Source organism: Musca autumnalis, unplaced genomic scaffold (assembly GCF_047663935.1).
Source record: "Musca autumnalis isolate F117 unplaced genomic scaffold, ASM4766393v1 scaffold_4, whole genome shotgun sequence".
In the NCBI taxonomy this organism is placed as follows: Eukaryota; Metazoa; Arthropoda; class Insecta; order Diptera; family Muscidae; genus Musca; species Musca autumnalis.
The window spans coordinates 26,818,891-26,879,838 of record NW_027411977.1 but is presented as its reverse complement, the minus strand read 5'-3'; the positions used below and the strand labels follow the sequence as shown (position 1 = coordinate 26,879,838).

The 60,948-nt window shown below is 37.9% G+C and overlaps 8 protein-coding genes across 8 annotated transcripts in view; 7 read left to right on the top strand and 1 right to left on the bottom strand.

Annotated features, from left to right (window-relative positions):
• Positions 1-2,050: 2,050 nt before the first annotated feature.
• Positions 2,051-2,359, top strand: LOC141402705 (larval cuticle protein 65Ab1-like). Its single transcript, XM_073984508.1, has one exon. The coding sequence runs from the start codon at positions 2,051-2,053 to the stop codon at positions 2,357-2,359; it is 309 nt and encodes a 102-aa protein (XP_073840609.1).
• Positions 2,360-7,547: 5,188 nt separating this feature from the next.
• On the top strand, positions 7,548-7,875 carry LOC141400758 (larval cuticle protein 65Ab1-like). The gene has a single exon (XM_073980228.1). The coding sequence runs from the start codon at positions 7,558-7,560 to the stop codon at positions 7,873-7,875; it is 318 nt and encodes a 105-aa protein (XP_073836329.1). The 5' UTR covers positions 7,548-7,557.
• A 4,435-nt stretch (positions 7,876-12,310) lies between these two features.
• LOC141400756 (larval cuticle protein 65Ab1-like) lies at positions 12,311-12,652 on the top strand. Its single transcript, XM_073980227.1, has one exon. The coding sequence runs from the start codon at positions 12,333-12,335 to the stop codon at positions 12,648-12,650; it is 318 nt and encodes a 105-aa protein (XP_073836328.1). The 5' UTR covers positions 12,311-12,332; the 3' UTR covers positions 12,651-12,652.
• A 1,574-nt stretch (positions 12,653-14,226) lies between these two features.
• On the top strand, positions 14,227-14,535 carry LOC141402289 (larval cuticle protein 65Ab1-like). Its single transcript, XM_073983213.1, has one exon. The coding sequence runs from the start codon at positions 14,227-14,229 to the stop codon at positions 14,533-14,535; it is 309 nt and encodes a 102-aa protein (XP_073839314.1).
• A 14,897-nt stretch (positions 14,536-29,432) lies between these two features.
• Positions 29,433-29,744, bottom strand: LOC141401930 (larval cuticle protein 65Ab1-like). The gene has a single exon (XM_073982500.1). The coding sequence runs from the start codon at positions 29,742-29,744 to the stop codon at positions 29,433-29,435; it is 312 nt and encodes a 103-aa protein (XP_073838601.1).
• A 14,538-nt stretch (positions 29,745-44,282) lies between these two features.
• On the top strand, positions 44,283-44,570 carry LOC141402492 (larval cuticle protein 65Ab1-like). The gene has a single exon (XM_073983956.1). The coding sequence runs from the start codon at positions 44,283-44,285 to the stop codon at positions 44,568-44,570; it is 288 nt and encodes a 95-aa protein (XP_073840057.1).
• Positions 44,571-50,045: 5,475 nt separating this feature from the next.
• Positions 50,046-50,357, top strand: LOC141401778 (larval cuticle protein 65Ab1-like). Its single transcript, XM_073982262.1, has one exon. The coding sequence runs from the start codon at positions 50,046-50,048 to the stop codon at positions 50,355-50,357; it is 312 nt and encodes a 103-aa protein (XP_073838363.1).
• Positions 50,358-60,937: 10,580 nt separating this feature from the next.
• Positions 60,938-60,948, top strand: part of LOC141400679 (endocuticle structural glycoprotein SgAbd-5-like) — a 764-nt gene continuing 753 nt past the window's right edge. Inside the window, exon 1 of the mRNA XM_073980049.1 lies at positions 60,938-60,948. This exon is cut by the window's right edge and continues 79 nt beyond it. The gene's annotated coding sequence lies outside the window, so the exon portion shown is untranslated.

The following is a 60,948-nucleotide window of genomic DNA, read 5'->3' as shown; positions in this document are numbered from 1 at the left end:
TTTATTTATTTTGTTTTATTTGATTTGATTTTGTTTTAATTTATTTTATTTTACTTTATTTTATTTTATTTTATTTTATTTTATTTTATTTTATTTTATTTTATTTTATTTTATTTTACTTTATTTTATTTTATTTTATTTTATTTTATTTTATTTTATTTTATTTTATTTTATTTTATTTTATTTTATTTTATTTTATTTTATTTTATTTAACTTTATTTTATTTTATTTTATTTTATTTTATTTTATTTTATTTTATTTTATTTTATTTTATTTTATTTTATTTATGTTATTTTTACTTTATTTTTATTTAATCGATGTTTCTCGGTTTTACACTAAGACTAAACCCTCTGTCCGAGTTTTCTATTTTATTTTATTTTATTTTGATTTATTTTATTTTTATGTTATTTTATTTTCATTTATTTTATTTTTATTTTTTACTTTTTATTGTTATTTTATTTAATTTTATTAAATTTTTTTTTTATTTTATTTTATTTTATTTTTACTTTATTTTTATATATTCTTTTTTATTTTAATTAATTTTATTTTATTTTACTTTGTTTTATTTTATTGATTTTTTTTCCATTTTTGCTCTCGCGTACCATTTTTACGTGTCTTATTTATCATTGCCAAGTAGCAAATGCAAAAATAATCAAATGTGGACCAAAAGCATTCACACTTTGTAAGAGAACGGAGAGACTTTGGAAGATGGCGGAAAAAGGAAGCAAGCGAGCACAAAAACTTTGCGAAAGAGGACAGTAATACTAAAATTTACTGAGTACAAAGAGAAACTGGAAAGTAATTTTGAGGAACTTAAAAAATTATCACAATATCCCTGACAATATTTTGTACGCAATAGGGAGAAGACTTATGTCCCTATTGTCAGAGCACACTGTCTTATCTCCATTCTTGTGGATGGGGCACAGGATGCTCAGGTTCTAATCGTCGGGTACGCGTTCTTCCTGCCAGATGGTGCTAACTAGGTGATGTATACAACTTATCAGCGTGTCGCCTCCGGATTTGACCTGCTCCGTTGGTAGACAATCGGCTCTTGCTGCCTTATTATTCTTCAGCCAGTTTATTGCTGTCTTTACCTCATCCTGGTATACTTTCAACACCATTTTCTGGGATTAGATCTTCATCGTCTTCACTAGTATTGGATACCAACAGTTTTGAATAGTGTTCTTTCCATATCCTTACCACACTATCTGTATCAGTTACCAAATTACCTTGCTGGTCTCTACAGGAGGATGTGCCTGTACCAACCAATCAGTTTGAAGCTTCACTCTTTGGTAGAATTTTCGGACTTTATTGTGGCTCCTGTACATCAAGATTTTTTCACACTCCCGCTTTTCCATCTCTCTCTTTTTCCTGAGTAAATTTAGACGAAAACGCGAAAATTTATACAAATGTTCGAAAGGGGAAATATTTGGGTTGCCTTCCAAAGAAAACTGATACCAGCTTAGATAGATGTTTTAGTCTTCTTTCGTCTAATTGGGCGATTAAGAGATCAGAAAGACAATAATTTTCTTTGGATGTTTTAATGTTTACTTTCCGGTTAATTTTTGCAAGCTAAATCCTGAAAAACGAAACATTGGCGCCACCTGGTTGGCTTTTTTGCAGCATCCGAAGAAAAATAACATTTTCCCTTGCAACACAAACAGTGTTTAATAAAATATCCTGTTCTAATGATTTCACTTTGTTAAAATGATTTTACTTTCTTAAAACTCGTTATACAATTGACAAAATTGGCAATTGCATAAGGCCAACAAAATAAGATACCGTTGCACTTTATTCTTGTTTTAGGAATTTTTTATAACTAATTAAAACAATTTAATATCTCATTAAAATTTCAAAATTGACAAATAAGATTAAAAAACAATGCTTGCAAATGCAAAATTATGAATATTGAATTGATGTAGATTTGCGTTTGATCCAATATGAAAGTTGTGAAATTGGGTGCCCAATTTCACTATAAATAGGCGAAAGTGCTGCACAGAGAGCATCCATAAAGTTTCTAACTATCCACGGATAAACACCACCAGACACCATGAAATTCATCATTGTTTTTGTTGCTCTCTTCGCCTTCGCCATGGCCACTGGTCATGATGAAGTTCAAATTGTCAAGCAAGTCAGTGATGTTGGACCTGAAAATTTCGAATATGTTGCTGAGACCTCCGATGGTACATACGAAGCTGCCGCTGGTCATTTGGAAAATGCCGGTACCGATCATGAATCCATTGTCGTTAAGGGTACCTACTCCTGGATCGATGAGAAGACTGGCGAAAAATACACCGTTGAATATATTGCCGATGAAAATGGTTTCCAACCCAAAGGTGCCCATTTGCCCGTTGCCTAAATGAGATATTAACTTTTAAATAAATAATAAAATGATGAATTTTGAAGCATAAAAACAAAACGAGAAAAAGTGTATTTTTTACAAAGTGCTTAGGTGCTGCTTTTGGAAGGTTGCAATTACAACACAGCGAAGTTAAGTAAATACCAAAATAAAAGTCATCACAAGAAAAAGAAGAAGGTGTCGGTGCCCTTCAGAATGATCTTGAGCAATTTTAAATGGGGGCAATAAGGACACGTAAATTCTAAATTTCCAAAATTTTTAAACATAGCAGGATGGATGATGGCTTATAAAATTGTCTTCTCAAGAAATTTAAAACATTCGTTGTTTGATGCTAGACTATTCTCCCAACATACGTAATGGCCAATTTAGTTTGTTTATTGTCCTGTAAAGGTGCACAAAAAATTCTTTAAAAAATCAACGTTTATTGTTCTGTAAAGTTGAACAAAATATTCTTTAAAAATCCACGTTTACTGTCCTGTAAAAGTGCACAAAAATTCTTTTAAATATACATGTTTATTGCCCTGCGAAGGTGCTCAAAAATTCTTTTAAAAACCACGTTTATTGTCTTGTGAAAGTGCACAAAAAATTCATTAAAAAAATCCACGTTTATTGTCCTGTAAAGGTGCATAAAAAGTTCTTTAAAAAATCCACGTTTTTTGTCCTGCAAAGGTGAACAAAATTTGTTTAAAAAGAATCACGTTTATTGTCTTAAAAGTCCGCGTTTATTGTACTGTAAAAATGCACAAAAAAAATCTTAAAAAAAATCCATGTTTATTGTCCTGTAAACGTGCACAAAAAATTCTTTCCAAAATCCATGTTTATTGTCCTGTAAAGGTGCACAAGGCAATCTTTAAAAATCAAAGTTTATTGTCCTTTAAAGGCGCACAAAAATTCTTTAAAAAATCTACGTTTATTGTCTTGTGAATTTGCAAAAAAACTTCTTTAAAACATCCACATTTTTTATCCTGTAAAGGAGCACAAAAAATAGTTTAAAACATCCACGTTTATTTTCTTGTAAAGGTGCACACAAATTCTTTAAAAATCCAGGTTTATTGTCTTGTGAAGGTGCATAAAAAATTCTTTAAAAAATCCGCGTTTATTGTCTTGTAAAGCTGCACAAACATTTTTTAAAAAAAATTCACGTTTATTGTCCTGTGAAGGTGCCCAAAAAAATCTTTAAAAAATTCAAGTTTATTGTCCTCTAAAGATGCACAAAAAATTCTTTAAAAAATCCACGTTTATTGTCCTGTAAAGGTACACAAAAAATGCTTTAAAACATCCACGTTTATTGTCCTGCAAAGGTGCACAAAAATGCTTTTAAAATCCACATTAATTGTCCTGTAAAAATACTTTAACAAATTCACGTTTATTGTTCTGTAAAGATGCACAAAAAAGTCTTTAAAAAATCAAGCTTTATTGTCCGGTGAAAGTGCACAAACATTTTTTTAAATCCACGTTCTTTATCCTGTAAAGGTGTACAAAAAATTGTATAAAAATCCACGTTTATTGTCTTGTTAAAGTGCACAAAAAATTCTTTAAAAAATCCACGTTTTTTATCCTGTAAAGATGAACAAAAAATTCTTCAAAAAAGCAACGGTTATTGTCCTGGAAAGTTGCACAACAAATTCTTTACAAAATCTACGTTTATTGTCCTGGAAAGGTGCACAAAAAATGCTTTAAAAATCCACGTTTATTGCCCTGCAAAGGTGAACAAAAAATAATTTAAAAAATCCACGTTTATTGTCATGTAAATGTGTGTCTTTAAAAAATGCAGGTTTATTATTCTGTAAAGGTGCACAAAAAATCTTTAAAAAATCCACTTTATGGTCCTGTAAAAGTGCACACAAATTCTTTAAAAAATCCACGTTTATTGTCCTGAAAAGGTGCACAAAAAATTCTTTAAAATGGGCCATCTACTCTACAGTAGACGACACAATGGCCCATCTGCTCTACACTAGACGACACAATGGGCCATCTGCTCTACAGTAGACGACCCAATGGGCCATGTACTCTACAGTGGACGACCCAATGGGCCATGTACTCTACAGTAGACGACCCAATGGGCCATCTACTCTACAGTTGACGACCCAATGGGCCATCTACTCTACAGTAGACGACCCAATGGGCCATCTACTCTACAGTAGACGACCCAATGGGCCATCTACTCTACAGTAGACGACCCAATGGGTCATCTACTCTACAGTAGGCGACCCAATGGGCCATCTACTCTACAGTAGACGACCGTATGGGTCATCTACTCTAGAGTAGACGACCCAATGGGCCATCTAATCTACAGTAGACGACCCAATGGGCCATCTACTCTTCAGTAGACGACCCAATGGGCCATCTACTCTACAGTAGACGACCCAATGGGCCATCTACTCTACAGTGGACGACCCACTGGACCATCTACGCTACAGTGGACGACCCACTGGACCATCTACGCTACAGTAGACGACCCAATACAACATCTTGGGCCATCTACTCTACAGTAGACGACTCAATGGTCCATGAACTCTACAGTAGACGACCTTATGGGGCATCTACTCTACAGTGGACGACACAATGGACCATCTACTCTACAGTGGACGACCCAATGTGCCATCAACTCTACAGTAGGCGACCCAATGGGCCATCCACTCTACAGTAGACGACCCAATGGGCCATCTACTCTACAGTAGACGACCCAATGGGCCATGAACTCTACAGTAGACGACCCAATGGACCATCTACGCTACAGTAGACGACCCAATAGAACATCTACTCTACAGTAGACGACCCAATGGGCCATCCACTCTGCAGTAGACGACCCAATGGGCCATCTACTCTACAGTGGACGACCCACTGGACCATCTACGCTACAGTAGACGACCCAATAGAACATCTTGGGCCATCTACTCTACAGTGGACGACCCAATGGGCCATCAACTCTACAGTAGACGACCCAATGGGCCATCTGCTCTACAGTAGACGACCCAATGGGTCATCTACTCTACAGTAGGCGACCCAATGGGCCATCTAATCTACAGTAGACTACCCAATGGGCCATTTACTCTACAGTAAACGACCCAATGGGCCATCTACAGTAGACGACCTAGTGGGCCATCTACTGTACAGTAGACTACTCAGTGGACCATCTACTCCACAGTAGACAAAACAATGGGCCCAATGGGCCATCTACTCTACAGTAGACGACCCAGTGGGTCATCTACTCCACAGTTGATGACCCAATGGACCATCTACTCTACAGTAGACGACCCAATGGGCCATCTACTCTACAGTAGACGACCCATTGTGCCATCTACTCTACAGTAGACGACCCAATGGGCCATCTGCTCTACAGTAGACTACCCAATGGGCCATCTATTCTGCATTAGACGATCCAATGGGTCATCTACTCCACAGTAGACGGCCCAATGGGCCATCTACTCTACAGTAGACGACCCAATGGGCCATCTATTCTACAGTAGACGACCCAATGGGCCATCTACTCTACCGTAGACGACCCAATGGGCCATCTACTCTACAGTAGACTACCCAATGGGCCATCTACTCTACAGTAGACGACACAATCGGCTATCTACTCTTCAGTGGACGAAGAAATTGGCCATTTAATCTACCGAAGACGATCCAAAAGGCCATCTACTCAACCTTAGATGACCTAAGGAGTCATCTACTCTACAGTAGACGACCAAAGGGGCTATCTGCTCTACAGTAGACGACGCAATGGGCCATCTACTTTACAATAGACGACCTAATGGATCATCCACTATACAGTAGACTACCCAATGGGCCATCTATTCTACATTAGACGATCCAATGGGTCATCTACTCTACAGTAAACGACCCAATGGGCCATCTACAGTAGACGACCCAATGGGCCATCTATTCTACATTAGACGATCCAATGGGTCATCTACTCTACAGTAGACGACCAAAGGGGCCATCTGCTCTACAGTAGACGATCCAATGGACCATATACTCTACAGTAGACGACCTAGTGGGCCATCTACTCTACAGTAGACGACCCAATAGACCGTCTTCTCTTTGGGAGGTCCCCAAAGGAGTAGGCTAATATGGTCCATCCAAAGAATTTAAACTTAAGAAAAGTGTATAGATGGTAGAGTCTAAACGCTGAGGGTATAACATTTGGCATCGTGTTCTATATAATTTGGATTTGTGACTGTCTGTAGGGAGGTCATAGTGAAATTGGGCCTTCTAAGGGTGGTATGAGCGGTTATAAGGCCCAAGAATAATTGTGGGCCTAATGTCCGTTGTGCGTTATGTGAGATTGTCACTCGGAAAGTTAATGACATCATGCTAAGCCATTGAACTTTGTGGCGATACCAAATTCAGATACGGCTTTGGTACCTTTGAGCGTCTAGTCGAATACAGTCCTATAACTGGTGCTGTGTTGACATCATTTTGGTTGGGCGATAAACATGTAATTCCATGTTATTTGTATTATTGTCTCTTTATTACCAATGGCTACCAGATTGCCTTGCTATCTCCTCATCAACGAAGTCATCGGTGTGGCGTTTCACTCTGTGCAGAATATGTACGACGATAATATCGCTTTCAAAAGTTCAACATTTTTTTCGTTTGTGTAGTTTAGGGATTGCTTAAATATAGTTTTAATTTTTTACCAAAAGAAGGTCAAGTGGACCTGATTAACATTGGTATAAAGGGCCGAAACTTGTACTTTCCTTTTTTACTCTCAAACTTAAATCACGTTCGAGGGCGAACTATATCGAACAACTCATTTGAATAAATTTCGCTTTAGCGCAGTGTTAAATGTCGTTTAGAAAATTTTACCAAATTTTTGCAAACATTGACTTCTACAAAAACAAAAAACCGATATTCATTCTTTCGGATTGATCAGACAGACACCTAACAGATGAGATGAATGCTTTCGCTCACAATAAGTCACAATAAGTTTTAGAGTAAATTCCAAAACAATAGCTGCAACAAGAAAAACAAGTAAGAGCAGAAATGAAATTAGCACACATACCGTTATGTGACTGAACTTTATGTGCATAGGAAATCTAGTTCTAGCACCTTTTGTTCTAAAATGCTTGTTCTAAGGTATAATTTATTGCAGAATGCCAATTGCTTTACCGCACATGTATATAATACGGTCAAAATTTGGCAAACAGTATCTGTTTAGTTTATCTAGTCAACGGAATAACACAAGCAAAATGAAATTCCTCATCGTCTTCGTTGCCCTCTTCGCCATTGCCTTGGCTGCTCCTCGTCCTGAGGTTGAAATCATCAGAAACGACTCTGATGTAGGACCCGAAAGTTATAACTACGCTGTCGCAACTTCCGATGGTTCCGAACATGTCGAAAGTGGCCAACTCAAGAATGTTGGTTCTGAAGCCGAAGCCATCGTTGTCCAAGGTTCTTACACCTGGATCGATGAACAGACTGGCGAAAAATTCACCGTCAACTATGTTGCTGATGAAAACGGTTTCCAACCCCAAGGTGCTCATTTGCCCGTTGCCCCCGTTGCCTAAGTTGGCAGATCATTTGTTATAAAAAAATTAAATAAATAAATATAAAATTGATTATAAAATCTAAATATGAGAAGTGTGTGTTTTTATAACAAACGTGGAATAATTTGTAATATTGAATGTGAAAACAAAAGAAATGAGATTTTGACATGATATTTCAATAGGATGGTAGAATTAGGGGTACATTTTGATCAAATATCAAAACAATATCATACATTACACCTGCAACGAGGTGTACAAGCGTTATCTCAGTTGTTTTGAGAAGGGGTTTCATCTATTGGGTTTTCATATATTGATGGAAGCTCCTTTGATGGTATTTCCATAGTAAGATGTTTCTACCAACAGATAGTTAATAGATAGAAGTGCTTTCAAGGTTTCCTCTGTAGAGGGAAGGGGTCTTCTATAGATAGAAGCCCCTTTTAAGGGGCCTTCTATAGATAGAAGCCCTTTTAAAGGGGCCTTCTATAGATAGAATCCCCTTTTAAGGGGGCTTCTATAAATAGAAGCCCTTTTAAGGGGCCTTCTATACATAGAAGCCCCTTTGAAGGGGTCTTTTATAGATAGAAGCCCCTTTGAAAGGGCCTTCTAAGGATAGAAGCCCCACTGAAGGGACCTTCTATAGAAATAAGCATTTTAAAGGGGCCTTCTACGGGAAGAATCTATAGATAGAAGCCGCATTGAAGGAGCCTTCTATAGATAGAAGCTCTTTGAAGGTGCCTTCTTTAAAGGGGTCTTCTATAGATAGAAGCCCCTTCCAACGGGACCTCTATGGCTAGAAATCCCTTTTGAAGGGGTCTTCTATAGATAGAAGCCCCTTCCAACGGGACCTCTATGGCTAGAAACCCCTTTCAAGGGAACTTGAAGCCCCTTTGCAAGGCCTTCTACGGGTAGAAGTCCCATTGAAGGGGAATTCTACAGAAAGAAGCCCTTTTAAAGGGACTTTCTACAATTAGAAGACCCTTTGAAGGGGCCTTCTTTGGATAGAAGCCCCTATATTGGCTTTAAATAGATAGAAGCCATTTGAAGGGGATTCCTATAGATAGAAACGCTTCGAAGGGGACTTCTATAGATGAAAGACCCGTTAAAAGGGATAGATGCCCCTTTGAATAGGCCTTCTATACATAAAAACATTTCTTCTATAGATAGAAGCCCCTTTGAAGGGACCTTCTATAGATAGAAGACTTTTGAAGAGGCCTTCTATAGATAGAAGCCCCTTTGAAGAGGCCTATTATAGATAGAAGCCGCTCTGAAGGAACCTTCTACTGATAGAAGCCGCTCTGAAGGAGCCTTCTACTGATAGAAGCCCCTTTGAAGGGACCTTCTATAGATAGAAGCCCTTTGAAGGGACCTTCTATAGATAGAAGCCTCTTTTAAGGGGCCTTCTTTAAATAGAAGCCCCTTTGAAGGGGCCTTCTATATATAGAAGCCCCTTTGAAGGGGGCCTTCTATAGATAGAAGCCCCTTTGAAGGGGGCCTTCTATAGATAGAAGCCCCTTTGAAGGGGCCTTCTATAGATAGAAGCCCCTTTGAAGGGGTCTTCTATAGATAGAAGCCCCTTTTAAGGGGGCCTTCTATAGATAGAAGCCCCTTTGAAGGGGCCTTCTATAGATAGAAGCCCCTGTGAAAATCCTTCTACGTGTAGAAGCCCAATTGAAGGGACCTTCTATAGATATAAGCCCTTTTAAAGGGGTCTTCTACAGATAGAAACTCTTTTAAAGGGGCCTTCTATAATTAGAAGTCCCTTTGACGGGGCCTTCTGTGGATGGAAGCCCCTTTGAAGAGGCCTTCTATACCCCTGAAGGGCCCTTATATAGATAGAAGCCCTTTGAAGGGGATTCCTGTAGATAGAAGTCATTTAAAGGGGACTTCTATAGATGAAAGAGCTTTTAAAAGGGCCTTCTATAGATATGAGCCCCTTTGAAGAGACCTTCTATAGATAGAAGCCCCTTTGAAAGGGCCTTCTATAGATAGAATCCCTTTTGAAGAAGCCTTCTATAGATAGAAGCCCCATTTGAAGGGGCCTTTTATAGATAGAAGTCGCTTTGGAGGGGCCCTCTATAGATTGAAACCTCTTTGAAGGGGCCCTCTATAGGTAGAAGGCTTTTGGGGCGGTGGGGGGCATCTGTGGATAAAAGCCCCTTTGAAGGGGCCTTCAAAACATTTTGAAGGGGCTTTCTATAGATAGAATCCCTTCTGAAGAGGCCTTCTACAGATAGAAGCTCCATTTGAAGGGGCGTTTTATAGATAGAAGCCGCTTTGCAGGAGCCTTCTATAGATAGAAGTCCATTTGAAGGGCCTTCTATAGATAGAAGCCTCTTTGAAGGGGCATTCTATGTAGAGTAGCCCCTTTGAAGGGGCCTTCTATAGCCAGAATCCCCTTTGAAAGGGCCTTCTAAGGGTAGAAGTCCCTTTGAAGGTACCTTCTATATATAGAATCCCTTGGAAAAGGCCCCTTTGAATGGGCCTTCTATATATAGAAGCCCCTCTTAAGAGGCCTTCTATAGATAGAAGCCTCTTTGAAGGGGCCTTCTATAGATAGAAGCCCCTTTGAGGGGGCCATCTATGGATAGAAGCTCCTTTGAAGGGGCCTTCTAAATATAGAAGACTTTTTGAAGGGGTCTTCTAAAGATAGAAGCCCCTTCCAAAGATAGAAGCACTTTTAAAGCCCCTTTGAATGGGTCTTCCCAGCCCTTTGAAGCACTTTGAAGGGGCCTTCTATAGATATAAGCCCCTTTGAAAGGCCTTCTATAGATAGATGTTGCTTTGAAGGGGCATTCTATATATAGAAGCCACTTTGAAGTGGCCTTCTGTAGATATAAGTCCCTTTAAAAGGACCTTCTATAGGTAGGAGTCCCTTTGAAGGAGCCTTCTTTAGATAGAAGCCCTTTTGAAGTGGCCTTTTTAGATAGAAGTCCCTTTGAAAGGGGCCTTCTTTTGATAGAATGCCTTTTAAAGGGACCTTCTATAAAGAGAGGCCCTATAGATGGGGCCTTCTATAGATAGAAGCCCTTTTGAAGGAGCCTTCTATAGATAGAAGTCCATTTGAAGGGCCTTCAATAGGTAGAAGCCCCTTTGAAGGGGCCTTCTTTAGATAGAAGCCACTTTGAAGGGGCCTTCTGTAGCTAGAAGTCCCTTTGAAAGGACCTTCTATAAATAGAAGCCACTTTGAAGGAGCCTTCTTTAAATAGAAGTCCCTTTGAAAGGACCTTCTATAGATAGAAGCCCATTTGAAGGAGCCTTTATGTAGAAGCCCTTTGAAGTGGCCTTTTATAGATAGAAGCCCCTTTTAAGCGACCTTAAGTAGATAGAAGCCCTTTTTAGGGGGCCTTAGATAGATAGAAACCCCTTGGAACTTCGATGGATAGAGGTTCCTTTGAAGCGTCCTTGTCCAGATAGAAACCCCTTTGAAGGTGTCTTTTATAGATAACAACACTCTTCTATAAATATAAGGCTCTTTAATTGGTTGTTCTATAGATAAAAGCGCACTTGTAGCGGTCGCCTATAGATAAGAACCCTTTGAAATGGTCCTATATATGTATATACGCCCCTTTAAAGTGGTCTTCTATAGACGCGTGCCCGTTAAAGGCATCTTCTATAGATAGATAGCTCTCTGAATGGGTCGTTACAGACAAAAGCCCCTTTTGAATGGGCTATTTAAGTTGTCTTCTATATATAGAAGTCCAATTTAATGAGTCTTTTATAGTCTTTTATAGTCTTTTATGAGTCTTGTATAGACAAAAGTCCCTTTTAATGAGTCTTCCATAGACAGAAGTCCCTTTCAGGGGGTCTTCTACAGATAGAAGCTCCACTCAAGTTGTCTTCAATAGATATAAACCCCTTTAAATGGGAATTTTATGGATAGGCTCATTTATAGATAGAAGCATTCTTCAAGTTACCTTGTGTAGATAAATGCGCCTTTGAATGAGTCTGTTGTAGATAATAGTCCCTTGGTTTTTCTTAGAACAAGCACGCTTTCTGTCTGTCACAACAAACTAAATTCTAAAGCAAATGTGTTCTTCTTTGACACAGCGGTGCCGAAGTTTTTCGGCAATTTACACACATACGACCCGAATGCATAGAAAGAGCGTACGAAAAAGAGATAATGTTTTGATTTGTTTTTGTTTTGTAGCGTGCGTGCACAAAAACACACTAACACACAGTCATAAGTTGCCAATAGTTTGAATACATTCACATTTTGGGCTGTTCTCTTTTTGGTCACGTCTGTTCTAAAGCAACAAGAAAAACAAGTAAGTGCAGCTATTAAATTAGCATACATACAGTTATCTGAGCATTATGTGCAATGGAAATCTAGTTCTAGCACCTTTTGTTCTAAAATGCTCGTTCTAAATTTAATTTATGGCTGAATGCCAATTGCTTTACCGCACATGTATATAATACGGCCGAAATTTGGCAAACAGTATCTGTTTAGTTTATCTAGTCAACGGAATAACACAAGCAAAATGAAATTCCTCATCGTCTTCGTTGCCCTCTTCGCCATTGCCTTGGCTGCTCCTCGTCCTGAGGTTGAAATCATCAGAAACGACTCTGATGTAGGACCCGAAAGTTATAACTACGCTGTCGCAACTTCCGATGGTACTGAACACGTCGAAAGTGGTCAACTCAAGAATGCTGGTTCTGAAGACGAAGCCATCTCTGTCCAAGGTGCCTACAGCTGGATTGATGAAAAGACTGGCGAAAAATTCACCGTCAACTATGTTGCTGATGAAAACGGTTTCCAACCCCAAGGTGCTCATTTGCCCGTTGCCCCCGTTGCCTAAGTTGGCAGATCTTTTGTTAAAATAAAAGTTCAATAAATTAAAAAAACTGATTGTTTAATCTTAAGAAATGTGTGTTCTTATGTCAGTGACAAATATTTTGGTATATAAATAGCAGGTCGTTCTATGTATAGAAGGTCCCTTCAAGGTGCATTCCATCGGTAGAATTCCCGTTCAAGGGGTTTTCCCTTTCAATTGGTCTTCTATAGATAGAAGCCCCGTTCAATGGATCTTCTCTAGATAGAGGGCTCTCAAGAAGTCTTCTTCATATCGAAGCTCCATTCAAGGCATCCCCTATAGATAGAAGTCCCTTTCAAGGTGTCATCAATGGATATAAAGTCTTTCAAGGACGATATAAGTCCCTTTCGTAGGGGTCTTCTATAGATAGAGGCCGAAACAAAGAGTCTTCTATAGATAGAAATCCCATTCAAAGGGTTTTCTACAGAAGACCCTTTTCAAGGGGACTTCTGAAGTTAGAAATTCTTTATTATTTATTCTTTATTTATATTTATATTTATTCTTTATCTATATTCAAGGTGATTGCAATAAATAAAAGCCTCTTTCAACGGGTGTTCTTTAGACAGAAGTCTTCTGTAGATAGAAGTCCCATTGAAGGTGTCTTCTAAAGATAGAAGTTTCTGCCAAGGAGTGTTTATATAGATAAAAGTTAATTTCAGGGAGTCTTCTGTAGATTGAGTCTTTTATAGATAAGATCCATAATCAAGGGTTCTTATGTACAATATTGATGTTCTATAGGTATGTTCTGTAGAACGAAATTCTTTTCAAGCGATATTCTGTAAAAAGAAGCCCTCTTTCTTGGTTGCATCTGTAGACAGATTTCCTGTACAAGGGGTTGCTGTAGATAGATGCCCAAGTCAAAGGGTATGTTCACTCATGCTGTCTTATATATAGAGTCTTTTGAGAAGTTTTCTAAATATAGAAGCCCCTCTCTACGACACTTCTGCAGATAGAACCGCCTTTCAGGGGTTGCTCTTCAAGCCTCTTTCATGGGATCTGCTGTAGATAGAAGCTCCTCCTAGAAAGGGTCTTCTGTAATTAGAACCCCTTTCGATGTTTCGTCTATAGATAGATGCCCCATATATGACCCCTTCAAGGGGTCATCCAAAGATAGAGACCCTCTTCTAATAATCTTCTATAGATAGAAGCCCCTTTCAAGGGGTTTTCCATAGATATAAGACTCATTCATTTTGTCTTCTATAGATAGATACCACATTCAATGGGTCTTTCGGACTTACAGCCAATGAGATGTGTGAACATTATCTGCTACAAATAAATCGTCCAATATTCGGAGGCCTAACACAGTGGATAAGAGCTTTTTGTCTTTCGCAATAGAGTACATTCTAAATAAAAAACGGTACCAAGAAAAAACAAGTAAATACAGATATAAAATTATGATACATACAGTTATTTGATCTTTAAGTGCATAGAATATCTAGTTCTAGCACCTTTTGTTCTGAACTGCTTGTTTTAAATTAATACATATGCATAGTATATAATACGCCCAAAATTTGATAGACAGTATCAGTTTAGTTTATCTCAACAGAATAATATAAGCAAAATGAAATTCCTCATCGTCTTCGTTGCCCTCTTCGCCATTGCCTTGGCTGCTCCTCGTCCTGATACTGAAGTCATTCAAAACGACTCTGATGTAGGACCTGATAGCTATCACTACGCTTACGCAACTTCCGATGGTACCACTCACACCGAAGATGGCGTACTCAAGGATGCTGGCACTGATCACGAAGCCATCTCTGTCCATGGTTCTTACACCTGGGTCGATGAAAAGACTGGCGAAAAATTCCTCGTCACCTTTGTTGCTGATGAAAATGGTTTCCAACCACAAGGTGCTCATTTGCCCGTTGCCTAAGTTGGAAGATCTTTTGGTATAAGCAAAGTTAAATAAATTAAAAAAATGATTGTTTAATCTAATGAAAAGTGTGTTCTTATGTCAGTGACAAATATTTAGGTATATAAAAAGAATCCCGTTCTATGTATAGAAAGTCCCTTTAACGTGCATTACTTAGGTAGAAGTTCCGTTTAAGGGGTTTTTCCATATATAGAAGGCCTTTTATATATAGAAGCCTCGTGCAATGGTTCTTCCCTAGATAGAGGCCCCTTTAAGAGGTCTTCCACATATTGAAGCTACATTCAATGCCTCTCCTATAGATAGAAGTTCCAATCAAAGTGTCATCAATAAATAAAAACCCTTTCAAGGAATATATTAGTCATTTTTAAAAGGGTTTTCCGTTGTCAGAAGACCTCCTAAATATAGAAATCCCTGTCAAGAGGTCTTCTATAGAATCAAAGAATTTTTTATAGATAGAAATCCCATTCAAAGGTTTTCTATTGAAGATCCTTTTCGAAGGGACTTCTGAAGTCTGAAATTTCTTTGAAGCCTCTTCTAAGTAGGGTTCTACAGATGGTATTTTCTGTAAGGGGAGAAGTCCCCTTTAAGGGATTTCAATGAGATTTCTATAGTAAGAAGCCTTTCAAGGGATCTTCAATATATTTTCTATAACACCCTTTCAAAGGGTCTTCTATTAACAGAAGCCCCTTTTCAGGTGGTCTTCTAAATAGGATTTCTATAGATAGAAGCCCCATTCAAGGCATATTCTATAGAAACAAGTAAAAAATTATCAGTCGGCTTTGCCGACAGAGATATACCCTCAGCCTGTGTGGATTGAAATATTTTTTTCCCAAAAAAAAAAATATATTTAGGGGGGTTTTCAAAATTTTGGCCGTGTGCACCGACAAAAGTATGGATAGGATTAAAGCACAAGATTTGCGGGGATATCGATAGATAGGACTATTTTATCACACTAGCCTGCGAAATATATAATATAGCTATATTCGGTAATATAATCGGTTCGAGCCCTCCAGCCACTACATATGGTGCCATAGGGGTTTTTTACAAGTTTCGGACTGTTTTCTCAAGAAGTATGGACTTTCCCCTGAAAAAACTTTTACTGCCGTAATTGAGGCAGCGAATGCAAGTTGCTTCAATAAATATCAAAGTGATTCGAGAACAGGTCTTAAAGTGAATTTATCCAAAATTTTGTGTGGGAGGTACCCGAAGGAGTGGACAAATATGTAGTCCATATTCGAACCTGACCTATATCTGGTAGATATGTTAGGATGAGTAAAGTATGGACCAAATTGGTCATTCCCATCAAGAGTTATCGTGTGCACAATTTTTCCGAACATTTTTGAACTTTTGTGGGGGAGGTACCTGAAGAAGAGGACCGATATGGCTTATCTTCGAACTTAAACTAAGTTTGCACAAAATATTGCAAATACCAAATTGTGGACCGAATCGGCAGATCCGTTCGAAAGTTATCTTGCGCATGGGGGGCCGTGAATACAAGTTGTTACAAAAACATCAAAACGATTCAAGAACAGGTCCTAAACTGAACTTTTCCGAAATTTTGTGTGAGAGGTACCCGAAGGCGTGCATAGATGGAGTCCATATTGGAACCTCATCTAAGTTTGGTAGAAATCACGATGTGCAAAGTATGGACCAAATCGGTTACTCCCTTCAAGAGTTATCGTGCGCACAAGATTTCCGAACATTTTCGAACTTTTATGGGGACGGTACCGGAAGGAGTGGACCGATATAACCCATCTTTGAACTTAAACTAAGTTTGGACAAAATATTGCGAAAGCCAAATTTTGGACCAAATCGGTTCATCCGTTCGAATGTTATCGTGCGCACCAGCCAGCCAGACAGACAGACGGACGGACATTGTTAAATCGACTCCAAATTGTCTGAAACATTATTTCGATGAGGCACATTTTGCCCTATGAAAGTGTATATACCCTCGTTAGCATAAATGCTGAGGGTATAAAAAGAGGGCTTCTAAAGGGTGAAGTCCCATTTAAGGGGTTGTCTATAGATTGAAACTTTCAATGGGTCTTCTATAGGTAGAAGCGTAGATTCAAGTGGTCTTATGTAGGAGGAAATTCCTTTCATGTGCTGCTCTATGGATAAAAGCCTCTTTTAAGGAGTATTCTATAGAAAGGATCCCTTTTCTAAAGCTTCTCTATGGATAGAAGCATACTGTAAGGGATTTTCTATAGATAGAAAGAAGACTCTTCCTAGTCTTCTGTTGTTAGATATCACTTTCAAGGGATCTTTTATAGAAACAAGCCAATTTGAAGAATTATTCTTTAGAAAGCAGGTACATTTATGGGGTTTCTATGGAAAGAAACTCCTTTCATGAGGTCGTCTAAAAAGAGAAGTCCTTTGTCAGGGTTTTTCTATAGATAGATGCCCCTTTTAAGGAGTATTTCATAGAAAGCCCTATTCAAGGTATTTTCTATAGGTAGAAAGAAGCTTTCAAGGGGGTTTCTATGGGCAGAAACCCCTTTCGGGATGTTTTCTTAAGAAAGATGTGCCTTCAGCCGATTTTCTAGAGAAATAAGTTCCACTATGTATAGAAGCGCCTTTCAAGGGGTCTTCAATTGATAGAAGGCTTATTCAAAGGGTCAGCTATAGAAGAAGAAGCTCCTTTCCTATCCATAGATAGAAGTCCCTTTCAAAGGGACTTCGAAAATGGGAAGTTTTTTGATAGCCTCCACAAACTGCCACCCTCTACTTGAGAATTACACAAATCATTTATATTTTACTAAAAACATATAACATATAAAGAACATATACAGGGCAATCATGAATATTTCCCTCGGAATTTTCCGCACCGAAAATAATTTTAAAAAGTTAAAATCATTTAAAGTCAATATTTGTAAAACGTTGAAAAGTACTATATTCGCTTAATTATGGCATATTCTAGTCGAATCGACAAAAATATTCCTTTTTGGGCATAAATATGAAATTAAAAAATTGTGAAATCGGGGAAAGGGAACAAATTCCGCACGGAATTTTTATTCATGATTGCACTGATAACCATATTTCAATACCCTAAGGGTATTATGTCTTAGTGATTGAGTGCATAAGGAAACGAAATAGACCCATACTTCCTTTTGATAATCTCCATAGATTCACACTTGTCCGTCTGGCCAAGTATTTTTAAAAACAAAGTACAGGTCACATTTATTGACCAATTCGCTTACAAATAGTTTTTTTATTTTGGTAAGAGTCGATACAGATTTGGATATTGCATCCATATATACAGTATAAAACAGTATAATCTCCACCACAGGTTTCGGAGGTCTCCGAATTATCAAATTGTCCGGATTAACGAATAGTAATAAAATAATAGTAGTAAAATAAATTATCACGGTGCTCTTGAAGCAACTTTAAATAGAAGGTGCTTACACCTGGGAAGTTTTTGCGGATTCTGAAACTACAATTTTCATTGAAGAAAAAATAAAAAAAAAAAAATCGCCGGAGCGCTTTTTAAATAAATCGCGATTCATGTTGACATTTTAGGGTTTTTTAGGTTTTCACGATTTTGCTTAGGAACTATGGAAATGGAACTAAATACAATGTTGTAGCTTTGAAAATTCCCTACAAGATTGTCCTTTATGATAAATTCGTAGGTTTTACCGTTATTGAGATATAAACTGGGACAATGCATTGACTGTTTCGCCTCCTTATAAAACAATGTCATGACTGCAATTTCCCAATTTAAACTTATATATCTAGAAAATGGTACAACCTTGGACAAAATTACGAAAGCCAATCTTGTAGAGAATTTTCACAGCTAAAAGATTCTCTCTTGTCCCATTTCGATAAAACTTACCGTTTTCAAGCAAATCGTGAAAACCTAACAAAAAAGCTAAAAATGTGACCCGAACATCTATATATCTCAAAAATTTTAAAACCTAGGAACAAATTATAACGGTCAATCCTCTAGACAATTTTCACAGCTACAATATTTTCTTTAGCCCCATTTCGATAGGACTTGCAATTTCCAAGCAAAATCGCGAAAACCTGAAATAAACCTAAAAATGTGAGTATTGACCGCGATTTATTAAAAAATCCCTCCAACGATTTTTTTTTGTTTATGGATTTTTCTCACCTAGAAACATTGCTGTTTCAAAATCTGCAAAAACTTCCCAGGTGTAAGTGGTTTTCACTAAAAGTTAACTAACCATGTATGACATTGTTTTATAAGGTAGCGATGCAGTCAATGCATTGTCCCAATTTGAATTTCTATTTCTCAATAACGTTAAAACCTACGAAATGATCGTAAAGTCCAATCTTGTAGAGAATTTTCATAGCTACAGCATTGTCTTTATTCCTATGTCCACAGGACTTGCGGCTTCCAAGCAAAACCGCGAAAACCTTAAAATGTCAACTTGAAGCGTGATATATTTAAAAAGCACTCCGGCGATTTTTTTTGTTTTTTGATTTTTCTCATCTATGAACATTGTAGTTTCAGAGTCCGCCAGAACTTCCTAGGTGTAATCATGTACATCATGATTGTTCCTCGTTTCTGTTTCTTCCTTCTCATTTTTCTTTGGGTTTTGATGAGAAGTGTTTTGTTTTTTGGAGGAAACTAATTTGTGTTTTATTTTCATATTTGTTAGGGTTTTTCATTTGTTGTCAACTGTCAGTAAAAGTTGTCCATGTGTTGTGGTCATCAGTAGTAGTACGTAAACTTTATATCAACGTTATGTGGAAAGTTTAGATGAGAATTATATACATATAATCAAATGAAAAAATTCAGTAACAGGTTTTGTGGGCTGGCAATGGTGTTTGTAAAAGTTCTAGATTATGATAGTTCCTACCATCGGTATTGTTAATGAGTTTTACAATATTACAGAATTTCGCAAGTTGTTTTTGTTTTATACGGTTGGAGCAAAAGATTGTAGTTTTGGATTTTCAATTACAATGCTTGAACAAAACAAATATATTGTTGGAACAAAAATGGATATTTTTGTTCTAACAAAAGCGAACAATACATATTTTTTCTCTGTGCGTGTGCACCACTTTCCCCTATTTACTATGAAATTGGATACGAATTTTTAATTTACTTTCATTTCTATTAAAACGAAAATATTAAAATATATTGCAGTTGCGTAGTTGCAAATATGTACCATTAATCAGATCATTTTGTTGCTTCAGAAGCATTTAAATATTTAAATAATTGGTTAATAAATTGTGTCAATATTTTGTGGGGAGTTTCCTATACATCTGTGATGAAAGGTTCAAACAAATGTTAGGTGAGTTTAGAACATGTTTGGTCGCTTGTCACATAAATGATGAGCAGTTAGCTGATAATTGATACGATGCTATTTCAAATGACCAAACATGTTCGTTGTCATAGCACAATATTATCATTAAGATGCATATAATTTAAAATATCCATGAAATATGGATCCGTAGTGATGCTTAGCTATTCATGAAATTCTGAACCCTGGCAAAGTTTTTTCAAGCAATACTTTTTCGACCATGCTTGACCTTCCTCATCAAAGAGTTAAAATGGAATCATCTAAAAGGAGATTGCAGCTTCGATGCTGTTTATTTATTTATTTTTTATTTTTTTTGAAAAATAAAAATAGCGCACATGAACAGAATTGAATTTCAATTTTTAATGGGCCTTGCATTTCACAAAAAATTTTACCATAAATCAAGGTGCAGTCAAATTGATTGCTTGATTGATGACATCCCATCCCAATGTAGATGAATTCAAATTAATTGCAACAATGTTGTATTGTTATGACATTTGTCTGTTGTTGTTTTTTTAATAAACAAATGTTTTTCTTTTTCTTATACCAATGGGGGTGGCCATATATGGAGTCAAAATCCTTGACCAAAATGTCGCCAAGTTATTTGTAAGAAACATATTCAAACAATTGCATATTTCGTTTTTTGTTTTATTTGCCTTTCATGGATGAATGAATCTAAAGATGATATTTTCAAAACAAACAAAGACGAATCAATTGACATTAAATTAATATGCGTAGGTAAGCAAAAGAAGAAGACACAAACATGAATTCCACAAACCACCAACAATTAGCCATAAAAATATGGTCATTATTGTCACCACACCGCCACATGTTTACTCTTAAATGTGTGTACAAAACAAAATTAACTGCTTCGGACAGGCTATGCAGCCATTACGTATCGACAAGAATGCTCACAAGCAAATTGCAGAGGAATTCAAAAATTGTATGCAGACTTCGTTAACATTTGTTTCTTTAATAGATATTTTTTCATACCCTCAACCTTCAAGGTGTTTTATATAAATAGAAGTCCATATAAAGGGGTCTTTAATAGACAGAAGCCCCTTTGGAGAGTCCTTCCCAAGATAGAAAGCTCTTCAAAGGGGTCTTCTATTGACAAAATCTTCGTTCGATAGAATGGGAGGCTTCTGTCGATAGAATGGGCAGGTAGAATCCCCTTTGAAATGGTCTTCCTTAGATAGAAGCACTGTTTGATAGAAGCCCTTCCCAGGGGGCTTCTATTGATACACGGAGGGAAAAAACGGCCTCTCTAACATATTTATGTTCTAACATAAAAATATATGTTATAACATAAAATATGTTTGGATCCAAACATATGTATGTTATGTTAGGGACTGTTGCAAACATATAATATTTGGATCCAAGCATATTTTATGTTTGCATATAAACACATTATATGTCTGCTGATTTTTTTCTGCGTGTAGAATTGGTCTTCAGTAGACAGCATTTTTTTGAAAGGGACTTTTTACACGGAGCAAAAAAAATGCAGCAAACAAATAATATGTTTGAGGGCAAACTTATAATATTTTTGAATCCAAAATATTATTTGTTTGCAACAGTCCCTAACATATCATATGTTCGGATCCAAACATATGTTAATGACTGTTGCAAACATATAATATGTTTGCACCCAAACATTTTATTTGTTTGCTGCATTTATTTTTCTGCGTGTACGATAGAAGCACCTCTTCAAATAGTCTATATATAGAAGCTCATTTGAAAAGTTAATCTTCGAAGCGGTTTTCTATAGATATAACTCTCTTTGAAGTAGTCTGGTACAAATAGAGACCCTTTGGGGGAAGGCTTTCTACTAACATAAGCTCCGTTGAGGAGACCTTTTACAGATACAAGCCACTTTTGAAGATAAAAGTTCCTTTGCAGAGGTCATCTATAAGTAAAAGTCTCTTTAAAGTGGTCTTCTGTAGATATACATTTTAGTGAAGGGGTATTCTATATGTAGAAGTCATTTGAAGGTGTCTTCTATAGTTAGAAGCTACTCTGAGTGGGTCTCCTAAATATACAAGCCCTTTGAAGGGATATGATATAGAGAGAGGTACTTCTGAAGAGGTCGCCTATAGATAAAAGCCCCTTGGAAGGGGTCGCATGTAGACAGAAGCTACTTTGAAGGGGTCTCAGGTAGCTAGCAGCTGCTATAGAAGCCCCTGTGAAAAGGTCTTCTATTGATAGCAACTCCTTTGAACAGCTCTACCCTGGATAGAAGCTCCTGTGAAGAGATCTTCTATTGATAGAAGCCCATCTGAAGGGGTCTTCTATAGATCGAAGCCTCTTTGAAGAGGTCATCTCTAGATAGAAGCCCCTTTGAAAGGGTCTTCTATAGATCGAAGCCTCTTTGAAGGGGTCTTCTAAAGAGAGAAGCCCCTTTGAAGGAGTCTTCTATAGATAGAAGCCTTTGAAGGGGTCTTCTATAGATAGAAGCCCCTTTCAGGGGGTCTTCTATAGGTAGAAGCCCCTTTCAGGGGTCTTCTATAGATAGGAGCCCCTTTGAAGGGGTCGTCTATAGATGGAAGCCCCTCTGAAGGAGTCTCCTATAGACAGAAGCCCCTTGGAAGGGGTCCTCTCTAGATAGAAGCCCCTTTGAAAATGTCTTCTGTAGATAGAAGCCGTTTTGAAGGGGTCTTCTCTAGATGGAAGCCCCTTTGAAGGAGTCTTCTATAGATAGAAGCCGTTGAAGGGGCCTTCTATAGATAGAAGCCCCTTTGAAAAGGTCTTCTGTAGACAGAAGCCCCTTTGAAGGGGTCTTCTATAGGTCGGAGCCCCTTTGAAGGGGTCTTCTAAAGAGAGAAGCCCCTTTGAAGGAGTCTTCTATAGATGGAAGCCTTTGAAGGGGTCTTCTATAAACAGATGCCCATTTGAAGGGGTCCTCTGTAGATAGAATCCCCTTTGAAAGAGTCTTCTGTAGATAGAAGCCGTTTTGAAAGGGTCTTCTCTAGATGGAAGCCCCTGTGAAGGGGTCTTCCATAGATAGAAGCCCCTTTCAGGGGGTCTTCTCTAGAGGAAGCCCCTTTGAAAGGGTCTTCTGTAGATAGAAGCCGTTTCGAAGGGGTCTTCTCTAGATAGAAGCCCCTTTGAAGGAGTCTTCTATAGACAGAAGCCGCTTTGAAGGGGTCCTATCTAGATAGAAGCCCCTTTGAAAAGGCCTTCTGTAGATAGAAGCCGTTTTGAAGGGGTCTTCTCTAGACAGAAGCCCCTTTGAAGGGGTCCTCTCTAGATAGAAGCCCCTTTGAAAGGGTCTTCTATAGATAGAAGCACATTTGAAGGGGTCCTCTCTAGATAGAAGCCCCTATGAACGGGTCTTCTAAAGAGAGAAGCACATGTGAAGGGGTCTTCTATAGATAAAAGCCCCTGTGAAGGGGTCTTCTATAGATAGAAGCCCCTTTCAGGGGGCTTCTAGAGATAGAATCTCATTTTTAGGAGCCCTCTTTAGAGAGAAGACTATTTGAAGGGGTCTTTTATAGATAGAAACCCCTTTGAAGAGGTCTTCTATAGATAGAAGCTTTTTTGAAAGGGTCTTCTATAGATAGGAGCCCCTTTGAAGGGGTCGTCTATAGATGGAAGCCCCTCTGAAGGAGTCTTCTATAGACAGAAGCCCCTTTGAAGGGGTCCTCTCTAGATAGAAGCCCCTTTGAAAAGGTCTTCTGTAGATAGAAGCCGTTTTGAAGGGGTCTTCTCTAGATGGAAGCCCCTTATAAGGAGTCTTCTATAGGTAGAAGCCGTTGAAGGGGTCTTCTATAGGTAGAAGCACATGTGAAGGGGTCCTATCTAGATAGAAGCCACTTTGAACGGGTCTTCTAAAGAGAGAAGCCCCTTTGAAGGGGTCTTCTATAGACATAAGCCCCTTTGAAGAGGTCTTCTTTAGATAGAAGCCCCTTTGAAAGTGCCTTCTATAGATAGAAACCCCTTTGAAGGGGTCTTCTCTAGATGGAAGCCCCTTTGAAGGGCTCTTCAATAGATAGAAGCCCCTGTGAAGGGGTATTCTACAGATAGAATCCCCTGTGAAGGGGTCTTCTATAGATAGAAGCCCCTGTGAAGGGGTCTTCTATAGATAGAAGCCCCTTTCAGGGGGTCTTCTATAGGTAGAAGCCCCTTTGAGGGGGGTCTTCTATAGACATAAGCCCCTTTGAAGAGGTCTTCTTTAGATAGAAGCCCCTTTGAAAGTGCCTTCTATAGATAGAAACCCCTTTGAAGGGGTCTTCTCTAGATGGAAGCCCCTTTGAAGGGCTCTTCAATAGATAGAAGCCCCTGTGAAGGGGTATTCTACAGATAGAATCCCCTGTGAAGGGGTCTTCTATAGATAGAAGCACATGTGAAGGGGTCTTCTATAGATAGAAGCCCCTTTCAGGGGGTCTTCTATAGGTAGAGGTCCCTTTCAGGGGGCTTCTAGAGATAAAAGCTCATTTTTAGGAGCCCTCTTTAGAGAGAAGACTATTTGAAGGGGTCTTTTATAGATAGAAACCCCTTTGAAGAGGTCTTCTATAGATAGAAGCTTTTTGAAGGGGTCTTCTCTAGACAGAAGCCCCTTTGAAGGGGTGTTCTCTAGATGGAAGGGGCCATCTCTAGATAGAAGCCCCTTTGAAAGGGTCCCCTCTAGATAGAAGCCCCTATGAACGGGTCTTCTAAAGAGAGAAGCCCCTTTGAAGGAGTCTTCTATAGATGGAAGCCTTTGAAGGGGTCTTCTATAGATAGAAGCACATGTGAAGGGGGCTTCTATAGACAGAAGCCCCTTTGAAGGGGTCTTCTATAAACAGAAGCCCATTTGAAGGGGTCCTCTCTAGATAGAATCCCCTTTGAAAGAGTCTTCTGTAGATAGCAGCCGTTTTGAAAGGGTCTTCTCTAGATGGAAGCCCCTGTGAAGGGGTCTTCCATAGATAGAAGCCCCTTTCAGGGGGTCTTCTCTAGAGGAAGCCCCTTTGAAAGGGTCTTCTGTAGATAGAAGCCGTTTCGAAGGGGTCTTCTCTAGATGGAAGCCCCTTTGAAGGAGTCTTCTATAGACAGAAGCCCCTTTGAAGGGGTCCTCTCTAGATAGAAGCCCCTTTGAAAAGGTCTTCTGTAGATAGAAGCCGTTTTGAAGGGGTCTTCTCTAGACAGAAGCCCCTTTGAAGGGGTCCTCTCTAGATAGAAGCCCCTTTAAAAGGGTCTTCTATAGATAGAAGCACATTTGAAGGGGTCCCCTCTAGATAGAAGCCCCTATGAACGGGTCTTCTAAAGAGAGAAGCACATGTGAAGGGGTCTTGTATAGATAAAAGCCCCTGTGAAGGGGTCTTCTATAGATAGAAGCCCCTTTCAGGGGGTCTTCTATAGGTAGAAGCCCCTTTCAGGGGGCTTCTAGAGATAGAAGCTCATTTTTAGGAGCCCTCTTTTGAGAGAAGACTATTTGAAGGGGTCTTTTATAGATAAAAACCCCTTTGAAGAGGTCTTCTATAGATAGAAGCTTTTTTGAAAGGGTCTTCTATAGATAGGAGCCCCTTTGAAGGGGTCGTCTATAGATGGAAGCCCCTCTGAAGGAGTCTTCTATAGACAGAAGCCCCTTTGATAGAAGCCCATCTGAAGGGGTCTTCTATAGATCGAAGCCTCTTTGAAGAGGTCATTTCTAGATAGAAGCCCCTTTGAAAGGGTCTTCTATAGGTAGGAGCCCCTTTGAAGGGGTCTTCTAAAGAGAGAAGCCCCTTTGAAGGAGTCTTCTATTGATAGAAGCCTTTGAAGGGGTCTTCTATAGATAGAAGCCCCTTTCAGGGGGTCTTCTATAGGTAGAATGCCCTTCTTCTTCTGTAGATAGAAGCCGTTTTGAAGGGGTCTTCTCTAGATGGAAGCCCCTTTGAAGGAGTCTTCTATAGATAGAAGCCGTTGAAGGGGTCTTCTATAGATAGAAGCCCCTTTGAAAAGGTCTTCTGTAGATAGAAGCCCCTTTGAAGGGGTCTTCTCTAGACAGAAGCCCCTTTGAAGGGGTCTTCTCTAGATGGAAGGGGCCATCTCTAGATAGAAGCCCCTTTGAAGGGGTCTTCTATAGGTCGGAGCCCCTTTGAAGGGGTCTTCTAAAGAGAGATGCCCCTTTGAAGGAGTCTTCTATAGATGGAAGCCTTTGAAGGGGTCTTCTATAGATAGAAGCACATGTGAAGGGGGCTTCTATAGACAGAAGTTCCTTTGAAGGGGTCTTCTATAAACAGAAGCCCATTTGAAGGGGTCCTCTCTAGATAGAATCCGCTTTGAAAGAGTCTTCTGTAGATAGCAGCCGTTTTGAAAGGTTCTTCTCTAGATGGAAGCCCCTTTCAGGGGGTCTTCTCTAGAGGAAGCCCCTTTGAAGGAGTCTTCTATAGACAGAAGCCCCTTTGAAGGGGTCGTCTATAGATGGAAGCCCCTCTGAAGGAGTCTTCTATAGACAGAAGCCCCTTTGAAGGGGTCCTCTCTAGATAGAAGCCCCTCTGAAAAGGTCTTCTGTAGATAGAAGCCGCTTTGAAGGGGTCTTCTCTAGATGGAAGCCCCTTTTAAGGAGTCTTCTATAGGTAGAAGCCGTTGAAGGGGAGAAGCCGCTTTGAAGGGGTCTTCTATAGACAGAAGCCCCTTTGAAGAGGTCTTCTTTAGATAGAAGCCCCTTTGAAAGTGCCTTCTATAGATAGAAGCCCCTTTGAAGGGGTCTTCTATAGATAGAAGCCCCTGTGAAGGGGTCTTCTACAGATAGAATCCCCTGTGAAGGGGTCTTCTATAGATAGAAGCCCCTGTGAAGGGGTCTTCTATAGATAGAAGCCCCTTTCAGGGGGTCTTCTATAGGTAGAAGCCCCTTTGAGGGGGTCTTCTATAGATAGAAGCCCCTTTCAGGGGGCTTCTAGAGATAATAGCTCATTTTTAGGAGCCCTCTTTAGAGAGAAGACTATTTGAAGGGGTCTTTTATAGATAGAAACCCCTTTGAAGAGGTCTTCTATAGATAGAAGCTTTTTTGAAAGGGTCTTCTATAGATAGGAGCCCCTTTGAAGGGGTCGTCGATATATGGAAGCCCCTCTGAATGGGTCTTCTATAGATAGAAGCCCCTTAGAAGGGGTCTTCTATAGATAGGAGCTCCCTTGAAGGTGTCGTCTATAGATAGAAGCCCCTTTGAACGGGTCTTCTATATATAGAAGCCCCTTTGAAGGGGTCTTCTATAGATAGAAGCCCCTTTGAAGTGGTCTTCTATAGATAGGAGCACCTTTGAAGGGGTCTTCTATAGATAGAAGCCCCTTTGAAGGGGTCTTCTATAGATAGGAGCTCCCTTGAAGGTGTCGTCTATAGATAGAAGCCCCTTTGAACGGGTCTTCTATAGATAGAAGCCCCTTTGAACGGGTCTTCTATAGATAGAAGCCCCTTTGAACGGGTCTTCTATAGATAGAAGCCCCTTTGAAGGGGTCTTCTATAGATAGAAGCCCTTTGAAGTGGTCTTCTATAGATAGGAGCACCTTTGAAGTGGTCTTCTATAGATAGAAGCCCCTGTGAAGGGGTCTTCTATAGATAGAAGCCTCTGTGAAGGGGTCTTCTATAGATAGAAGCCCCTGTGAAGGGGTCTTCTATAGATAGAAGCCCCTGCGAAGAGGTCTTCTATAGATAGAAGCCCCTGCGAAGAGGTCTTCTATAGATAGAAGCCCCTGTGAAGGTGTCTTCTATAGATAGAAGACCCTGTGAAGGGGTCTTCTATAGATAGAAGCCCCTTTGAAGGGGTCTTCTATAGATAGAAGCCCTTTTGAAGGGGTCTTCTATAGATAGAAGCCCTTTTGAAGGGGTCTTCTATAGATAGAAGCTCCTATGAAGGGGTCTTCTATAGATAGAAGCCCGTTTGAAGTGGTCTTCTAAAGACAGAAGCCCATTTTTAGGAGCCCTCTTTAGATAGAAGACCATTTGAAGGGGTCTTTTATAGATAGAAAACCTTTGAAGAGGTCTTCTATTGATAGAAACCGCTTTGAAGGGATCTTCTCTAGATAAAAGCCCCTTTGAAGGGTTCTTCTGTAGATGGAAGCCAATTTGAAGGGGTATTCTGCAGATGGAAGCCTCTTTGAAGGTGCCCTCTGTGGATAGAAGCCCCCATTGAAGTGGTCTTCTATAGATAGAAATTGCTTCTCTTGATAGACGAAAAGGTGAAGAGGTCTTCTAATGATAGAAGCCATTTTGAAGGAGTCTTCTGTAGATAAAAGTCCCTTTAAATGCTATGTAGATAGAATCCGTTTTTGAAGGAACTATGTCCATTTGAGGAGGTACTCCAAATATAAAACTCCCTTTGAAAGGATCTTCTATAGAAGGGATGTCCTTGGCAATGCATCACCAACACAAAACAACAACGGTATGCCGCCAGTTTTCCATTGAGGGCATTTAAATTTCAACTCCATATCAGTGGAGAACCCACAGGGCTGCATATGAAGAAGTTGCTCGGGTAAATAAGTAATTGGTGAGCACTCTTAGTTTGGAGAAGTGTAGCACGTACCTTGATGGCAAATACTTTGAGAGCTTTTAATATCAGACCGTGGCCATCAAAGATGAATCTACTGAAATTAAATTAGTTCAAACAATTGCAATCTAATGCAGGGAAGTCCATGACTGTACAGAGATGAATGAGGTTCCTTTTGCAAAGTTTATTTACCATATGTAATACATGCTGGTCATTCTATATTTTCCTGCGATTATACTGTTCATTCATCTCGTACTCATGGACTGATCGTTGGTTCAATAGTCCGCACTTAAACAAATTTTGAGGTAGCTCCGACTACCCAAAAGCTCTCCAATGCTTGTAGACCTACTGGAAAAAGATGAATCTGCAATTAGCATTGCCGAAGTGACCAGTGCCGTGAGATTGCGATCAAAGTTATACCAGACTTATACAACTCCTGTCGCAAGAAGGACAACTTTTTACTGAGATTCTTCCTCTCCAATGGCAAGGTCTGGTATATATGATGATTCCATGTAATGTTACATAAATGTCGTTCCAACGTTGGTGCTCAATGTTCTGTTCTGCATGCAGTGGCTACAAGAAATTGCCCAAAAATATAGATATTTATTTTAAAATTATTTTGTGTGTGAGGTTTTATTTTATCGAATCCCCATTTATGTAAGTTTTAATGTAATCTTAAGTAAAAACTCATCTCAAACTCATATATGATACGGCGATGTGGGTTGTAAAAAAATTCATCATCCTATTGACCACACTGTGGCTTAGGGAATGGCAAAGGCATAGCAGAAGAGCAATGCTGTGGACTGTAGAGAAACAAATTATTGAAAACATCTACCATCCCTTAAGTAGGCGAAGAATATATGTGTCGTAAGAACTGCTAGCGATACAAGCTTTACGTCGAAATTGGTATAGTTAATCGCATTAATTTACTAAGCCTACACTGGCTGGGTCAGCTACATAAGTCAATGACCAAAGATGAAATGGAGAATGTCACAACCAAAGCTAGGTATCACTTCGAGTAGCTTCAAAATCAGACCTTCTAATATACTCAGAAAATATAATATCAATTCCCAACTCCATTTCCTTTGTTTGATCTCCAATCTTACAAACTATTCTATACTTTGACCACAGGAACACTTGTTTCGTTAGATTTAATAATCAATTTTTTTTTATTTATTTACATTTTTTATAACTTAGGCAACTGGTGCAACGGGCAAATGAGCACCTTCGGGTTGGAAACCATTTTCATCAGCAACATAGTTGACGGTGAATTTTTCGCCAGTCTTTTCATCGATCCAGGTGTAAGTACCGCGGACGACGATGGCTTCGTGATCAGTACCGACATCCTTGAGTTGGCCTTCTTCGCTGTGTTCGGTACCATCGGAAGTTGCAACAGAGTAGGTGTAACTTTCGGGACCTACATCAGAGTCGGATCTTAAAACTTCAACATCAGGACGAGCCAAGGCAATGGCGAAGAGGGCAACGAAGACGATGAGGAATTTCATTTTGCTTGTGTTATTCCGTTGACTAGATAAACTAAACAGATACTGTCTGTCGAACACGGGCCGTGTTTTATACAAAGTGGGGCGATTGATATTCTGCCTGAAATAAATCGAGAACAAGAAGTTAATTTAGAAAAAGAATTCAATGTGGAATAAGAAATAAATCTGGAACAGGTGCATGAAGGTGCAAAACAAGATTTGCAATACATATATTGCTTAGATAATTAACTGCAAGTTAATTTAGTTCTGCACTTACTTGTTTTTTTTTGTGGTTTTATTATTTGGTCTGTATTTATTGGGATAGATGAAATGCAATCACACACTGTATTATTAGAACTCCGCTTGACTCGAGGAGTGAATATCGAACGGTTTTCTTGTGGCGGGTTGAGTTTGAGTTGATTGAAGGTGGTAGCAAATTAGCTATTCGATTGCAGTACTAAGATTGAAAGAACGAAAGCTGCAATCACAATAGACCGCAAAAGTACATTTCGACAAATGCATAGTTCCCCCAATTGCTTGATAGGGGCCCAACTGATCTCAACAAGGTGTCATCTCAATGAATTGTTTGTATTTTCCGCCCATTATCGAGGATAGATAATACAATATTAAGGTTAAAAAGAAACAATAATGACGGTCTGTAGTAAAAATTTGTACTTAACTGCATTTTTGAAGGAGCGGCCTTAAATATTGGGACATTTCGGGGCCCATATCTCGGAAAGAAAAAGTTAAGCCATTGTAACTATTTATTTTTTGAATATGATATAACTTTAGGGTCCACTTCGGTTGATATTGTTCCCACTAGATATTTGAGTTAGCACAGACTTGCCTTTTTCTGGGTCCATGTGTAGGAAAGTATTGGTTTCCGTAGAAAAATAAAACTGTGAGTAGTCCTTATTACAAGGATTACATGCTATTAACATTTCAACACGATCTAAGAAGTAGCAAATTTCAACTGGATTTAATCTCGAAGAGGTACCTGAACGAATAGAGCGAAACTTGCTATAAGTTTGGGATGCACTGTTCTCCGTTAGAGGCATAGACTCGCCCACGAAACAGATTATATCGTTGTAATTGGGATCACAAGAAAAACATTCGCTAAGAATTTGAAACTATCCTTGAATGGTCCTTAAACTATCCTTGAATTGTGTAAGCGGTTTTCATTTAAAGTTAATTAAGGTGCACCGTGCAAAGCATTGTCCCAGTCTGTGCGTTGTCCCAAATTGAACTTCTATATCTCAAAAACGGTAAAACCTACGAAAATATCATAAAGGCCAGTCTTGTTGAGAATTATCACTGCTACAACATTTTCGTTAGTTCTATTTCCATAGGACTTACGGTTTCCACTCAAAATTGTGAAAACCTTAAAAAATTTTAAAATGTGTTAGAGAAAAAAATGTGTTAGAGAATCGCACTACTGGTACTGAAATTTTTGATTTGATCGTATATAATTCTCATATAAATGTCACGTATAATATTATGAGTATTGACAAGGTTTAACTAAAAAACAATAAATTCAATGAAGAAACATAACTACTCCATTGCGCTCATCCTCCAAGCACCTACCCCAACATATGGAATACCATAAAACCACAACAAATATGAAAAGAAAACACAAATTATGACCAAAAACACTTTTCATATTGTGGTGTAAATCATCTATCAAAACACAAAGATGAATGAGAAAGAAGAAACAAATAAAAATCTCATGGTGTACTTACACAAAAAAGGAACAAAGATAAAATAAAATAAACAAGTGAAAAACGTTCGGGCGGGCCAAACTTTTTATACCCTCCACCAAAAAATAGTCTTAATACCCCAAATGCATAAATTATTTAATCTAATCTAAAAAAATGTGTTCTGTCAGGTGAAAGGTATCGCCTATGGGTGTATATCAAAGTTTTATGACAGCAGGGAACCTCAAAAATCAAATTACGGGTAGTTCCGTCAAACAATAAAGCTAAGACCCTCAAAATACCGAAAATCGGGAAGTGCCGTTATATGGGAGCTATACCAAAACATGGACCTATGTTGACTATTTTTAGTGAAGAAGTTTCGTGATCTTTGAAAATTCAGATGTCAAATTACAGCAGGTTCGATTTTTGGTGCTAAGTTTCATGACCACAGAGAACCTCAAATGTCAAATTACAGCTAGTTCGGTTAAAAATTTTAGCTAATATTCTCAAAATACCGAAATTCGGAAAGTACTGTTATATGGGGGCTATACAAAAACATGGACCTATATTGACGATTTTTGGTGGAGAAGTTTCGTGACCACTGAGAACATCAAATGTCAAATTACTGGTAGTACATTTAAAAATTGTAGCCAAAATGCTCCTAATACCGAAAATCAGGAGGTACCGTTATATGGGGGCTATTTCAAAACTTGGACCTATGTTGACGATTTTTGGTGGAGAAGTATTGCGACCAATCAGAACCTCAAATGTAAAATTACAGCTAGTCGGTTAAAAATTATAGCTAAAATTCTCAAACTACCGAAACTCGAGAGGTATACTATACCGAACTCGGGAGGCTATACCAGAACGTGAACCTATGTAGATAATTTTTTGGAGGAAATATTTTGTGACCACTGTGAACCTTAAATATTAAGTTACAGGTAGTTTGGACAAAAAATGTAGCTAAAATCCTCAAAATACCAAAAATCAGGAGGTACAGTTATATGGGGACTATTCCAAAAGCTGGAACTATCTTTAAAATTTTTAGTGAAGTAGTTTTTTGACCACTGGGGACCACAAACGTGTAATAACAGGTAGTTCGGTAGAAATATATAGCTAAAATCCCCAAAATACCGAAATCGGGAGGTACCGTTATATGGAGGCTACACCTAAACATGGACCTATGTTGACAGTTTTTGATGGAGTAGTGTTGTGATACCTAAGAAACTTAAATGTCAAATTATCGGGTAGTACTGTTAAATGGGGACGAACTTGACCTGCCTCGGGTGCAAAAATGCAGCGCTCTATCTCAATTATTGTGGACGCTAGAGTGATTACAATAGACGGACAGACAGGCGGACATGGCTATATCGACTCAGAATTTTATCCTGATCAGGAATGTAATACTTTTTAAGGTAGGAAATGTATAAAAACAGAAAAATAAACTTAATATACCATCCATACTATGGTGGAGGGTATAAAAATAGAAGGGAAACTTATACAAACAAAACTCACCAAAATTGTTTTATTTTTTTCACCACGGCATCGAATATCGAGAGTAGAGAATAAAATTGTCGAAGAAAAGAGAATAATATTGTCCAAACTATTTTTGGATATGACAACAGCTATTGTAAGATATAACAAAAACAATTGTTGTAAAACGTTTGCTGGACTCACAATACTACATGCGGACTCTAAACATATCTTTACAATACATATTTTAATGTTAATGTAAGTTAATGTATCTGATCTCCAGCTTCATCCCAGTGAATGAGAGACTTGCTACAATACGGATAAAAGCAAAATGCTTCAACATCAGCTTTATTGCGCTCATGTTCGCACTGAAGATATAAGGACGAACAGACCAAACATATGTGCCGCATAAAAAAAAAACCGATATCGATTTTTTAAAACCACGCTAGTGCACATCTGATAAAGGAAGGAGGTTGAAAGTCTTCGCAGCGGCTAAAAAAACATGTTAGTTAACAGTACCCGATTTAAACATCTCAACATTCAAAAGTGCATCTGTCTATCACCAGACCAGAAAACAATAAATCAAATTAATCGCCTTGTGTTAGATAGCATCCAATATCACGCATATACGTTTACGTAACTGCAACAACAACATATGTTCTCTTTATTCTCATCTGTCGTCGTTTAGCAAAGGAAAAACTCGCTCAGAGAGACTTATGCACAAAATATTTTGAGCACCACCATTGAGTAAGAATTGAGTCAGTTAACGAGGTACTCAATTTTGAAAATGACAATAACTTTGCATTTTTATACTATTAATAATGGTAAAAGACAATATGTATGTGGGTAATATTGGCCGGATCTACATCCTCAAATAAAAAAAAAACAACAAAATCTTGCAATTTACGCCAAAACAAAATGCAACACAAAGCACATATTACAAATTCTCTGTCTATTCATTCATTATTCTATGGTTGGATGTACGATCGTTCCTAGGAGCAAATATAGACTCGGACCAGCACCTTTTGTCAAAACTTAGTTTAAGTTCAAAGACGGGCCATATCGGTTCACTCCTCCTCCCTACCTCCCCCACAAAAGTTCAAAATTTGTCTGTAAAATAGTGTGAACGATAACTCTCGAAGGGAGCAATCGATTTGGTTCAAAGTTTGTACATCGAATTTTTCCATCGAGATATAGATCGGGTTCGAATATGGAGTATATTGGTCAACAACTTTGGGCACCTCCACAAAAAAATTCGGATAAAGTGAAGTTTAAGAACTCCTCTCGAATCGTTTTTCAATTTTTTCAAAAATTCCTTTCACACTTAATTTAACATAATTCAATATTTCGAGTCCTTTATGAAGAAGTTTGGTTACTAAAAATGTTTGGTATATGTCTATGATTTGGTATAGTCCCACATTACGGTACATACAGATTTTAAAGCAAATCGTGATACAAAATCAATATATGTTACATACGGCATTGTGTTTTTATACCCTACACCACTATGTGGTAAGGGGTATTATGTGTTAGTGCATTTGTATGTAACATACAAAAGGAAGCGAGATAGACCCATAGTTCCTTCTAGGGATATACATAGAATCACTTTCTGAGTCGATTTATGCATGTCCGTCCGTCCGTCCGTCCGTCCGTTCGCAACATACAGGTCGCATTTTTAGACCGATTTCGCTGAAAATTGGGGAATACCATTTTTTTAGCCGTCGGAAGATCAAGTTCGAAGATGGGCTATATCGGTCCAAGTTTTGGTATAGCCCCCATATAACGGTACCTCCCGATTTAAGGTATTTTAAGGATCTTAGCCGCATTTGTTGCCCAAAGCAGCTGAAATTTTACATTTGAGGTTCCCAATGGCCGCGAAATTGCTCCACTAAAAATTGTCAAGATAGGTCCACGGTTCGGTATAGTCCCCATATAACGATACCTCCCGATTTACGGTATTTTGACGTTTTTAGCTACATTTTCAGACCGATTTAGCTACAGTGGCGGCCATATAATTAAGAACGACATCGTATTAAAAAGTATTTGACTTGCTACGTTCCAAATATTTGAATATTTATATGGAACAAAATTTGTAAATAAAGTACACGGTAAGCACTTTCAAATGAAGCCAAAACATGTTTTAATTCTCCCTCGTTTATACGAAAGAAACCACGATTTATTAAAATAGTCATAAATCGACCTGGCCACATAATTAAGAACGATATAAGTAAAGGTTACTTTAAGGTAATTTTCATACACAATATGTGAATATATGGTTATGTATTTTAGAAATCGGTTACTTTGATTCATTTTTAGTATCAAATGTCCTTCAATGGTACATATTATTGCGTCTAAGTTTGATAATTAGGGCATACCTAACGTTTTCAAAAATTTGCCCATAATTTGACGAATTTATTTTATTTTTGGGATCTAAAGCCACAGTTTTGGCTTCCTCTCATTCCCTCGATGACGCTCTAAACGATACCCTGTGATTGTCGTTCCATAGTCGGCGCTTACTTACCCTTAAATTGGCTTTTATCCCACTTCTTTGAGTCCTTAACGAGGAAATTGTCTGGGAAATAGTTTCGTATGAGCCATTTCCACCTTATAAATCGGCAGGATTGTTGTCTGCAGATAGTAGACAGGAAATAAAAAAATAATTTCGTTTTGTACAAAAAAATGGCCTAACGGTACACCGAACAAAAATGAAAGGTTTAATATTTTGAAAGATTTCATTGCACAATGTCTTTGTGGGTGTGGTAGGCATAGTTATGTAAGACTTTTTAATCAATGAAGCTCATATTAATATCAAAACCAGTCAAATCAATAATTTTTATGGATGAAAATACAATTTTTGTATAAACTAATGTCTGATGTACATACACAAAATTATTGTGGAATTCGAGCATTCAAAACATTATGTTAATTAATGTTATATTCGGTGTGGAATTCTTCCAATTTTTGTATACACCTTATATTATTGTTTCATTTCCTCTCTACTACCTTCAGACAAAAATCCTACCGCTTTATAAGGTGGAAATGGCTCTTACGAAACTATTTCCCAGACAATTCCCTCGTAAAGAACTCAAAGAAGTGGGATAAAAGCCAATTTAAGGGTAAGTAAGCGCCGACTATGGAACGACAATCACAGGGTATCGTTTAGAGCGTCATCGAGGGAATGAGAGGAAGCCAAAACTGTGGCTTTAGATCCCAAAAATAAAATAAATTAGTCAAATTATGGGCAAAATTTTGAAAACGTTAGGTATGCCCCTATTATCAAACTTAGACGCAATAATATGTACCATTGAAGGACATTTGATACTAAAAATGAATCAAAGTAACCGATTTCTAAAATACATAACCATATATTCACATATTGTGTATGAAAATTACCTTAAAGTAACCTTTACTTATATCGTTCTTAATTATGTGGCCATGTCGATTTATGACTATTTATAAGTCGTGGTTTCTTTCGTATAAACGAGGGAGAATTATAACATGTTTTAGCTTTATTTGAAAGTGCTTACCGTGTACTTTATTTACAAATTTTGTTCCATATAAATATTCAAATATTTGGAACGTAGCAAGTCAAATACTTTTTAATACGATGTCGTTCTTAATTATATGGCCGCCACTGTATAATTTTACATTTAGGGTTCTTAAGTGTCACTAAATATATATAACAAAACTTGTGGACATAGGTCCACGTTTTGGTATAGCCCCCATATAACGGTACCCCCCGATTTACGGTATTTAGACGGTTTTAGCTACATTTTTAGACCGATTTAGCTACAATTTGACATTTGGAGTTCTTAAGTATCAATAAACTTACATAACAAAAGTTGTGGACATAGGTCCACGTTTTGGTATAGCCCCCATATCACGGTACCCCCCGATTTACGGTATTTTGACGTTTTTAGCTACATTTTAAGACCGATTTAGCTATAATTTGACATTTAGGGTTCATAAGTGTCGATAAACATATATAACAAAACTTGTGGGCCTTCCGAATAAAGCATTTTATTTGAGGTTCTCAGTGGTCATCAAAGTTCTCCACCGAACATCGCCAACATAGTTCCATGGTTTGGTATAGCCCCCATATAACGGTACCTCCCGATTTTCGGTATTTTGAGAATTTTAGCTACAATTTTTACCCGAACTAGCTGTAAATTGACATTTGAGGTATTCAGTGGTCATCAAACTTCTCCACCGAACATCGCCAACATAGGTCCATGTTTTGGTATAGCCCCCATATAAAGGTACCTCCCGATTTTCGGTATTTTGAGAATTTTAGCTACAATTTTCACCCGAACTAGCTGCAAATTGACATTTGAGGTTCTTAGTGGTCATCAAACTTCTCCACCGAACATCGCCAACATAGTTCCATGGTTTGGTATAGTCCCCATATAACGGTACCTCCCGATTTTCGGTATTTTGAGAATTTTAGCTACAATTTTCACCCGAACTAGCTGTAAATTGACATTTGAGGTTCCCAGTGGTCATTAAACTTCTCCACCAAACATCGTCAACATAGGTCCATGGTTTGGTAAAGCCCCCATATAACGATACCTCCCGATTTTCGGTATTTTGAGAATTTTAGCAACAGTTTTTAATCGAACTAGCTATAATTCGACATTTGAATTTTCAGTGATCACGCAAATTCTTCACTAAAATTCGTCAACATAGGTCCATCTTTTTGTACAGCTCCTATATAACGGTACCTCCCGATTTTCGGCATATTGAGGTTCTACATTGTTTGATGGAACTACCCTCAATTTAATTTGACTTTTGAGGTTCTCTGCAGTTACAAAACTTTTCCACCAAAAATTATAAAGATAGGTTGACACTTTGATATAGTCCTGTAGGTGGTACCTTTCACCTGGCTGAACACATTTTTTAGATTAGATTTGATAATTAAGACAATTGGTGTATCTATCCATGGTCGAACATTTTTTCCACCTAAACTAATTATTCCATTTTAATTAAGACTATTTTATGGTGGAGGGTATAAAAAGTTCGGCCCAGCCGAACTTAACGACTTTTTACTTGTTTTTTTTAAGTCAGTGGCTGCAGTATATCTCCGTCAGCACAGCTGACTGATACTTTCTTACGTTTTTTTTGTAAATTGTTCTTTTGTTAATTGAAGGAAAGAAAGTGCTTAAACATCATTGCCAAATGCGTCTTCAAAGAAATTTTGCATATACATATATTTCCAATTAAATGCTCCCGGCATAAAACCTTCAGCAAAATTAGCGTTTTTTGGAGTACTAAATTATCTCCCCCTCAGACTTGATATTCTACAATTCTATTTTGAATTGTGAAGACTTGAACACGTTAATATTTAGCAATTGTTTAAAAAGTGAATATATAAAACAATACCACAAAAATGAAAAAAAAACATGTTTTTAATTTAAATACTGTTAACCATATTTTCTTGTTGTTGGGTGGATTATTCTTCTTTATTAAATTGCAAAATCAAACAAAAGAAATGATATGCTGTTACCAGATCCACCATAAAGACACGCTAATAGCAGCTGATATCTGCTGACTGGACTAGCTGCAGCTAAAAGTGGCGCTGATAACTGCTTTTGATGGCGTTTGGCGGTGTTTTTTTTTTTTTTCGTGGAATGTCGGTTATGAGTGTCACGAAAACCAGTTAAACTTTGCATATTTATTATCACATCCAATAGACCAACAACATCACCACCACAGCCGCCACCATTATTAGTATTCTCAATATTCAGAAGATTTTGCAGCATCGAAGCTGCTGTCGCCAATTACACCTTGAATAGTATGCATTTGTATTCAACCCTAATTTATTTTTAAGAAATTACCTTTTACAGTCTATAAAATTTTAAAAACAAATTATCCCCTAACTAAAAAACGAATTGTAGGATATTTTAAAGGGATTGAGGATACACAACTTTTGACTGAAGTTATATTCCTGAATGTGTGAGATTATAGATACCATGCAACGATACTTATTAGCCTCAGTAAGCCAATTTGAGACTTTATCTTTAAGCCAAAGCCTCTTTAAAGCCATCCATGTTTTGGTAGTTACATATTTTTGTTTAGGTATCTACTTATGAGTGTTTTTGTGAGTGAAAAACAATTAAAAATGTTAAGTTCGGACTGACCGAGAAACCAATATTTTGTGCAGAAGGTTTCTGTTTACTGGGAACCTTAATAACAAATTACAGCCAAATTCAGGCCAAAAATGCAGATAAAAGCTTCAAAATATCTGAAATCAGGTGGTACCGATTTTATACGCTGAGCCTTTATGCTAACAAGGGTATATACACTTTGATACGACCAAAAATGTGCCTTATCGAAATAACGGTTTTAGACCCCAAGTATGTTTGGACGAAATTCGTTTCAGACAATTTGGAGTCGATTTAGCCATATCCGTCTGTCTGTCTGTCTTGTGCGCACGATAACTCTCGAACGGATCAACTGATTCGAACCAAATTTTGGGTATCGTAATATTTTGACAAAGCTTAGTTTAAGTTCGAAGATGGGCTGTATCGGTCCACTCCTTCGGGTACCTCCCCCACAAAGTTCAAAATTTGTCTGTAAAATGGTGTGAACGATAACTCTCGAAGGGAGCAATCGATTTGATCCAAACTTTGCACATCGTATTATTCCTTCCAAATATAGATTGGGTTCGAATATGGACTATATTGGTCCACTCCTTGATGCAGACTTTGCACATCATATTATTTCATCTAGACATGTATCAGGTTGGAATATGGACTCTATCGGTCCACTCCTTCGGGTCCCTCCCACACAAAATTCGGATAAAGTGAAGTTTAATAGCTCCTCTCGGATCGTCTTGAAGGTTTTTTTAGCAGGTCGTCCAGGCGGCTCACTTTACGTCGGTACATTTTTTTTTCTTGCGCAAGTCCATACTTCTCGAGATATTGGGCAAAATGTTCCAAGAAACCCTGACGGCACCAACCAAAATGGCAAACCTGCAAGATACTTCTCGCAGGGAGTTTCTGATTGGTGCAGACTTTGCCCATCATGTTATTTCATCGAATTCGAAAAAAGCGAAGTTTAAGAGTTCCTCTCGCATCGTTTAGATTCTTTTTTCAGTAGGTGGTTCTAGCGGCCTCATTTAAAACGCTACAATCTTTTTCCGGAATAAGTCAATACTTTCTGAGATAATGGTCCAAGCTCCAAAACCCCGCCGGTACATACTCAAATAGCTATCATGCAAGATAACTCTAAAACTTTTTCAAAAATTTCTTCAAAACTTAGTTTAATGTTATTTAATATTTCGAGTCCTTTATGAAGAAGTTTGGTTACTAAATATGTTTGGCATATGTCAATGATTTGGTATAGCCCCACATTACGGTACATACAGATTTTAAAGCAAACTCGCGATACAAAATCAATATCTATAATATACGGCATTATTATTGTGTTTGGCTTTGTTTTTTTTTTTTTTTTTTTTGGTCAGTGTCTGAGTGTATATCTCTGTCAGCACAGCTGACTGATACTTTCTTACTTGTTTTTTAGCTAAAATAGTTTTTACTTATTTTAAGTATTTACTTAAAAAAGTCAGATCGATCGGACCATTAGAAATATTCTTGGCGCAGTTTCCCATATAAGTGGTACCACTGTGCTTTGTTTCCATTGTAATTTGTATGGGACCAAAGGTGTATTTTTACGATTTAAGAATTCTCTAAAACCTGCAATTGTGGTACAATCGATGAAGACACTTTACCAAAAATCTATGACGATCGGTTAACAATAAGCCGTGCACCATGACCGTGCACCTTATAGCACTTTTGATATAGCTCCGATGGACCGATTTTAGGCATTTTTTGTCCTATATACCCATATCGAAATCTGATCACGACCCATGGCCCCGTCTACTCTACCGTAGATGACTAAGGCTTCATCTATTCTACCGTAGACGATCAACGGGGCCATCTGCTCTACTGTAGACGGGCCATATACCGTAGATAACGCAATGGACCACCGACTCTAGCCGACCCAAGGTGGCACCTACTCTACCGTAGATGACCCAAAGGGTCCATCTATTCTACCTTAGTTGGACCCTTTTGGTCAGCCCAACGGACCACCTACTTTACGTAGACGAACCAAAGGCCCATCTACTCCATCGAAATCGACCAAAGGCGGCACCTACTCTACCGTAGACGACGCAAATAGTCCATCTATTCTACCGTAGACGACCCAAGGGACCATTTACCCTACAGTGGACTACCCAATGGACCATGTGTTCTACAGTAGACAAGCCAAGGGGACATCGTGTCTCGCATAGACGACCCAAGATGTCATCTACTCTACAGTAGACGACCCAAGGTGCCATTTTCTCTACAGTAGACAGCCCAAGATGACACTTATTTTACAGTAGACGACCCAAAGAGCCATCTAGACGACCCAATGACACATCTACTCTGCTACTCTGATACGACCAAAATTGTGCCTCATCGAAATAATCTTTTAGACCCCAAGCATGTTTGGAGGAAATCCGTGTCAGAGAATTTAGAGTTGATTCAGCCCTGTCCATGCATCTGTCTGATTGGTGGGAACGATTTGGTTTAAATTTTGGGTGTCGTAATATTTTGTCCAAACTTACTTCATATTTGAAGATAGGTCATATCGGTTCACTACTTCCTGTACCTCAACCAACTAATTTCAAGTAGTTTACTTAAATTATGCGCACGATAACTCTCGATGGGTGTAGCCGAATTCGTCACAATTTTGCATATGGCATACTTCCAGGCATTGAATATGTACCTCCCAGACAAAATTTGGAAAAAGTACAGTTTAATATCTAGTTTCGGATCGTTTTGCAATCAGTTTTCCTTGCTGGCTCTGTTACGACGGAGCATTTTTTTTTTTTTGGGAGCAAGTCCATAAAATTTGCCCAAAAGCTCCACAAAAACCAGCCAGCACCTAACTGGTTAATGCGTAAGATAACCCTCGAAGGGGAAAACCGATTTTTCCGAATATTAACTACATCGTACCAATTTTTCGGTTATCTCCCACACAAACTTGGAAAGAGTATTGCTTAACAGCTCTTCTCGGATCGTTTAAAAATATTTCGCAACATGTTGTTCTTGTGGGCCTTGTTACGCCGTCGCTTTTTTCGGGGGGAAAGTTCGTACTTCTTAAGATAAACTGAGTAGTGTGTAGGAAAATCCGATTTGGACCAAACATTGTACATCGTGTTATTTCTTACAGACTCGGATTATGTCCAAATATTGACTACATCGGACCACTCTTTCGGGTACATCCCACACAAAGTTGGGAAGAGTGCAGCTCAACGGCTCATCTTGGATTGTTTTAAAATTGTTTGCAATATGTTGGGAATGCGGCCGCAGTTATGACGGTACAATTTTTTCGGGTGTAGTCCACATTTCCTAAGAAATTGTTACAAAAAACCCATATTGGCGTTAGAAATACTGTGTTTACTTCTTGTCTTTAGATCTGTGGCGGAGGGTATATCTCTATCGGCATGGCTGACTGATACTTCCTTATTTGTTTTCTCGCACTTAAAACAATGTCGATGATGGACCACATCAATTACCTCCTTCGAGTATCTGGCACTGTTCGAGTTTAGTTTTCAAGTTTTTAGCGAAGATTCTGATAAATAATTGTTCCACAAATATCCCAGAAGGGACAAGGGAGACTTATCTCTTTTCAATGAGTGCACCCCGATTCTTATTTGGTAATTGATATCGGATCTACAGTTTATCGCCGAGTCCGAACGGCGCGTTCTTAGGCTGAAATACTCCGAAAATATCGCCAACTTTTCTGAGGGGTATTTTGCCACAGTTGAACATTTTGATGTTTCCAGGCCGGAGAATTGAACCCCCGACCTTCAGCGTGGATGTCGGGTGTTCATATCATTTCACCTCGATGGCACCCACGGTGGTTCTGTTTACAATGATATTATTTTTTTCGTAAGCAAGTGTTCGAGGGCTACTAGAAATAATTTTATTGTATTCTAAGGTATTCTCCAGCATGATTTGTACCATATTTCATGCGCTCAAACCAATTGTTGCATCCCTTTTTCCACTCCGATTGAGACAGCTCCAAAACATGGTTTTTGAACGATTCAACAGCATCTTTTGGCGAGGAAAATCGTTGATCACGCCTTTTTTCTTGATGTGGAATAAAAAGAAGTCATTGTGAAAAGTCAGGACTGTACGGCGATTGACCCAATAATTCCACGTTTTGTCAGGTAAAAGGGCTTTGTTGTGAATCGATGTCTGAAAGTTCGCATTGTCATGGTGCACAATGATTCGTATTTTCTTGTTCATTTTTTGAATTTCTCCGAAGCCTTCAGGCAAACAAATTGCGGGGTACCACTCAGAATTGACCGAATTTTGCCGAAGAAACAGGCGACCATTTGCTTCGAAGTGCTTCTTCCATTAAGCACTTTCATTGGTTTCGGCTCGTCTTCAAAGACCACACGGTCGATTGTTGTTTGTTTCGGGCTCACATATTCCCTAGGCGTATATGTCCTAAAAAATAAGAGAAGGTAATAAGCCAACACCTACATACATTTATACAATTAACCCGCTTAGCGCCAAGAATTTTTTTGCGAGTAAATTAGGGCCTTTTTATGTATGTCGATAAGAAAATGAATACACAAGAAAAACTACCAAATTTGAGTGTGCTTTTCAAATTTGTTTTTTGTTTTGAATCAAAAGCAAAGGAAATAATATTTCCAAAACTAAGGTTTGGGTGTGTTTCATGCGCACACATTTTCGTTTCGAAATACATAAACTGGGGGTTAAAATTGTATATGAAAATTATAGTTTTGAGACTCTTTAAGCATTAAAAAAAAACTTTTTTCTCTAAAACGTATAGTTTTTCTGTAATCGGCCTTCTTTTAAAAGGGCCGAATACTTTGGAGAGTAATATAGGTGTATTCTCATATACCAATACCTTGGTTTTTGATTGAGAAAATACTCTTACTACATTCCTAACAAATCCCTGACTTTATATGAATCTAACATTTATGATTAAAGTTTTATCGCATATTTAAATTTTTCATCAAATGTAGAAAATTACAAAAAGACGATAATTTAATAGATAGATAACAGACGATACTATAACAAAATGCAAAAACCCCCAATTTTTGCAACCATTTTTTGTGGCGTTTAAATGACCAGGGCTTTATGTGGGTTAAGAAGACAAGCAAGTGCAGAAATTAAATTAAATTTCACACAATTAACTGAACAACATGTGTATTCGAAATCTAGTTTCGCACCTTCATGTTCTGCTTCAGATTGTTTTCTTGTTCTAAATTTATTTCTGGCTGAATTGATATTCCACTTTATATAAAATACGGTCCTTGTTTGACAGCCGGTATCTGTTTAGTTTATCTAGTCAACGGAATAACACAAGCAAAATGAAATTTCTTATCGTTTTTGTTGCCCTCTTCGCCATTACCTTGGCCCGTCCTGATGTTGAAGTCGTAAAATCCGAATCTGATGTAGGTTCCGAAAGTTACAACTACGCCTACGAAACATCCGATGGTAGCTCTCACAACGAAGATGGTCAACTCAAGGATGGTCGCATCGTTGTCCATGGTTCTTACACTTGGGTCGATGAAAAGACTGGCGAAAAATTCACCGTCAACTATGTTGCTGATGAACATGGTTTCCATCCTGAAGGTGCTCATTTGCCCGTTGCCTAAGTTGGTCTAACTTTTGTTGTAAAAAAATATAAATAAATAATCAAATTGATTATTAAATCTAATTAAAAATATGTTTCTGTGAGGTATAGTGCGGACTTGATCGGCTGAAGCCCTCAACATCAAAGCAAATACGGCTTGTAGGTTTGCATGGCTGGGTGGTCATGGATTGTGGGCAGATAGAGCATACTGACATGTCTGCGTGCTTCAAAAACCACCGAGAGAGATAGCAATTAATGCTAATTATTGTACTCCGGCAATGACCTTAGATCAATCAGCATTTTGAAGTATAATTTACAAGTAGGAAAGAATGAAATAATATATTGTTACGACATCAAGGTATATAAGGACGGCTCCATGATGAATTGTGGAGTCTCGGAAGAAGCAAACATATCGATATCCACGAAGCTACCGGAGAACGACAGTGATACTTGCCATAAGGGAAGCTTGCAATATACCTCTACAGCATCACACATTAAACTCAATAGGAATTTTTATCGACAGTCCAGCGGCACTCCTAACATTCAAATCAAACAATGTCACATTAGAACTAGCGAAAGAATGTAAAGGGAAAATTTCGTAGTAGGTTATGGTGAGAATACAGTCAGCTCTTCCTTTATTATTTATTATATCGTCGGAGACCCTAAAAAGTATAACTATATATATATATATATTTTTGATCAGCATAAAAGCCGATATAACCATGTCTGTCCGACCGTCCATCAATCTTTTCGATTCAAGATACAGCTCACTATATTTAAGACAGAACTTTATAATTGGTACAGATGTTTCTATTACTCCTAGAATATTTGGTATTGAAAATGTGCCATATCAGTTTGATATAGCAACCCATAGAACGATACCTCCCGAATTTCGGTATTTTGTAGGTTTTAGTCTCATTATCTCACAGAAATGGCTAAAATTTGGTATTTAGTCTTCGTTGGGGGTATAAAACATTCCACCTGTAATTTGTCGGCATAGGTCCACGTCTTCACGTAGCCCCCATAGCACGGTTCCTATCGAGTTTTGCTATGTTAAAGGTTGTGTCTCCAATATTCCAAAGCAATGACTGAAATTGGGTATTTAGTCTTCGTTGTGGGTATAGAACTTTCCATCTGAAATTAGTCGGTATAGGTCCACATCTTACTATAGACCCCATAGAAAGGTATCTTCCGATTTTCGGTATTTTGCAGGTTTTGGCCACAGAACCACCCACCGAAATGGCTGAAATTTGCACATCGTAAAATGACTACCAGACTTAGATGAGGTTTTATTATGGAATCAATTGATCCACTCCTTCGGGTACCTCCCACACAAAATTTCGGAGAAGTTCAGTTTAGGACCAGCTCTGGAATCGATTTGATTTTTATTGTAACATGTCGTAGTCGCTGCCTCCGTACGATGGTACAAGTTTTATCAGGGGCAAGTCCATACTTCCTGAGAAAATAGTCCGAAAGTTGCAAAACAAACCCTAGGACACCCGGTGTAGTGGTTGGAGCACAAGATAACTCCCGAATGGATCTGTCGATTCGGTCTCAATCAATTGATCCACTCCTTCGGGTACCTCCCACACAAAATTTCGGAGAAGTTCAGTTTAGGACCAGCTCTGGAATCGATTTGATTTTTATTGTAACATGTCGTAGTCGCTGCCTCCGTACGATGGTACAAGTTTTATCAGGGGCAAGTCCATACTTCCTGAGAAAATAGTCTGAAAGTTGCAAAACAAACCCTAGGACACCCGGTGTAGTGGTTGGAGCATATATCGGTCCACTAATTCAAGTACCATCCAGACAAAAGTTCAAAAATGTTCGGAAAAATTGTGCGCACGATAACTCTTGAAGGGATTTACCGATTTGGTTGATAATTTACACATCTTAACATATCTACCGTATATAGTTCTGTTTCGAATATGGTCTATATTTGTCAACTCCTTCGGGTACCTCCCACACAAAATTCCGATGAGTTCACTTTAAGACCTGCTCTGAATCACTTTGATTTTATTGAAGCAACTTGCATTCTTGTGAAAACAACCCGAAAGGTGTAAAAATCCCTATGGCACCATAGGGCTGGATAGCTCGATTTGGTCATAGATTTGGCCTTCCTCATATTTTGTCCAAACTAGTGGGCGCGTTATCTTCCATAATGGACTATGTGGGTCCATTCCTTTAAGTACCTATCCCGCAACACTTTTGTACTCTAACCAGAAAAATCTGTAGATAAAAGTTTCAATTCACATAGGCTGAGGGTATATCTCTGTCGGCAAAGCCGACTGACACTTTTTTACTTGTTCAACTGAAATTTCCCCATAGAAGGGTGCCTCCCAATTCACGGTATTTTGTAGCTTGTGGTCTCAATATTCAACCTAAATGACTGAAAATTGGTATTTGGTCTTCCATGGAATTATAAAATGCTCTAGAAGAGAATTATCAGTATAGGTCCACGTCTTCGTATAACTTCCACAGAAGCATACCTATTTGGAAATTTTGAGCTACTTTATTATACCCTCAGCCTTTAGGCTAACGAGGGTTATACACTTTGATACGACCAAAAATGTGCCTCATCACAATAACGGTTTTAGATCCCAAGTATGTTTGGACGAAATCTGTTTGAGACAATTTGGAGTCGATTTAGCCATGTCCGGCCGTCTGTCTGTCTGGCTGGCTTGTGCGCACCATAACTCTCGAACGGCTTAACCGATTCGGACTAAATGTTGGACTTCGTAATAGTTTGCCCAAACTTAGTTTATGTTCGATGATGGACCATATTGGCCCATTCCTTCCGGTACCTCCCCCACAAAAGTTCAAAAATGTACGGAAAATATGTGCGCACGATAACTCTCAAAGGGACTAACCGATTTGGTCCATACTTTACACATCGTATGCCTTCCAGGCATAGGCAAAGTTGCAGTATACACTCTATCGGTGCACTCCTTAGGGTACAACCCACACAACTTTTCGGAAATTTTCAGGACCTGCTCTCGAATCGCTTTGATTTTTGTTGTATCAACTTGTATTTACTGTCCGGATTACGAAAGAACAAGTTTTATCAGGGACAAGTCCACACTTCCTGAGCAAATAGGCCGAAAGGTTTGAAATACTCCTATGGCACCATGTGTAGTGGTTGGAGCGCCTGATAACCCTCCAACGGATCTGCTGATTTGGTCTAAAATTTGGTAATCGCAATGTTTTGTCCGAACTTATTTTGAAGATATGTTATATCGGTCCATTCCTTTACGTACCTCCCCCACAAAAGTTCAAAACTTTTCACTAAAATGGTGCGCACGATAACTCTCGAAGGCCATAACCGATTGGTCCTTACTTTGTATTTCATAATATTTCTACGAGACATTAATAAGGTTCGAATATGGACTATATACGTCAACTCCTTCGGGTACATTCCTCATAAAATCTCGGATAAATGCTGTTTAAGGCCTGCTTTCGAATCGCTTTGATCTTTGTTGTAGCAACTTGTATTCGCTGCCCCCATTACGACGGTACAAGTCTTTCAGGGGCGGTACAAGTTTCCTGAGAGAATAGCCAGAAAACTGTTAAGCCCCCTATGACACCATGTCTAGTGGCTGGAGCGCACCATAACTCTCAAAACGATCACCCGATTCGGTCCAAAATTTGGCCTTCGTAATATTTTGTCCAAACTTAGTTTAAGTTCGACCGGTGCCCACCTGCAATTCTCACAGGCTGAGGGTATATCTCTGTCGGCAAACCGACTGATACCTTTTTACTTGTCTGAAATTTGGTATTTAGTCTTCTTTATTCTTTGGTATAAATATTTAGTCTTCATCACGGGTACGACATATTTCTACAGAGAATTGTGGATGTGGGTCCATGTTTCGATGTAGCCCCGATAGAACAGCAGCGACAGAGATATATTTTCTGACTCGGACCTAAAGAAAACAAGTAAACCCAATATTTCTCACGTTTTTTTAGTTCTTAGGCCAATTTCTCAAGAAGTGTGAACTTGCCCCGAAAAAAAATTGTACCGTCGTAAATAGCGGCGCATGTACAGTATGTTGTCAACAATTTAAAATCGATCGAAGAAGAGTCCTTAAACTATACTTTTTCCAAACGTTGTGTGGGAGGTACCCCAAGGAGTCGTCAAATGTAGTCAATATTCGGACATAGTCCGAGTCTGTAAGATATAATACGATGTAAAACGTTTGGACCAAATCGGTTTATCCCATCTCCGAAAAAAGTGCGCCATCGTAACAGGACCAGCAAGATAAATTTGTTGCAAAAAATTTCAAAACTATCCGAAACAAGCTATTGAACAGTACTTGTTCCAAATTTTTTGTGGAAATAATTAAATAATCCATATTTAATCCTGATCTATGCCTGGAAGTAATATTACCATGTGCAACGTTATGACCAATTCGGATACTTCCTTCGACAGTTTTCGTGGGTATCATTTTATCGAACATTTTTGAACATTTTTGGGGAGGTACAGGAAGTAGTGAAATTTGAACCGTAGCAATTAAAGTACGAACAGATACGACACGGAAGTTGGAAGTCATCGGTAAGCTGCAACAGCTGCACTCAACAGCTGCACTCGACTGGCCCAGTTGCTTAACGAAAGCAATCCTCGTACCGATAACATATCAGTACAGTGGCAAAGTATTGCCCACTTTATGCAAACAGCCGCAAAATCCATACTTGGATACCAGAGACCTTCACCTTCTGTTCCTGCCAATAGATGATACAACAACAACAACATTAATGAAAGCTTGTAATTGTTTCGTAACGCCGTTGGTGACTTTCCACGTCGTACACCCATTCTGCAATGCTTGGTTTACATTACGAAATCCACTCGATTTCAACTGTCAATTCCTTTGCGTATACGTCAAATGAAAACTCATCTGAAATCCATTGGATTTCGTTTGACGTTTAATCAGTGGAATTGACAGTTCAAATCGAGTGGATTTCGTAAATGTAAACCAAGCACAAGACAGATTTGACATTGGATTTGAGTATTCTGAGCTTTGTTGGTAGGCTTAAGCTGCATATTGTTGCAGCCTGTTGTGAGAGATCTTCCTTGTCCCGCCTGGGATGTTTGTGGAACAATTAGTCAACTGGAAACTCAATCCGCAACTGGAAAATAGTTCGATATTCACTCGTCGTATCAAACGGAGTTCTAATAACCCAGTGTGTGATTGCTTTTCATCTATTCCACCAAATTAAGGCCAAATAAAAAACCAACACCTACATACACACAAACGAAAAACAAGAAAGTGCAAAAATGAAATTAACTTGCACTGCAGTTAATTATCTGAGCAATATGGGAATTGAAAATCTAGTTTGGCACCTTCATATTCTATTCCAGATTGAATTCTTGTTCTAAATTAATTTCTTGTTCTCCATATATTTTTGGCAGAATATCAATCGCCCCACTGTATATAAAATAGGATCCGTGTTCGACAGACAGTATCTGTTTAGTTTATCTAGTCAACGGAATAACACAAGCAAAATGAAATTCCTCATCGTCTTCGTTGCCCTCTTCGCCATTGCCTTGGCACGTCCTGATGTTGAAGTTTTAAGATCCGACTCTGATGTAGGTCCCGAAAGTTACACCTACTCTGTCGCAACTTCCGATGGTACCGAACACAGCGAAGAAGGCCAACTCAAGGATGTCGGTACTGATCACGAAGCCATCGTCGTCCGCGGTACTTACACCTGGATCGATGAAAAGACTGGCGAAAAATTCACCGTCAACTATGTTGCTGATGAAAATGGTTTCCAACCCGAAGGTGCTCATTTGCCCGTCGCCCCCGTTGCCTAAGTTGGCAGATCTTTTGTTAAAAATAATGTGAATAAATAAAAAATTGATGATTAAATCTAACGAAATATGTGTTCCTGTGATTGAGTGATAGAAACAAAGGAAATTTAATGAAATTTATATTTCTACTGCATGATTGAAGTAGCAGTGTTGGGAAGAATGTATGTTTTCTGTCATGCCTGAGGCCAGACATAAACATTTTTCAGTGTTGCACAATGACCAAAACTGCTTAGAGGTAGTTTACACTATCTATCAATGTCATATGACACGAAATAAAAACATTCTATATCTACCCACGCAGGCAATGTGGAGACGTAATTTTATTACAATTTTGCTGGTGTGGACGCACAAAGTAAATGGCGTAAGGAAAATCCCCAATACTGCACATATTAGCGACTATATAATGATGGAAAATTTCATGTCATATAACATTTACATATAGTGTAAACTACCCCTTACTGTGATAACTTATAAGGATAGGAAATTAAAATTAATATTGAAATTGCAATCATTAAAAAAATATTGCCAACAATACCTTCCGATTTTAGGTATTTTCAATAGTTTACTATAGTATAACATTATTTTTGCTGTTATTTTATAGTTTGTACTCTTAGGGAGGCCGCATAGCTTATCGCAGTCCGACCTATCGTGGTTTCATTGTCGGCACCCCAAGTGCTGTCGGCTAAAGCCTTGAGGACATAGTTCGCACATCTCACACTGTCGCAGATAGTTGTGGCATGAGCGGACGACGTGAACATGCTATCGAATATGAAACATGGGGTAGTTAATGGTCGGAATTCTGCTACCATGACATTTAACTCAGTCCTCTGAAGTTAATTTCTTGAACAGAGTGATTTAGTGGCGGATATTTGTAATTCGGGCATTGTAAACACTAATAAAATCAGTAATATAGGAGTTCAGCCTTTCAGGAATGACATGCGGAGACGTACTTGACGCCATGATCGTACAATTATCTACATACGTTAAGATCTCATAGCGTCTGGTGAGGTGGAAACAGAGAAGTAGAGGTTAAACAGTTTCAGAGATATCACTCCAACTTGGGAGACTCTCTGTTTCACTCTGTGGGGCTTGGACATGTTGTTCCTGAATTCCACGTACGACTTTCGTCCACACATAAAATTGATTACACTGTGCGACAACAAAAAAAAAAAAAAAAATGACAAGGAAAATCGAGTAGATTATCAAAGTAGAGCTAAAAATATGAGGCACGTGTATCGGCGTTTTTAAAGTTTACGTCGGAAAGTAACCAAAATTGAACACACAACATCTTTTGTATGAGTTTATAACGAAAAACCATCAATAAGTTATTTATATTTTTCAATCATAACGACAATCTGGTTAAAAATTTTAAAATACGGCCCTAAACCCTACATCAAAAACAAGGGCTGCTAAGAATGTTATACGTTATGGTTACAGATTTCTTTTATTCAGAGACTCATAATGAAATTTCTTTTGGAACATTTCTTTCTTTAAAAATATTCCCAAGAAGTAAAGGATTTTGCTAGATTTTGATCCTGTATGGAATTATGTAAAATTAACAGTCCAAAATTAAAACATATAATTTCATCCTAATATATATAAATTTGTAATCTAATTTTTTTAAGGAAATTGTATACATAGCTGTATGCTTTATTTTGAAACTTATAGTGAATTTTTGTGTAGAATTTTTCATCCCTTGACACTTTTCACCTATAACCAAGTTTTATATTACTTCCATATATCAACTCGAAAAAAGAAGGAAGAATTTTTCATCAAAAAAATTGGGAAATATTTTCATGTTTTTTTAGCAAAATTGATAGTGATATTTTCATACTATAAAATGTAAATAGACATTTCATTTCTTTGATGACCCATAGTGAAATTTGACGAAGAATATATTTGACTCTGACATCATCTCTCTAAAAGTATATTTTGTGGGACAATTTTGAATAAACTCAGATGAAGTCCGACTTTAACCCTAAAACGTGTTTTTCATTTTTAGAGATTCCTGGCGATTAGGCAAGAGTTACAGATTTGGTGTATTCTGAGACCTATAGTAAAATTTTATGGCGAACAATTTTGTAGAATATTTGGATTTGATACGATCACATTTTTAAGGAGTTTTTGAAAGATTTTCGAAAAAAGGACAAAAAAGACCCCTTTGATGAACCGCATGAGGGTTACAATTTGCAACAAAAATATTCCCCACACCCTTCTACGTAAAGTTGCCAAAGACAATATAAACCTTAAATGCAAGGATTCCAAGATATCTTAACTCGAATATTTCGAAGAAATTAACAAGTAGGAAAACCGTTAAGTTCGGTCGGGCCGAACTTTTTATACCCTCCACCACAAATTTCAACCATTTCGTTGGATTAATGTGGCCACAACCTTTGAAATACCGAAAATCAGAATGTACCGTTCTATGGGGGCTATATGATGGCGTGGACCTATACCTACAAATTTCTGGGGGAAAGTTCTATACCCCCAATGAAGACTAAATACCAAATTTCAGCCATCTTGGTGTGATAATGAGGCCAAAACCTTCAAAATACCGAAAATCGGGAGATATCGTCCTATGGGGGCTATATCAAAACGTGGACCTATATAAACATTTTATGGTCGAAATTTTTCTTAGCCTCTAGAAACACAAAATACAAAGTTGCAACCGATTCTATTGTCAAATGGGACTAATACATTCAAAATATATTAGAATGACGCGTAATTTATATGGGGCGTTATATGGGGGCTATACCAAAACGTGGACCTATATAAACCAACTTTGGTAGGAATTTTTTTTTGCCTCTGGAGACACAAAACACAAAGTTACAACCAATTCGGTGGTAAAATGGGCCAAATACCTTAAAAATTCCTTAAAACGACGACGCACAGTTTTGCCGCTTCCATACAAAAGTGGACAAAAATAGAAGGAGTTGACCTAGGATAATGAATTTTTGCACAAGTACTTGTAAGGGCATAGGAATGAAAAATTTCAACTTTGGTCCATATCGGTTCAGATTTGGGTATAGCCCCCATATATATCTTTCTCCGATTTTGCTATAACTCGGTCAATTTTGATCGAATAGCATTCAAATTTAATATGTAATATTTTCTTAGGCCTCTGAGTAGCTCCACCGATTTTCACAAAAATCAGTTCAGATGTGGATATAGCCCCCGTATATATCCTTCCCCGATTTTGCTATAACTCGGTAAATTTTGATCGAATAACCAAATCTGAACCGATTTTTACGAAAATTGGTGAACCTATTCAGGGACCTAAGAAAATATTACATATTAAATTTGAAGGCTATTCGATCAAAATTGACCGAGTTATAGCAAAATCGGGGAAAGATGTATATGGGGGCTATATCCAAATCTGAACCGATTTTTACGAAAATTGGTGAACCTATTCAGGGACCTAAGAAAATATTACAAATTAAATTTGAAGGCTATTCGATCAAAATTGACCGAGTTATAGCAAAATCGGGGAAAGATATATATGGGGGCTATATCCAAATCTGAACCGATGTTTGTGAAAATCGGTAGAGCTACTCAGGAGCTTAAGAAAATAACACATACTAAATTTGAAGGCTATTCGATCAAAATTGAACGAGTTGTAGCAAAATTGGGAAAAGATATATATGGGGGCTATATAAAATCTGAACCGATATATCTCAGAAGGTTGCAAGGATGGGCAGAATGTTTTTACACATTTTGATTTGGAAGATATGTCCAATTAACGGAAAACAGGAGCCAATGTGGCAATAGGTGGCAATCAAAAGATCTGCTCTACTAAATATTAAGAATTTTGAATTTTTTTTATCAAATTTAAATTTTGATTTCTTGATAACGGTACATTGCCCATGTGCAGTTAATGTCAACTTTTTGCACTAAAACGTTATATTTATAGCCCACTCATCAAATCCCCATCCAAAACTTTTAGTATTATCAACAAATTTTTCAGAAAATGTTATTTTAAATGTCGCCTTATTTTCATATGATTATCGCCTTACCCAGCAAAAATTCGGATCCATTAGTCATTACGTAACCCATTACAAAGTAATGTAAACAAGCTTCTTTTCCCATTACAAGCAATCTGAAAAGTAATTTGATACTTCTTAAAAAAATTATAAGGCAAACCTACTTACTTTGCTCCTCACTAAGTAATGAGGACGGTGGCACAGTGAGTGTGTGTCCGACAATTTGCCCTTGTTTTCCGAACTTTTTTGACAATATATTAGAGTTAATATATGTTCAAAACAAGGACCATGGAGTATACAATCGGGAAACCTTAGAATATCTTAACATTTAATTTTGTTGTTTACATGGAATGTTGAGGACCTTTCCTTTGTTTACTACTTCCCAACAGTTCAAAATCAGGACTTCAATTTTCCACTCCAATTTTAATGAGTAATTTATGGATTCCTATCGTGGCTTTTCTTATAAATTTGTCAGGAACTAGGAAAACACTTGTCTTGTCAGTCTTGAATACTTTTAAAATGAAATTCTGGCGTCCAAAATTTTAGCAAAAATTCATAAACACAATTTTTCCCAATTTACATTTTTATACTCTCATCGAAATAATGGTTTTAGTGCCAAAGTGTGTTTGGAAGAAATCTGTTTCAGAAAATTGGGAGTCGACTTGGATATGTTCTTCCGTCTTAATAGCTGCCTGGAGAACACGATAATTCTGGAAAGACCAACCGATTCGGTCCAAAATTTGGCCTGTGTGATATTTTGTCCAACTATCGATCCACTCTTTCAAAAACCTTCCACAGAGTATTTCAAAAATTTTCAGAGAAGTGCAGTTTAAGACCTCTCTGGATAATAATAATAAGCTTATGACCTCAGTAGTCATGGCTTCACTTCCTTTATGCTAATAATTTAGTTATATGTAAAAATATGAAATAAATTAATAAATAGAAAGACCTCTCTGGAAACACTTTGGTTTTTTGTAATATTTGTTCTCGGGGCCAACACAAATTTTTGTCAGGGACAAGTCCATACTTCCAGACCAAATGGCCCGAAGGTTGTAAGGAACACCTACGGCCATCATGTGTAGTGGCTGGTGCGCACGACAACTTTCGAACCGGATATGGCTTTGTTCCAAACATTGTTTATAGCAATATTTCTGCGAGCCTTATATAAAGTTCGTAGATGTTGATTTTCTACTCCTTCTGGTATTTCCCCCCCAAAATTCAAGAATTTTACCTACAGTGGTATGTGCGATTTTTCTTGAACGGAGCAACAGATTTGTCCCAATCTTTGGTTTTAGTACTATTTTGTCCAAACTTAGTTTTAGCTCGAAAATGGGTACATTCCTACAAACCGTCAAAATAGTTGTTTAGTGCAGTTTAAGGTCGGTATTCCGTGTGTTTAGAGCGGTATTATGTTTTTGGTGGGCAAGTCCATATTTCCTAAAAAAACTGAAAACTATACTGTGACGCACTGAAATGACTGGTGGGCGCAATATCTTTTAAAAGGAATGACTCTCAAAATAATATCTACTTCCAAAATGAACTATGTCGGAACGGTCCATTTCTTCAGGTACCTCCTCCGCAACATTTGTGATCAATGATAAAATCCATATTTTGTTGGGAGTTCATACATCCGAAAATGGCTAAACAATTCTGAAAATCTCCTAACATATTATAGCTTTGGGTTAAAGGATTTTGGTTGTGTAGCCGCTATTCGAGCTGTCCATAGATTAAGAATCTGAATCTGTTTCCGATAATTTTTTTTTGATTTCGGCTGTCGTTGTCTGCCAAAGAAGGAAAAAGTAACAATTCTAGAAATGCGCATCCACTGAAAGTACTTCCTAAAATACAATTCAAACAGTAATCGACAGAAAGATCGCTGAAGATGAAATTTAAAATATTAAATATTGGAAATAATATGCAATAAATAAAATATAAACATTGACCTCTATCTCAATAATCTTGATTTTATTAACATTCGAAAGGTCGAACAAAACATAAAAATACGACAGAAAAATCCTTTTTTGTACAATAGGCATTTACTAATTTGTAGCAAGAGACCAGTTTCAAATAATCTCAACGGGTGACACTGCGGTGGAATAGAAATTATATCATAAAAAATGGTTGATATAGTTTTTTTGCTAATTTCAAACATAATAAAAAACACTGTGGCACAAAATGGAGGTGAAAATCTGGGACAGAGATAATTCTTTTTGGAGATGAAAGCCCTTTGTGAGCATGTGCGAATCGAACTTCCGCGTTATGGCGTGATGAAATTTCTGCTTTAAACCTTGTAAGACATCTGAAATTAGAGTTATATCTTTGTTAACTATAGTTTTAGCTCACTTATGAGATGGCATGTCTTCAGTCAAATCGAATGAAGATTATTTTCTTAGATCATTTCGACCTTCTAACTCGTTTCCTTCGATGTCCTTTTCGTCCCTTATTTTAAAAACTGCTATAAAAGTATCACAAGATGACGTTTTACAGCTTCGAAATGGTCTGCACAAACGTCGCTCAGAAAATGTTAGGTACGATTTTGTGGCGTTTCATGGTCATTTTTGACATTTCCCCGGTTTTGTTCAGAAAAAAAGACTATATGTTGTTTTTTGTATATTCGTTATTTAATGGTTGTTCGAATATACAGAATATAGAAAAACACAAGACATAGTTTTTGAGCCAAAACAGGGTAAATGTCAAAAATGACCATACCTAAAATTTTCTGAGCGAAAATTCGACTCACGGCGGATCTGTCCTTCGAGTTTCTTAATAAATACATCAAGGACTTTCATCCCCAAGAGGAATTATCTTTGCCCCAAAATTTCGATTCAAAGTGGAATTTGTAATTGTTATGATGCACATTGGGCCCAATGACAGGTTTTTGAGGCAACAAGTTACTGGAAGCAGCTAGAGCTACCAAATTTCGTTCCAATGTTTTTAATGGGCATAAAAGTACTTCTGCAAAATTTGGTAAGAATCGGTTCAGATATAGATATAGTTTTCATGTATATGTTTCATCCGGTTTAATCCGATTTTATTTTTAAGCCCCACAAAGGTCACAATTTGCATCCGATCGCCTTAAAATTTGATATGGTAAATCCTGTTCAGGTTAGAATCAGGTCCTGAAAATTTGGCTCTGATCGGTTCAGATATATATCTACATATATATAGAAACCTTTTCAGGTATACCATGATGTTCGAAATATAAATCTTCTGAAATGGCTGGACCGAATTTGATAAAATTTTGTTTGTAGATTCATAAGGTCTGAGAATAGATCGTAAGGTACTTTTTATACCGAAAAATGGAGGGGGTGGGGGACCTCCCCCACAACAAGTTTTAGCCAAACGCGAAATCTCAGAGATTATTAGACGCATTGGTATACAAAACAATAGTAATTGTGACCTCTATCATTAATTTATGTTTTGGAAGTAGAAAACCGCGATCGCGTCCGTTATTTGAAAACTTTATAATTACAGGTTAAGATCTTGAAATTTAGTAGGTGTTTGTAGTACCAGTTATTAAATTTAAAGATCTAGAATATTGCTTGGTGTAACTCGGATAAGATTACTATAAAATTTGGCGACTTGTGTCATATTGAGCATCGTCCAGTCCCAACCCAGTCTAATAAATTAAAATATCCACATTTTTAAGTGTCACGCTATCTGTAAGTAATTTTCTATAAGTATTCGGATCCATACGGACATGAAATTTTTTTACACATATAGTACTCACTATTACCTTCTATCAGATATATATAGTTTCGACAATACGTCGCAATACCGCGAGTTTTATTCCAAAAACTATTTAAACTACAATACGAACTACACAAAAAATACACCACAAGTCTACTTCAAATATTCCTTACCAAATCTTACTTCTTTTATTTCTTAATCGGAATATTAATTTATATACCTTTACACGTTTTATCCATTAAAAAAACTGTTTATTAAATCAGCGGTTTTTAATTGCCGAGCGAAACAAATTTGTTCTTCGTTGGATAAATATTTATAAAATTTTACAAAGTAACATGCAATATCTTTGACAGCTCGGTATGTGACCACGAAGCGTTGCCAGGTTGAAATGATTTTGTTTCTAAGTGGCTCAAAGTGTTAAGAATCTAATCCCGTTACTAATTTATACAAATATATGACTTCAAAACTAGACTTTTTGCCTCAGAAACCTGCCATTGGGCCCAATGTGTGATGTTCAAAATAGTTCATATACTTATTGCTCTATCAAAAATTTCAGAAACAAAAGATCGCAAGAACCTTCTTTTCTAGATGTTGTTTATAAGCCAAAGTATTGGAAGTGATATGCTACAAGTGTTCAATAAACACAAATAAACGTCTTGTTCTGAACTCAATAACACATACAGTCAGCCAAAAATTACCACTAAACGATTAAACAACACCTTCAAACTTAACAACAACTATGCAGAAAATTTCTCAATTCAAATATGGACAATGAGTATACCAATGTAGTTAAATAATTCTATGTAATATTTCCTCCAAATACTTTACATATTTCTTGAAAAATTAAGAACAGTTTAAAAGGTTACTCAAAAATTAAAAAAATGTGTAATATAAGCTAATATCCTATGTGGACGAAAATAAATTCGGGGGGGCCCGAGGAGCCCGAGGGGCCCGGTGCCTCCATACAAATGTCGGTGCCTCCATACAAATGTCGACTACGATTTTTAGACTTTTGACTGCAAAAAGGGCTCCGAAACTTTCCACCAAAAATTTGTGGGTGCAGGAGCGAAACTACCCACCGGAAATTTTTATTGTTCCGGTTTACGTTTCGATATAGCCCCTCATAGGACAGTAACTCTCGATTTTCGATATTTTTAAGATTTTAGCATCATTATCACACCGAAATGGCTGATATATGGTATTTAATCTTCGTTGAGGCTCCAAAATTTTCCACCTGAAATTTGTCGATTCCGGTCAACGTTTTTATATAGCCCCCATAAAAGGGTGCCTATTGATATTGTTAAGGCTCATCACCCCACCGAAATGGCTGCAATTTGTCGGTGCCGGTCAACGCTTTTATATAGCCCCCATAGAACTGTGTCTCCCGATTTTCGATATTTTTAAGATTTTAGTCTCATTATCCCACCGAAATTGCAATTGTTGGCACCTCTCCATTGTCGATATTTTTAAGATTCTACCCACCGAAATGGAAGAAATTTGGTATTAAATTTTCGGTGAGGCTTCAACGCTTTCCACCACAAATTTATCGGTACCGGTCCAAGCCCCCATAGCATGGTATTTCCATACTTTCGAGATTTTTTAAGGTTTTCGAAAGGGCTGAAATTTCGTATTAAGTATTCTTTGGAGCTACAAAACTGTCGGAATCTCCGATTTTGTGAATTTTTAAGAAACAGAAATGTTTAAAATCCGTATTCAGACCATTATATTTGGGGACTACAGACTTCAGCGCATACGGAATTATATTGTTGTATTCCGAACCAAAAGGACAACTTGCGTTAAACACAGTTGTTTCCAAAAACTCACATTGTCGGCTAAATTGCGATTGTAAGCACCTTTATGAAGCTATCCGGTTTCGTATGGCAAATTTAGGCAATTTGTCACAATGCATTAGCAGAGGTCATCATGGCATTCAATGCAAGCGGGGTTATGAAAGGAATACCAAACATGGAGAGAGAAAAAGCAAAAAATACACATAAAATAACTACGACATTGCAAGGTATACAAGTTTTGTTCGGTAATGGCACCACAAGCATCTTAAGAATAGAATTATCCAGACGCCACGCATGAAGCGACAGTGGAAAGACAAGTTTTTTCTGCTTGGTTTGGCAAAAGTTCATAGTTTGAAATTAATAATCTTCTTCTAAGACAAAATGTGGCAGCAGGCAACGAAGCAACCAAACATCGTATTTCTGCTGTAAACAGTTCTTCAATGACCAAATCAAGATTTGACCACCTAAATGATGTGAATGCAATACTTGTCAGATATACGTACAATATCTAAGTTTGTGTGTATGTATGTATGAAGGTAAGAAATATGCATGTGCGAAGCTTGAATGATGGGGATGGATGGATGGAATGATTGGTGGTGCATCATGGCTTTTTAAATGTTACTTGTATTACTGGCACACGTTACCAATTGTCGCTAAGGCGCCTGATTGCGGATTTAACAATATTTACTCATCATTTAAGAGAAGCAGAGAAGTCGCTGCATTGCAACCATGCACCCGCCGCCATCACTGTGCGTATGCAATGCATGCATGCCTGGCTGGCTGGCTATCTGCCTGGCTGGCTATCTGCCTGGCTGCATGCATTTTCCATATTTCATTCGATTAGCATTTAAACTTAGACGAAATGCTAAAGAAGTTGTCTGACATTATTATCGCCGCTGTTGGTGCTGGACAAATGTCGTGTGTCGGCGGTCCATCTAAACACTTACGTGTGTATGTTTGTGAGTTTTTTTGCAAATTGACAGAGAATTACAAACCTTAGATTTTATGACCATGTCGCCATGGTGGCTGCAGCCAGTGGTGGTGTTGGCTTCTTGAACATTGTCTTTCTTTCAGAAACACCAAAGATGCGCTAATCGTATAAAATGCATCTAAGCTGCAGTTCTGAAAGTATTC

Coding starts and splice junctions, on each gene's coding strand:
- LOC141402705 (XM_073984508.1), top strand. CDS start 2,051: ATGAAATTCATCATTGTTTTTGTTGCTCTCTTCGCCTTCGCCATGGCC.
- LOC141400758 (XM_073980228.1), top strand. CDS start 7,558: ATGAAATTCCTCATCGTCTTCGTTGCCCTCTTCGCCATTGCCTTGGCT.
- LOC141400756 (XM_073980227.1), top strand. CDS start 12,333: ATGAAATTCCTCATCGTCTTCGTTGCCCTCTTCGCCATTGCCTTGGCT.
- LOC141402289 (XM_073983213.1), top strand. CDS start 14,227: ATGAAATTCCTCATCGTCTTCGTTGCCCTCTTCGCCATTGCCTTGGCT.
- LOC141401930 (XM_073982500.1), bottom strand. CDS start 29,744: ATGAAATTCCTCATCGTCTTCGTTGCCCTCTTCGCCATTGCCTTGGCT.
- LOC141402492 (XM_073983956.1), top strand. CDS start 44,283: ATGAAATTTCTTATCGTTTTTGTTGCCCTCTTCGCCATTACCTTGGCC.
- LOC141401778 (XM_073982262.1), top strand. CDS start 50,046: ATGAAATTCCTCATCGTCTTCGTTGCCCTCTTCGCCATTGCCTTGGCA.